The following is a 69,507-nucleotide window of genomic DNA, read 5'->3' on the forward strand; positions in this document are numbered from 1 at the left end:
ATGAGATTTTTTTATTTCTTCCTAATCTCCAAAAGATATTTTTGCTGGGTATGGAATTCTGGGTTGACATTTTCTTCTTTCAGAAATGTAAGAATTCTACTCCATTGTCTTCTGGCTTGTATAGTTTGTGATGAGAAGTCTGCCATAACTTTTATCTAAGTGCAACGTGTCTTTTTTTTCTCAGGGGCCTTCAAGAATATCTCTTGGCTTGAGGTGCCTGGGTAGGTCAGTCAGTAAATCATTCAACTCGGTTTCAGTTCAGGTCATGATCTCACAGTTCATGGGTTTGAGCCCTATATCGGGCTCTGTGCTAAAGCATGGAGCCTCCTTGGGATTCTGTCTCCCTCTCTCTGCCCCTCCCCTGCTTGCTCTTTCTCTCTTTCTCTCTTTCTCTCTATCTCTCTCTCTCTCTCAAAAATAAATAAACATCTAAAAAAATAATATCTCTTGGCTTTTAACATTTTGAATGATATGTATAGATGTGTTTGTGTTTTGGTATTTATGCTGTTTGGTGTTCTCTGTTGGTGTTCTCTCAGGTTCTTAGATCTGTGGTTTGGTGTTTTAATTTTGGACCTACCTTTGGTTGTTGGGAGGGTGTAATTTTTAAGCTGAGAACTGACAAATGAGTAGGTCTCAGCCAGAAAAAGAATGGTTGAGAAGGGGGTTTCAGAAAAGAAGATTCTGAACAGATGGAAGAAATAGCATGATTAATGGCCTATAGATGAGAGATCCTCACATTAAAAAAAATAAAAGGGTGAATGGGAAGGTATAGCAGATAAGGCTGGAGAGACAGAGGATACATTTTGGAAGACTGTGTAACACACATTAACCATCTATCCTTAGGGTAAACATTGAAGGGTTTTAAGCAAAGGAGTGACATAATCAGATTTAAATTCTTAAATTCCTAATTGTCATCCCACCTACTGACAGGAGAGTATATTTGTGCAAAATGTCTTAGATCCAATGGTCTACACATGTCCTTGGATAGAGTCTCAAGCTATGGGCTTTTCTGTCCCATCTTCCTTTGTTACGTCTTCCATCACCTACCACATACCTCCTAGTCTCCTTGCAAAACTTACCTATACTATGGTCCACTCATTTGAGTCTTGCTAAGTATTTATCAATATCCTCTTTTCTCCATACAGTTATATTATATTTACCAGCCTTCTTTATTATTAGATGTGGCCATGTGCCAGAGTTCTGGCCAATATGAGCAAGAAATAAACTTTTTCCTACATCACCAAGATTTAGGGGTACTTAGTCACAGCATTTAGCCTACTCTGACAAATACATGAAGTAACTATCTAGTTACAAAGAAACTAATGTTTAGATGACTAGTAAATTCCTTGGGTCCATATATTATTTTGTTAAAGTATCATATTTTACATAGAAGGATTAGAACAGATAAGTAAAAGTTTGTGTATTCTGCAACTCACGCAACATTGAGGGCCTCACACTTTACCAGTCTACCTCTAGGAAGCCCCTGACAACACTCCTGGGATTCATGCTTTTAATTAAGCATGGTGTAGAACAACAGAAAGTGCCTTGATTTTATAGCAGGAAAGCCAATATTCCAGTTCCTATGATCCATGTGGCCTCATATAAGTTGCTGACCTCTTTGGTGTCCATGTTTTAATCTGTAAAAGCAGGAATAATACCAGGGTAAAGGATGACACCGACAGGATTAAGCAAGGCCACATCTGTGTGGTAGATTGCTACTTCACTTATATCTACAGCCTTTCCTAGGTGATTCTGCAGCTGCTCTAACAAAAAGAATGGAGCACAGTCCCCCACACCTTGACACTGAGTTCAGCCCTGTGACTTCCTCTGGCCAGTATAGGAGTAAATGAGGCCTCGCAAGTTTCCGCTTGCTCTCTTTTGCCTCTTCTATCACCCTCTCTGCCACGGGAGGACATGTCTGGGGTAGCTTGTTGAAAGCTAGGAGACACCCAAGTCACCTCAGCTTGAGGCCATCCTAGATCAACCGACAGCCAGCCAATGTCCAGCTATGTGAGCAAGCCTAGACAAGACCGCAAAGCTACAGACATGTGAGCAATAAACACTCGTCGTATGGCACTGACATTGCAGGGCTCTTTGTTATGTGGCATCATTGTGGCAACAGATAACCAATAGAGTCTGTGAGATTAAGTCCCCACAAACTGTAAAGTACTACACAAATGTAAAGTATTAAAGCTCATGAAAATTATATATATTATATAATTATGCTTATATAATTATATACTATTTAATTATATATTTATATACTTTATATGTATATTTGTATGTTATATAGTGATATATATATTTATATATTATATATAAATATATATCTTTCTGAGCTTTAATAATTATATAATATATATACATTTTATATATGAATCAAACATAATAATAATTTATATTTTTAATATATTTTAGTATATTATATAGTTACATTGTATATAATTTGTGTGTGTGTGTGTGTGTGTGTGTGTGTGTGTGTAGCCAAGGACTCCATTGGTCTATGAGATATTAGAGCTTATTGAAAAAATTCATTAAGTCCTTATTTAGAGAGTCATGGAATCAAAGTTTGAGTTGGACAGAACCTTGGAGATTGTCTCATCTACCCTTCTACCTGTGTATGGAGACTCTTCTCCATATTGATTCCCTTTCCGGGTACCAACAGATTTGTGTCCTCTAGCCCCTCTATGCTGGGACATCCTTACATCCTTCTCTGTCTCTAGCAATACCTGTGTGGACAACCCAGGAGGCTCTAGGTCCATCCTTCTCACTTGGCCATTCCCCTGTCTTGATGTCTGTGGCTGATGCTCTGGTCATGCTGTGATTTACAATTTTTCCAGATGCCTTCAACATGCAGCCACTTGCCAAAGTAAAAGTTGCTAATGCCGTATCATTGATCACATGTTCCTGCATATTGCATTAATCTTAAAGACCCAGCTTAATGCACACAAGGACACCCTCTCTGAGTATTGAAGGGCTGGTCCACAAAAGCTCATAAAATAGGCATCCTCCGGATTTCCAAAGGAATGGAAAGCCACAAGAATAAATTGGAAGAGAAATCGGGCAAGCTGTTTTTTATTTTCTAAAGGAAGGAAGAAATTATTTAGCCTGATTCAGGGCTCTTTCAGGCACCTCACACATTATTATCGCTGAACAAATGCTTATTATTCTTCTTAGCAATGAGGTAAGCCGAGATGGACCTTTTCTTCCCTAAAAGGAATCAGGAGTACTTCCAAGTCCCATTTCTGCATCCTAAATGCTATCTTCACCTTAGCAGCCGAAGGATCTTTTCTTCCTCTAACCTAGAAGGCAGGAGGCAGAGTGCCTGTCTAGAAAAATGACAAATCAGACATGACATACATACAGACCTATTACTTCTGTCATATTTCTCCTCTTAACTTTTCTCAGCAATTAAGGTTTCCATGAGCTTCCCACTCCTTTTCAAATCCTGCTCGTGAGGCAGTTGTAATTAAATTCCCTTGATTTCCCAGTGCTGCTTCTTTGTAAAATAACTTGATCTTAGAAAAGTTCCCTTTCTAAATTTCCCCGCACACCCTTTCCTGACCTGGACTGTGATGGTGTTCGAAATCTTTTCCTTTCTTCTGTATCTAAACTTAGGTCAAGCACTGCATCCTCCAGGAAGTCTTCCCTGATGGCCTAACCCAGCTTCATTTGGATGCCCTCTCTCTGGACTCCCATAACCATCTCTATATCCCTCTATCCAATTTACCATGCTGTCTTTTAGTCATCGGTAGGTATCCTTATTGTCTCCCATGCTTGGCCTGTGCACAGAGGACAGGGTCATGCCTCAGTTGCTTTTCATCCAGGGAGCCAGACTTTCCAGTAGAATTCAGAAAGAGAAACACTGACCAGTAGCTGATGTGCCCTCATGGCAACTATTTCGTTCCCCTTGACACTATGCTCCACGTGCTGAGCCTAAATCAAACATTGCCTTTGTTCCTGCCTTGTTAGCGTCACAAAGATAATTTACCTGGGGGTGAGCATCATGGAATCTTCTGAAATCATCAAACTATCAAATAACTTTTTGCTACCTGGTCTGGGGGCAGATTTATACTAAGCACTATGGGGGGGAGGGGGTAGATAATAAGGAAATAGAAAACTAGGTCTCAGACAATAAGAAATGTATTATCTAATTGAAGATTCAAATGTATGCATATAAAACACTAACGTTGCATCAGAGAATATGAGTGCAAATAAATTACATACACATTAGCAGTGAGAGGAGAAATTCAGAGAGGGAGAGAGTGCAGGAAAAGGAGGAAAGTTGGAAGGGCTTTTGAGGCAGCTTTGCAAACGATGCTAGGGGCGCCTGGGTGGCTCAGTCAGTGAAACAACCCGGTCTTAATTTCAGCTCAGGTCATGATCTCACGGTTTGTGAGTTCGAGCACCGCGCGGGGTTCTGTGCTGACAGTGAGGAACCTGCTTGGGATTCTCTCTCTCTCAGCCCCTCCCCACGCACCCCCCCCCCTCAAAATGAACAAACAAATATTAAAAAAAAAAAAAAAAAGAAGCTAGACTCAGGTCTTGAAGAAGAGTAGGATCTCAGGAGAGGGGAGAGGACAGGGTGCGGCCTTTGGAAGGAACAACATAAACAAAGGTTCAAAGGCAGGATCTGTGCAGTCTGTTTAGATTTGGAGAATCACGAGTAGACGTGCGTGGCTTGGATGAAGGCCCTTGATGAGGAATAATGGGAAATTAGGTTCCAAAGCCAGACCATATTATCTTGATTTTCCCCCCAATAAAAAGAACCGCCTAAGTCACCTACTTTTAAAAGGCCCCATCAAATCCACGTCCTGAACAGGAAATGTGCACTTAGCAGGGAATGTGCAGTGTTACTATAGCTCAGCCACCACCAATTACTCTCTTCAAGAGAACCGTGTTAACTCTTGACTAACCAAAGTGTGTTTCTCTGGTCTGTGCTCTCCCTAATTCAACCAACCAGTACATCTTGTACACCCACTGCTTCCTGCTCTCTGTACGAAACTCCCTAAGTCACTCAAAAATGAAGGAGACAGAACTCCTAACTCCAAAGAACGTATTTTCGTCTTATTTTCCTTCTTCCACACTTCTCTCTCTGCTACCATTTTTTAGGGGCAGTATCCTTTTAGGGGCTCCATCAGACTCCAGACCTCCTGTAATTAAACACATTTGAAACATGCTGGTAGGTTTGAAAAGAGAGGAAAGAAGAAAGCAAGTCAATAAATAATTTGGGGGTGAAATGCTTACATCTGGAGAGCCTTCCTTAGGATGTTAGGTCTTCAGCTAGCCTCTCCTCTCAGTGGTTAAGAATTGGCTCTATCTGCCAGCAACCTTCTTTTGTATCTCCCTCCGATGAGAAATAAGAGATCTCTCTTCTTGTCTAAATGAGGAGAGGAAATCGTGGCCACGCCAGGATAACACAGTCCAACTCACCCTTCTGAGTCTGACTTTGACCAGCCCCCAGGCCAGCTCCAAAACAGCACAGCATGGCTGGAAAACCCTCCCTCTCAACATGCCAGGCCATGTGTCTCCTATCATTCAAATAATTCCTGAAATCCCAACCGCTCTGTGGTCCTTCAGGACTCCAGAGACAAATAACTGTTTCCCCTCATCACACACTACTCATGAAAGGCTTTGGCCACTTTCCCTGATGGATCAGCACCCCCACCCCCATATAGAATGAATTCTCCTTTGCTCCGTACCCATAAACATATGGGCCCTTGAATCATACTTATTATAAACAGCCTACGTTTGAACTCCTCTGTGGCACCCTACAACCTCTCTGTGGGTCCAGTAGTCTTGGGTTTGTTGGGATCTTCGGAGCCAGCCCTGTCAGTGTTGTTTTCATAAGTGGACTGGAACAAGACCAGACCAAACAAGCATTCACACATGATTTTCTCACTTAAAAACAACTGCAAAAACCAACACTCCTATGGCATTTATAAAATGCTTTCGTATCCATGACCTGTTTTCTTCTTCAACCTAACCCTGCAAAGTAGGATTTCCTTTACCCTCTATGAATAAAGAAATGGATGTTAAAACAGGTTAAGTAACTTGCCTTTGGTCAATAAGTGGGGCCCAGAAAACTATTTGAAATGAGCTCCTTCTAGATTCTTCACCTGACACCATAAAACAAAATAAATATTGGACAGATTAAAGACTTAACAAATAAAACTATGAACAAAAGGGGAAAAAATGAAGATTTTGCCTGATCTCTGGATGAAGAAAGATTTTTTTAGGCATAAAAACACTGGAAGAAATCAAAAAAGGAAACATTAGATTAGTCTACACAAAAATGTAAACCTTTGGGGGCACCTGGGTGGTTCAGTCGGTTGAGCATCCTACTCTCGATTTCGGCTCAAGTCGTGATCCTGGGGTCCTGGGATCGAGCCCTGCATCAGGCTTTGCACCGGGTGTGGATCCTGCTTGAGATTCTCTCTTCCTCTCCCTTTGCCCCTCCCTCACTCACTCTCGCTCTCTAAAAAAAAGAATAGTAATAATAATAATCATAAATCTTTTTTAAAAATGTAAAACTTTTATATGTCCCAAAGCCAAATAAAAAGCCAACAGCCATCTGAGGGGAAACTGTCTGAACACTAGATAGGCTCCTATGAAGCAGCCTTGCTCAGTCACCGTCTGGGGCCAGCTCTAGAAAACTAGGACTTTGGTTCAAAAGCTGAGGCCAGTTCCGGAGCAGCTCACCAGCTCTCTAGCGAAGGGACATTCGAGTGGCACATATCACAATCCGCACAGAAAAAAAGCCGGGAAACTCATCAAAAGGTTAGTAGTGCCTATGGAATTATGCATTACTTTACTTTCTTCTTCATACTTTTCTGTACTTTCCATGTTTTTGCAAAACATATCATAATTGGGGGGGGAAAAGGTTTTATACTCAGAAAAAACAGAGTTTTATTTTAAAATGAGGATTATCAAAGGATTTCTGTTTTCCCTAATTGTTCTCAGTCTTATCACCACTCATCTTCTGAGAGTGATGTCTCTAATATATTCGTAGTTTGCTTAGAAACATCTGAGTGAGGACATTATTTTCAGAACAAAATAAAGCTTGAAATTACATGTATCCACACAGAACACTGTTTTTGGTTTGCTCTCTGAAGGCTTTGCTTCCTTGAAGGTTTATGAAAAACTTTCTGGGGTGGGGGATGCTCCCGGGTGGCTCAGTTAGTTAAGCCCCCGACTCTTGATTTTGGCTCAGGTCGTGATCTCACAGTTCATGAGTTCATCCCCTCATCGGGCTCCGCACTGACCGCATGGAGCCTGCTTGGGACTCTTTCTCTCCCTCTGTCTCTCCCCAACTTGCACTCTCTCTCACACACACAAAATAAATAAGTGAGCTTTAAAAAAATTGTTTTGCTGATTTGCTTCTCCTAACAACTGCATTGGAAGGAAGAAGGAGAAGCAGGTGGGAGGAAGGGAGTTCCCACGTAGCATCTGCACCAGGCAGGGTGGGACAGGGGGTTTACACCACCACGCCACCTGTGACAAGTGTTTTTTGTCATGTGGGGATGTCAAGGTTCAGAGTCAAGTACTGTAAGAGCTGGAGACAGGATTCACTCCAGGTCAGCTTGGCCCCAAATCTTTGCTCATTCATTTACACCTCGTGGCCTCCAATCAAGAGCTATGTTCACATCGTGCAGCTCAGCCAATTTGGGGGAGTTGACCACTGGAGCTCAGCCAATTTGGGGGAGTTGACCACTGGAGCTCAGCCAATTTGGGGGAGTTGACCACTGGAAGTGCCTGGGCACACAACAGGCAGTTCTGCCAAGCATGGACTGAGAGTCAAGAGATTGTGTCCTAACCTCAGCTGTGTCCAAAGGGCCACGTGACCTTGGACAAGTTTGCTTTCTCGCCCACAGAAGCAGTGGCTGGGACTGGCGGTTTCAAAAGGGCTTTCCTTCTCTTAAACTCTGACTCCCTAATAGTCATTTATACGTGTGAAAATGGTGCTCTCCACAAGCCAGTGCTGTTCGTTCTGCTTCAAGGGCACAATTCTCTAAACAGGTCCCTATGATGGCCTTATCCAGGACCACTGCCAAGCTCGTTCACTATGGCACTGTTTACCCACAGAAAACTGGTAACAATCTAAACATCAATGGAGAGAGAACTAAAATAAGCTATGGCACGGGGGCACCTGCGTGGCTCAGTCGGTTAAGCGTCCAACTTCAACTCAGGTCCTGATCTCATGGGTCTTGAGTTTGAGCGTGCATCAGGCTCTGTGTTGTCAGCAAGGGGCCCAACTGTTCCCTTCTCTCTGCCCCTCCCCTACTCTCTCTCTCTCTCTCTCTCTCTCTCAAAAATAAACATTAAAACATGAACGCGCACACGCATGCACACACACACACACACTCTCTGGAGCTTTTATATGGGGCACCACAGAAAAGGCTGGGTCACATAATTCATTCCTTGAAGAAATCTCTATAACATCCTAACACATACTATTAACTGACCATGTAATGCCATCAACTTAACTTCCTCCAACAAGAGTAATGCAGGACCTACTATAAGCTAGATAGTATATGAATCTCCACATTCATATAAGGCATTCTACATATTCATATAATGAATTGGTCCCTGGGCCCCAAGGTGTTCTCAGTCTGGGGCGGGGGGGGGGGGGAATGCATAATTATGGTACATTTTAAGGAGAATTGTCATACAGTTACAAAGTCCAAGAAAGCCTAGGGTAATTCTGTCTGGAGGAATCTAAAGAGGCCCAGCATTTAACCTGGATGTGGAATTTGAAGTGGGTACCTACAGAGTGAGCGGGACCTCGTAAAGTCACGAGAGGACAAAACAGAGGACCCAAAGGGTATATAATATAGAGAGAACTGGCACACTGCAGGGGCCAGAGGGGGCCAGTAGGCACCTATGAGGCTAGGGAGTAGCAAATGAGCTGGGGAAAGGAGGCTGGGTCAGGCCCTGAGGGTCGGGAACACCATCTGTACACAGGACAATGGTGAGCCATTAGAAGTTTCCGCGCAGAGGAGCAGAGCAATTAGAAGGCTTTCCTGACAAAGACAGATCACTCTGGAGGCTGTGTGGCCAGCAGATTAATAGGTATCTGGGTCTGGGTAGATTTAATGGCCCTGAATATTTAACTAAGTGAGTTTCCTAAACACGAAAAGTATGATACATTTTAATGCGTTTCTGTCTCTCTCTCTATGGCAACTAATCTTAATTATCTTAGAAATCTGAGTTCAAGAAGGTATCTCACCTGTTTATCTTCAAAGGGAACAAGTCAAGGGTTTACTCTGAGTATTAAATGTGCATCTTTATAGGTTTAAGTCTTAATTAAATAGCAGTGGGATCCATACGCAGGTTACTGAAAGTGTAAATACCTGGAAAGAAGGGGGGAAAAATATTTGAAATTTGTCATGTTGAAGTATTGTTATTAAAAGAACAGAAAACTGTTAAAAACCAACTCATTGTACCCTGCTGTCTGTTCAGGCTGCTGCAACAAAATGCCACAGCCTGGGCGTCTTGTAAACGACAGAAATTTATTTCTCACAGTTCTGGGAGCTGGAAGTCCAAGGTCAAGGTGCTGGCATGACTGAGCGAGGGCCCTTTCCTGGGTCTCCAACTTCTTGTGTCCTCACAGGGCAGAAGGGGTTGGGAGCTCTCTGGGGTCCTCCGTTATGAGGCATTAATCACATTCATGAGGCTTTATCTTCACAACCTAACCTCCCCCCAGAGGCCTCACCTCCTAATACCATCACACTGGCCTTTAAGATTCAACCATAGCACCTGGGTTCCATTTACTGCATGTAAATTCATACGTTCAATTACGAAAAAAGTCTGTGGAGGAAATAGGATCCAGTCTACACCCTTGTCCCTCCACACCTGCTACCTCCCACCCCCTCCCCATCCCCGTCACATATACGGGCAACACCCAACACCAGCACTGTAACCCAGTTCTGCCATTGTGGTTTAGCTGACTCCAAAACTTTAAAGAAAGTCAGCCCTAAAGCACTAAAATTGGGGTAACCACTCAGGACAGCAGGACAAGTAGAAAAGGAAGCAATCTCAGTAGAGTCAAAACCAGGGGTGGACCCTGCACCATACATATCAGCATAAGCAGTAAGTTGGGCATGTATTCGTTCAGAAACCAGAGAGCACCCAGTATATGCCCAGCGCTGGCCCAGGCGCTGGGACTGGTGAGAAATCGGAAACAGCCCTTTTCCTCAAGAAAACTCTGTCTCTTTTGATGCTTCCTGCAACTCTCTAACTGCTTAAGTTGTTCGGAGGAGGAAACTGAGGTTCAGAGATGCTAATGCACTTCTCAAGACCAGGATGCCATGTGGGGGGATTGAGAATGAGGCAGGAAGACTGGGTGAGAGTTGAGCACTGAGTCACTGACAGAGCACAAGCGCAGGAGAGCACCTGTTGTAAAAGAAGTCCCCAAGTCTAGGGGCCAAATTTACACACAGGGACCCCAGATGAGGGGGCAGACCGCTGCCTAGGCAGGAAGCATTGCAAACTATTATGCGCCCCCTAAGACCATGTTAGCTTTAAAAGCGTGTGCACATGGGTGCATACACACACATGGACCAACTTCCTAACTCCAGTCAAGATATCCAGGGGCACCTGGGTGGCTCAGTCGGTTAAGCATCCGACTTCAGTTCAGGTCACGATCTCGCGGTCTGTGAGTTCGAGCCCCGCGTCAAGCTCTGGGCTGATGGCTCAGAGCCTGGAGCCTGCTTCTGATTCTGTGTCTCCCTTTCTCTCTCTGCCCCTCCCCGTTCATGCTCTGTCTCTCTCTGTCCCAAAAATAAAAAAATAAACGTTAAAAAAAAATTATTTTAAAAGATATCCAGTCAAGGCAGCTTATAGAGTGCACTGCTGGAGGCACACAGACCTGGGTTCAAATCCCAGCTCTTCTGCTCAACAACGCGTCAAGCTACTTAACCTTGCCCTGTGTTACTAAGCCTTATCTCAGGGGGCTGCAGTGGGGAGGGGGAATTCTGGAAGAAATGATGCATGGAATGTGCTTAGCAGAGTGCCTGGCATTCAGTGCCAATCAGGAAAAGTGAACCGTGACACTTCCCACTCAAGAAGACCCAAAGCAAAAATGTGATCTGTTCTCACAAACGGGTTCCTTCTGCACCTGGTCTCTCTACCTGCATGACTCCTACCCACTGGCCAAAACCGGACACCGCTCTCTCTTCCACTTGTCACACGGCCACCCTTCCCCCTTTCTCCGCCATCTTGACCATCACAGCTAGCACTTCCGGTGTGATTCTACGTTCAAAGATACTAAGCCAAGCACTTTACAAGATCTTTAATTGGGCAGCGAAACCCTCACGAGGAAGGTACTATCATTATCTCTGCTTTGCATCTGGGGAAACTGAGGCTTGAGTTAAGAAACTTGCCCAAGATCAGAGTGCCTGGGTGGCTCAATCAGTTAAGTGACCGACTTCGGCTCATGATCTGACGGTTTATAAGTTCGAGCCCTGGGTCGGGCTCTGCAGAGCCTGGAACCCACCTTGGATTCTGTGTCTCCCTCTCTCTCTGCTCCTCCCCTGCTCACACTCTGTCTCTCTCTCTCCTTCAAAAATAAACAAACATTCAAAAAAAGTTTAAAAAAAAGAAAGAAAGAAACTTGCCCAAGGTCACACAGCTATTTTGTGAGAGAGATCACATTTTATAGACCGTTTATTCCAAAGCCCAAACGCTGAACTATTACACTGTGTTGCCTCCCAACGAACCAGTCACTACCTTAGCCTGGTGTATTCTCCCTGCGGCTTCCTGTCACTGTACTGCAACCACATCCCGCTCTACTCAAGCCCAGAGGGCTCTGTGGGTTTTCGGAAAGTGGTATGGACCACTGAATTCCCCATCAGCCTCAGAATGCCAGGCTGATGGGGAATACGACCAACACAGTGTCTCTGAGTCTGAGAAAGGGTGTTGCTCAGCTGGGAGCCACCCTGGCGGGGAGGGTGGGCAGGCGGCATGGAGGCCGAGGAGGAAGGCAGTCCATGAGTCTAGGTGTGAGGTACAAAGGGCCTGAGGCGAGGGGTGGGGGTGGGAATGAAAAGGCTGCATGCGACAGACATTACCTCACCAGGCACAAATACTCCCAAGGCTGGAGCTTTAATAATTCTGTTACTAGGGCAACAGCAAAAGAATCTATCTCGGAGAGAACCCAGCGCGGCCCGTTTTTACACAGAAGCATGGCGGCTGTAAGCTGGGTTCTCTCTGAGATAGGGGTGAAGGCGAGTGGCCAAATGACACAGCAAGCCGCATGCACCAGGATTTTCCCTGAGGTTTTTCTAACCTTTCCATCCTTCCTAGTTTGGGAAGTGGAGAGACATTTATCCAAAGCAAGCTCTCCAGGAAGGTAGACGGCGTGATCCATGAAACAGGGGCTATTTGAGCCCCATGACAGGTTAGTGAGCCTGCCTCTGATACTTGGACACTTGGGGTTTGGTGGAGAAGGGCTCAGGTTGAGAGTCAGCCTGGAGACAGAAGCGAAAGCATTTATCACAACGTTAACCAGTCGCTCAGCTACCTGCCTTCCCCTTGCTTGGCACCACCGGGGCTCTGGCCAGGCCTTAAGGGTGTCTTCTTCAGTCTGTCCAGGAAGTAAAGAGCTGGGAAGACCCTCCTGGGGGAGTGAGTTCATGGGCTCTGATCAGAAATACAGATGCTCCTTGTAAGACCCACGGTAGAGTAAGCTTTCTTCCCAGGAGCTCCGTGGTCCTCCCCCCATTGTCCTTCTGGGAGTATGGCAATGACCCACCCACATGACTCCATTGACCTCTGACAGCAGCCCTTCCAAAAACCCAAGAGCCCCAGCACCTGGGTGGCTCAGTCAGTTGAGCGTCGGACTTCAGCTCAGGTCACGACCTCACAGTTCATAAGTTCAAGCCCCGCATTGGGTTCACCGCTGTCAGCACAGAGCCCACTTCGGATCCTCTGTCCCCCTCTCTCTCTGCCCTTCCCCGGCGTGTGCTCTCTCAAAAATAAATAAAACATTAACAAAAAACAAAAAACAAAAAACAGCCTTTCAAAGATGCTGGGAAAACTCTGAGACCTTCTTACCTGCCTCCCTCAGGATTCATGCTCTCCTTTTCAATTTCTATGCCAAATGCCAACTTGGCCCCTCTATGTAACACCCTGTGGGGACACCCTTCACCTTGCCCATGGCATTTGTCTCTACCTCCCACATGACATATTTTCTTGAAAATCTGTGTGCGAGGAATGCTGAAGGAGAGACAGGACCCAATTTCCCTCAGTCCTCCTCCTAACCGCCCAGAGCCTCTGTGAAGTACAGATTCCCCCCGAGAGACCACCAAAGGCTTCCACTGCTTTAGAATTTCAGTATCAAAGGTTGTTCTGAAGGCCAGGAAGGAGGTGGGTAGCCATGCCCACCTGGATTATGGAGAGATTTCCACGATAGTGGTTCTGTCCCTTCTGGGGCTCTGATAAAGTATGAAATGCCCAGTGGTCTGCCCAATGGATACAGCATGTTGCAGATGGCCTTGGAAGGAATTCCTCATTACAGAAATATGGGTCACCTCAGGCATCGACGAGTCAACGGTTGCTGGCCTTGCCATTCATTCTTTGAGCTTAGGAAAGTTGTTTTTCTATTCAGCTTCCTTGCCTGCAAAAGGAAGAAAATTATACAAAACAATCTCAAAGGTTAAAGCTGAAAAGGTTGTAAGCCTTCTGAAAGACAAGGAACCCCAAAGTGTAAATAGATCACATAACCACAGTGGTTTGAGCTGGTCTGGAGTTAATGTACCATTTAGTGCCTCGGAGGGGCACTTTTATAGTACATTTATTCCATGGAGCCTGTAAAAACAATAATGAGCATTTTGAGGCATTTGCATAAGTGGTGGTGGTCTGGCTTAGTAACTAAGAGCGTGCACTCAGGAATAAAACTTTTTGGACCCAATCCTGCCTTCATCACTCATCAGCTCTGTAGCCTTGGACAAATGGCCCCTCTTAGAGCTTCTTTTTCTTCATGGGTCATGCCACATGACTCGCTGCATTGCTGTGAGAATCACATACCTGACAGGGTGAATAGTAAAGGGTAGTTGGTATGTTATATTAAATGATACTCAATCTTTATAGCAATCCTGGAGAAGCATTATTTGGCATCCCTATTGTATCAAAAAGAAACATGTCCATAGAAGCTGAAGTGTTTGCCTGGAGTCACTTGGCAAGGAGTTTCTCCTTCCGAAGCTCATACCACAACACAGGTGTCTCTCCCATGGTCTCCTCCCAAATCAATGGGCTCAGACAAAGTCGCAGTGCGGGTTTCAGGCATAATGACTACTACACCTATAAGCCTAGCCTTGGGCGTTAGTTAGTATATAAATCTGTTATAAGCTGAGAAGGTGATCCAATCCCCCCAAAACGGTATGCAATTTCAAGGCTTCCCTTAGATTCCTCTAGATAATAAATACTACAGAAATGTATAATGTAGGGGGAGCCTGAAAACAAAGACATCCCTGGGGAACACAGCAATTGGAGTGATTTCCTCTGGCCTACACTCTTGTAAAGGTCCAATCTCCTGAGCAGGGACTCAGGCAACCTGAAGGAGAAAGACAAAAATAGTTCATACCAGGTGGTACTAAAAACAGACCCAAGGCTCACAGCTAGCTAGCTAGATAGCTAATAGATAAATCATAGATAGATAGATAGATAGATAGATAGATAGACAACAGATAGATAAATAGATACAATAGATAGGTAGATAGGTAGGTAGGTAGATAGACAGCTATGATAGATATAGATAATAGATAAATGATAGATGATAGGTATAGATAGATAACAAATCAATTATAGATAGATAGATAGATAGATAGATAGATAGATATAGATAACAGATAAATTATAGACAGATGACAGAGGAGAGATAGATAGATATGATAGGTAGATAGGTAGGTAGATACATAGATATGATAGATATAGATAGATAATAGATAAGATAGATGATAGATATAGATAACAGATAAATTATAGATAGATAGATATAAATGATAGATGATATAGATAGATAATAGATAGATAGATAGATAGATAGATAGATAGATAGATAGATAGATAGAGATGATAGGTGGATGGATGGATAGATAGATATAGAGATGATACATGAATAGATGACAAAGATATAGATGATAGATGATAGATAGATAGATAGATAGATAGATAGATAGATAGATAGATATGACAGGTAGATGGATAGATGGATGGGTGCATGGATGGATGGATGGATATAGAGATGACATATGAATAGATGACAGATAAAGATATAGATGATAGATATGATAGATGATAGATGGATGGATAGATAGGTAGAGATAAATCTATCTATAGGTAGACAGAAAGACAGACATATTTGGCCCTTAGGCCCCACCCTCCTGGCATATATTAGGACTTCTTTTCTCTTCCAGGCTGTCTTTCCTGTTCATCATCAATCTGTTTTCCGTGGGACTTGCCCCCAGCCCCATACCTGCCTCGACGGCCCTGCTGAATAGGACACAAGCGTTATCAGAAGTCTGGAGTGACCTGGATGCCATAAGCAGCTTTGACATCAAAGTCCTTAGCATTCTGCATTCGTTAGACCTGCACCCACTGAATTCCTGGCCCAGGAAGCAGAACAGAGAACTGACTTCTACGCCGCTAGGTTGCTAACCCTGTGGAGAGTCCTGAGTTGAACACATGAGCAGTCTTAACTGAAATAAAATGGCACCGGCATTTCTTTCTATTTTTCTCCTGAGCAAATACAAGTATGCGGAAATTATATTGCCCTCGGCCCTTGCTCCCGGGCGTCGGATGGAACAGGCACTGACTAACATTTACAAACTGTTTACCCTGTGCCGGGCACCGTGCAGTCGCTAGAATCTGTCCTGGTGCTCGGGTCTTAAGGCTTCAAGCATCTGTCCTTCCCCTGCACAGACTGGCTCTTGATGGAACCTTACACTTGGGCGGGTGCTCAGAGAGCATCCCGCCTTGTTCTATAGAAAGGAAACCAAGGCCCTGGGAGGGGATGGAAATCAAGGGTCCTGGCTGTATCCACTTTGCTCTATCCTCCCCCACCCTTGCCTTTTTATAACATCAAAGACTGTGCCCACCTGTCTTTTGGATCATGAGAGTCTGTTGGGAGGCACACTGGCACTCGAGAGGGATCGGTAAGCGGGAGGCTGTCTCTGTCAGATACAGCTAAAAATAGGAGCCGGCCCGAGAGCAGCCTCAGCTAGTGAGTGTGCACTGAGACCAGGTGCTCCTCACCGAGTTCACCTGATACCCACCAGTGCTACTGGAAGGACAGCCACCCCGGCCACCTCAGGGGCAGAGGTGGGCTCAGCAAACAGCTGTATACACTAAGGGCAACCCAGCTGCTTCTGAAGCTGGGGCGAGCAGATTCTATTTCTGCAGCCATCTGACCACGTGGGGCCACAGGGGGTCATCAGAAGGAACAGGAAGGCTCTTCTCTTGGCCCTCCCCTAATGGCTCCCTGTGGGGCCTGAAATCTTCCCATGATGTAGGAATTCAGCAGTCCTAAGGAGAGTTGGAAATTCTCTCGTTCACCTCCCTCAATATACAGATGAGAAAAATAAAGCACGGAGACATTAAGCAACTCTGCCAAGGGCAAACAGCCTAGTCCAGAACTTCCCAGAGCAGGATCCCTGAAATAAGAGTCTCGTAGATGTTCCTTGAAGAGAAATTGTCTCAAAGGCTCTGAGATCAGGTAGTTGGGAAAGGCCGCATTCTCTATCTAACAAATATTTACTCAGTCTCAAAACGAGGACCACGTTTGAGGGATCTGGTCTAACCTGGCAGAGCTGGAACCAGCCTACGGGCGTGCAGACTTCAGGACCACAAAGCACACAGCTACCCCAGGCCAAGGACTATTACTCGATTTAACCATTCATGAGGCTTTGCTAAAATGGCAATGCTCCGGAGAGAGAGAAAGACATAACTGACTGGCGTCCCTGATAACTTTTAATGCACTTTGTTTGTCCGAGGCTTTTCCAAGTGAGAGCACTTGCAATCATATGGCCAAACAACAAAGCCTGAGCCAGAGGCTGCTGCCTTGAGAAAGTGCATCCACATGCGGCGGCTAGAAATCAAATGCGTAAACCTGGACACGCTAGCTCCCCTGAAAGGAAGAGTCAGAAAGAAGGAGAGAGGCCGAAAAGTCACTCCACAAGCTTTGGCAAACCAGGCAGCCATCATCTCTCCCCAAAAGGAAATGGATGGGGGCACCTGGGTGGCTCAGTCAGTTAAGCAGCCAACTCTGGATTTCAGCTCAGGTCATGATCTCATGGTTCATGAGTTCGAGCCCTGCTTTGGGCTCTGTGCTGACCCTGTGGAGCCTGCTTGGGATTCTCTGTCTCCCTCTCTCTCTGCCCCTCCCCCACTCATGCCCTCTCTCTCCCTCTCTCTCTCTCTAAAAATAAATGAATATGCTTAAAAAAAAAAAAAGGCAAACCCAGCCCACTGGGAAGGAATGTGGCATTCCTACCACACCCCCTCCAAACCACACCCTCAACTTGTCTTGGCCCCCAGGGGAAGCCATCGCCCCAGAAATTAATTCTTCCCCATATATAGCCTTCACAGGCGAAATTCCTCTCCCGGGCAATCATGTAAGGTCTAGCAAGGAACTTTTTTTTTTTTTTTTTAATTATAAGGAAAGGGTGGCTCCCCCATCAATAAAATCCTGCTTCAATTAGTTCAACCATCCTTTGGGTCATTATTTTAAGTGTTTGAAATTTCTACTTAAATAAGGTCACTTTCAATTTGGTAAACACTCCTAAGTCATCATCTTAATTCACGGCCAGTCACCCTAGGAATGCTGAGTAAGTAAACATAATCAAGCATTAGCTAACCAGCCACAAATCCACTTGAGTTTATTAATTTCTCTCTTGGCAGAGAAACACGAAAAGGGACCAAACCATCAGAGACATTCACGCATCATTCATTCAATAAATATTTATTACACACCGGGTGCCAGGCACTATGCTAAGCTAAATATAAGTGGCATTATTTTATGAATATTCACAGCTAGGTTACCTATGAAATCCTATTTTCCCCCAAAACATAAATTTTCATTCCTGAGGTGCTTTTTCTTCATTTCTGCCCAATATGCCTTCCTCCGTGGAGTAGATGATGCGTCGCAACTCTTCAGCTTCCAGATCCTCTATCCCTCCCTCCAAAAGACCCTCTTTCCCATCATCCCTCAAACAGTTAATGACTATAAACTCTCACGAGAAACTCTAGAGAGGCACTCGCTACTTTAAAAGTCCCAGGAGAATAGTAAGGGTAAGAAATAGTTCATATCCTCGCACTCAGATATTTTCTCATACATTTGAGTTTTGTGTTAAGGAGAGTAGCTTATACTTGCTCTAAAGGTTTTTGAAAATACTAACGCACATATATTCCAAATGCAGAAAGGGTTGTACGCACACTAGGAATGCAATCTTAAGAGCACCACCTCATCAGAGGAATTCCCTTCCCTCGTTCGAAGGAGGCTCCCCTTTCCTCTCCCACCAAGAACTGGCGCCTGTCCGAATCCGTTCCCCAAGGAAAAGACCCACTCTGAGAACTGACCTTAAACAAGTCACTTTGCTCCTCAGTATAGAAGGGAGCTGTGCTGAACACCGCCAAGGTCCCTCTTAGGTTGGATCCCTAACCTAATCCTCTACTACACCTCCCTGGGAACTGGTACACACACACACACACACACACACACACACACACACACTGTGAACCGGCCCCCCACCCCCATGCTGCAGGGCCCTGATTTCCCCGGGGAAAGCCAGCTTACCGAGATACACAAAACACCCCCACACCACCCAGAAGGAGAGGCGGGACTCTCCCTCCCTCAGCCAGGCAGTCTCCTGAGGCTGCTGACATCACAAAGGTGTCAACTGGCAACCTCATTGTCATGTGGCTCTCCCCTGGCTCCCCTTCACTTGCAACGCAGGGAAAGGGTGAGACCTTTCAAAGCCGCCAAGCGGGCAAGCTTCCAGCAGCAGCCTGGGAGTGAGCAAGCGGCAGAGCCACCCAGCCGGGCGGCGGGGCATTGGGCCTCTCGTTTCAACTTCTGTTCTGTTCTCCTGTAATGGAAAATTGCTTTGCACAAAGCTAGAGTGTTACAGTTCTTTCCAGCGCCCCTCCCCCCACCACCCCGCCCCTCGGCAGCCTTCTGATCAGAGGGACAGCGCCCGCAGGAAGGTGGAAGGAGGGTAGTTGCGGTTTCTTACTATGTCCCTTGCTTCAGGCCCTGGGCCTGGGTGGTTACTCTTTTCCTTTGGAATGGGACTGGTATCGGGGTCAAAGTGTCCAAATAACTGTCAGTGTCAAGCCCAAGAAGTGATCTGCACAGGGATCCGGTTAACCGAATACCCCCCAGACATACCCCTGAACACCAGGAGGCTGTACCTGAATGATAACGGCATCACTTTTTTGCCAGCAATGACTCTGGGACTCCTCAGTGACCTTGTTTACTTGGACTGTCGGAATAACCTGATTCGCGAGGTGATGGATTATACCTTCATCGGGGTCTTCAGACTCATCTACCTTGATCTCAGCTCCAACAACCTAACCTTGATCTCCCCATACAGTTTCTCCGTGCTCAGCAACCTGGTGCAGCTGAACATTTCCAACAACCCTCACCTGTTATCTCTCAACAAGTACACCTTTGCCAACACCAGCTCTCTGAGGTACCTGGACCTCAGAAATACCGGCTTGCAGACCTTGGACCATGCTGCCTTCCATAGCCTCATAACACTACAGACCCTGTATCTGAGCGGAAACCCATGGAGGTGCAACTGTTCTTTCCTGGACTTCACCATCTACTTAATAGTGTCCCATCTGAACCATCCAGGTGAGGGTTTGATTGGGTGTGGGGACGCGGATGTGACGGAGTAGGAAGAATTAGTTACAGAAAAGGTAGTCGAAAGATGGTCAGGATGGGAGAAAAAGTCTGGGTTAATCTGATTGAAAACATTCTTATGGCTCTGCAAGATCCATCCTGGGGTTGACTGGAGAGGCAGTAGGGTCAGTAGAAAAAGTTCTGGAGGAGGAATCCAAAGAGCTGAGTTCTGGTCCCAAGCTGAGCACTTACTAGTTGGCTGCCCTTGGGAAAGCCAATTTCTCTGAGCCTCAGTTTCCTGATCCATCAAGTGGGGACAATAATATTTCCAAACAGAGGTGTCATGTCAACCTAAGATGGTATGTGTGGAAATGACTGACTTCTGTAACTGCACAGTAGCCAAGTAATACAGGGACACTTTATTCCATTGGTGGACTATTTTAATCTGTTTGATTCAGTGACTGAATTTTTCCAGGATCCGAAAGTAAATTCAGACATGCATAGGCAGTAGAAAATCCAACGGTATAATGTACGGAAGAGAAAGTTCAATAGAGAGAGGAGGAGGGGCACGGGAGCTCCCCAGACAATGAGAGAGGGAGCAGAGAGAAGGGAGAGGAGAAGGCATTTGATGGTTCATCTTCAAGATGCTAACCCAATAAGGAAGGAGAGAATGGCATGAATCCATGAAGAATGGGTCACCAGTACCCACTGTGTCCAGCAGGGAGATTCCAACCTCCCAGGCAGACTCTCAAGTCTTACCTGGTAGATTTCCAATCCAGATGCTGCCACTCTCTCCACTGTCCCCACCCCTCTGCCATGGTCCCTGGGGCCCTCCAACGTCTCACCCCCTCTACTGTTCAGTAACTTTATTGTCCAGTCCTCATCCTCCAATTATCCCACTCCACCAATACTACCTTCACTCAGGAAGTCAAAACTTCAGTTGAATGTGAGATAATTCCTCACAGAAAGCCAGGAGCCACTGATGTAATCTGGCAAGATTGGACTTTGGATTCAAACCCTATCAAAACCATGTCGTTTCTCCCTTCTCTGAGTGTTTGTTCTTGAAAATATTTCCATGCACCTGCACCTGCTGAAGCTTCCACCATGAAGTCTTGCCCAGGTGGCAATATCCCAGAAAGATCCCTAGCCAAAATGACAGGTTTCAAGGGGATCTGGGGGAGAGGGAGCTGAGTGGTGGCAGCACTCCTGGCCTCCCTTCCAGTGGGAGGGTCTTAACGTGCCTTCCGGGCAATGCCTGGACTCTGGCGAGGCAAGCGAGCCTTGGAATGCAAAATTGAGGGAGGCACTAAGAGTGGGTGGCTCCTCACATTTTGTGCCCTAGACACCTGGTCCTGCTGACAGGCACTTCCATCTGAGTTAGAATAAATCGAAAGGAAAGAATTTCATCAGACTATCTTCTTAAGACCACCAATCATAAAAGAATAGAGGAGCAGTTATCTTGGGTGGGTTGCCTGATCTCTCCAAGAGAATGTCTTCTACTTTTCTCAATGACTGGTGCTGTGGTGCTTTCTAGAAAGCTCCCTGAAAGAGGGTCGTGATTGGTCATTCTCTTGCATTAAATGTGGCTTTTAAATGGGATTCTCCTGTCAGTGTTCACATAACCAGCCTGTGAAGAAGCTTCATCTTCTCTTGCCCCCTCCCCATCACACATATATATTTTCCTTGAGCAGAGCCCACCACATAGCCGGGAGAACCTCCTACCCTAGCGGAAAAGGGAGATGTAGCTTGGCCTCGTCCCCAGTCCCTAAACCTACCACTTCACCTGACCTCGAATCTCCCTTCATCAAAATTCTGCTTATAGAGTTATCTCTTGTCAGAATTTTCAGGCTGACTACCTTGGACTCTTTGACTCACTTCATTCTGAGATTAAATAGGATTGTAGACTAGATCTGTTTCACTGCCTGTTCTCAAAAACATCAGAAGTGGGTATCTATCCTGTCAAACTCATAAACTCTTTACGAACAACAGTCTGTCTTTTGTGAGCCCCGCCCTCCCAAGACACTCCCCCCAACAACTACTAATCTGCTCATCTCCCTCTGCTGTTTGGTGGCCTAGAGGAGCCCACCCAGGCCACTTCATGCAGAACTGTGGTCTCGTTGCCCTGGCTAACAATTATTATCTCTTAAAAACACTAATGAGCCCAAGGCCAGACAGAGAACAATTTATCTTTGTAGAGAGATTTGCAGCTGTTAGAGCTTTTCACACATGCTTCTTTACTTTGAGTGTCAAACCAACCCTTAAATTTTGTGCCCTAGGCCTATGGAAGAAGCTAGGATTGGTAATTTAAAAAAAAAAAAAAAAAAAAAACTTTTTTAATGTTTATTTATTTTTGACAGAGACAGAGACAGAATGTGAGTGGGTTGGGGCAGAGAGAGAGGGAGGAACCTCCGAGATGTCAGCACAGAGCCTGACACGGGGCTTGAACTCACAAGCTGTGAGATCACGACCTGAGCCTAAGTCGGCCACTCAACCTACTGAGCCACCTGGGCGCCCCTAGGATTGGTAATTTTAACCCTATCATATGGATAAGAAAATAGACTGGCCCAAAATCACACAGCTACTAAATGGCCCCCCAAAAATGATTTGAACCTCCTGAGTCAGGGCTTTTTTCATGAGACTACTATATCTTAAATCCCCATATTACATAACTATGATCCATATGTTATACGCATCTGGCCACAGCATCTAAATTACAGCTTTATTTCCGATATGACCACACATGAATGCATCCAAGATCATTTCCACTGGATAGTGAGTTCTAGACATGGTAAACTCATCATATGCCTGTGTTCTTGCAAACCCAAGTTCACCACAACCTACCCAAACTCCCAAAGAAGGAGCCTAACCTTGCTTACCTTTGCATCTCAGTCTGGTTCTCCCTTCCCACGCCTACACGTACATACACCCCGTGACAAACACATAAACCCATGTGCAAACACACACACATATACCCACATACATACAAGCACAAAGATGTGCCCACACACACATACCATACATGCAAACATAAATATACACCTACTCACTTACACAATCACCCACATATTACATATATACAACACACATACATATACCAATGTGCAGATACACAGCCACACTTGAGAAGGCACCCACATACACATGAAACCGAGCACACACACACAGTAGAATTCAGAAGATGCTTCTCTTGCCCTTTAGCCAGACCTCGACATAATGGAAGATAACTTATTTCAAGTGACTCTCGTACGATTCATGTCTCAAGTAGAAATATCTTCACTATTGACAAATACTTGTGGCGAATGCTCAAGCTTCCTATTATACCACATTTGCCATCAACAGGTGACCTTGGGCATGTTCTACAATGGAGTGTAGTCATCTCTCCCCACGTACCCACACTGCAGGATATAAGAAGATTCTCTATGAAGTGAGCTGAGTAACTTGGTTATTTGTAGAAAAGAATCCAAACTAAAGATGGGTTTCATTTTAGACCCAGGAAGATACTGAACGTTAGTATTGGGCGATTTTACCTATGGTACAGAATTAAGGTCAGCATGACAGAAGAATGGCAAAATGTAGAACCCTTGAAAAGCAAGAAGTGAAGAAAGGAACTTCCATGCTACCACCACTCAGTCATCCATTCATCCATTTAAATATTTATTGAGTCCTACTAGGTGCCATAAAGTGTTCATGGAGGGAACCAGCCAAGAAGCCTGGAGCTGTGTGTGTAGACTCGTGTGACTGTGGTCATCTGCACCATATATGTCCCATGGTCCAGTCACGTGCAGCAGAACTAACCCCACTGTCCAGACAGGGCAGGACAAAAGAGACTACCATGTGCCTACTGGGCAGAGCAGGCACTTGGGAAAGCCTCAGTTGCAGATGGGGAAGGCCAGACACCATGCAGGCAGGGGAGGTCCTGTTAAAAACAGACATGGATTATAATTCTAGCCTTGCCACTTGCTATTTATAGGATATCAGAGAAGTTACTTAACCTCTCTGAACTTCAACTTCATCTTTCAGACAGGTATAAGAATAGAACCAACTTATGTGGGCTGTGGAGATGAGAACACTTACAAATTGCCATTAGCATTAAGTCTTGCACACAAAAAACATTCAATAAGTGAATGGTTGGCAGGCGTGGGAAAGGTATAGGGTACTTAAGAGAGTACAGACATCAGTTAGGTGACCCCAGGATAAGCAGTGGACTTCAGGAAGGCTCAGCACACATGGAACAAGAGGACAGTGTCCAGGAGACAGGACTATAGGGATGCGTGTGGGGATATAGATAGGATGTGGGGAGGTGGGCAGCGGGTCCCAGGACTCTAATCCCTTGGAAAATGGGATAGCAGGGATCTTAGGGGGAGCTAGGTATTAGACGAGTTATGAACACAGGAGTTCAGACCCTGGGGAACAAAACCAGAAGCCCAAATCAAGGCTTGGTCTCAGCCTGGACCATAAGACTCAGTGCTGGGCCAGTAGTAGCCAAGTGGTTCTTTCTGAGACACCTGAGTCTGGAACTGAACTTCTATCTAAGACAAGCCCCACTTCCAGAAACAGGTGTGGACATGCAGAGATCTTTCAAGAGCTGAGGGCAAGGAGGTCCAACTGTGGGGTAGACATGGCCTTGAAAGCAAGAAGTCACCCACATGGTATGATTTTGTTATCGGAAGAGGACTAAGTGATACCTTGGCTCCCATCCAGTGCCTACCATTGAGTTAAAATTAACCATTAGAGATTTACCCTTTTAGATCCCCAAAAGTACCCCAATCTTGAAGAGGACCCTGCAAAAATATATGAACTTTAGGGCTGAGTAATACTGGTGTCCCCAAGCCTTTATCAGCTCTTAGAGGCAGAAGTGAATTCTTGAGAAATACAATTAGCCAAGATTAGTTCTGCAGCAGTGGGGAACCATGAAGGAAGCCAAGGTCCAGCAAAGAAATGAGGAGATCTTAAAACAAAAAATATGAAGGCAGTAAATATGTCCTTCCCCTATGGCCCATCTTGGCTAAACCCACCCCCACAAAGGAGCTGTAGAGAAGGTTAAATGTTTCATTCATCTATTTCATCATCAATCAAAAGTTTCCCATATTGGCAAGAGGTTCTATTCTATTATCAAAAGGTCTTCATCAAAAGAAGCCCTCTAATGATATACTCACCAGATGCACTAAAGACTATTAAGTCCTCAAAGAGTTCACATACTCACTTTACAAACATGAAAGTCACAGCAGAAATGGAGGTGGGTTGTAATGTGCTGGTTTCCAGGATGCTCTGATCAATGCAGAGGTAAATAGACCCACAGATTCCATTTTCTTTTTGGCCCAGGTCAGTAGAGAGGAGGACTAATTCCTGGCTGGAACTGTAATTTTCCAGTCATTAATACCATTTGAAGGTGAGACTGACAATTGAGCTCTTCCCAGGATAGAGCTGCCTACTAGGACAGGGTCGAATGCCTCTGAAGATGCTCTCAAAAACTCATGCAACTCTAAGCTCCCGGACATAAGGAACCTGACCTCCATCCCCTCTTCTCCCAAAGCTTGGTCTGGCACTGTCCAATAAAAGTCCCTGCAGCAGTAGAAATGGTCATATCTGTGTTGTCCAATACAGTAGCCACTAGCCACATGTGGCTATTGAGTTCTTGAAGTTAGGCTATTGCAATGGAGGAACTGAATTTTTAATTTCACGTCATTTTACATCTTGTAAGTAGCCACATGAATGGCCATTGGCCACCATATTGGTCAGAGCAGCCTTTTAATAAAAGATGCCAAAGCTGGAACTTTAGAATCTAGCTTCCTCACGGGTAAGTGACTGTACAGCCAAGCCTGGCATGGAGATCTCCTGACAACCAGATTCAGTGTTTTCCCCCATGCCATGATACCTCCTTACTCTGAGACACATCACAGTCCACTCCACTCTGAAACATTTGCTGTATGTTCAGTATATGTCCAACATTGTATTGTAATGATGGCTTTCATCACAGAGAATGACGCCATAATTCCTGTCTGTAATAAGACAATCTTGGGATATAAGAGAGAGAAGATGCAATTGAAAGCCAGAAAGCCCTGACCTGGTCCCTGTGATGCCACCGTGTGACTTGGGGCAAGTCACTTTCCCTCTGAGACTCACTTGTCTTTGAAATAAAAAGAGAGTAGGATTAGATACTCTCTAAAGCCCCTTCGAATGGGTAGTCAATGGAGCTAACTAGAAAGATAGGGTGCACTTGGATGCAGGAAAGCGGTGATGAGCAGACAGGGTGCCAGATGGGCAATGTGATGGATCAGTGCTGAGGTGGAGCCATTCCTGGAGATGTAGGCTACAGTCACGTAATTAGGACGTGCATGTAAGTAGTAAGCAGGCAGCCTTGAACTCCTGCGCTGTCCCACCTCCTGTCTTAAGCACCGTCTACTTGACTAAAACAATGCCTTAACTTCGACTGTCCTCCCAGGCTTGGTCTGCTCAACCAGTGGTTCTCAAACTCCAGTGAACATAAAAACCTCAGGCCCCACATACAGAGATTCTAGTTTTGCACAGTGCAAATCCTTAGGCCATATTTTGAGAAACCCTATGACAATGGCTTGTGTTCTAGGTCTACAGTGGTTACCGCCACTGGTGAATAAATTGATTTGCACTGAGATGTTAATGGCTAATAATGTTTTGACATGTTTCCCTCAAGGGGCATTTGCAGTGTGACAGAAAACAACCAGAAACAGTGAGAATTCAGAAAGCAACAGACCACCAGGGGTAGAAGTGGGGGTAGTTTGGGGACAGAGTGTCCCTCTGTGTCAGCTCTTAAGTTATAGTCCTTAAGCAGTCTTGGGTGACCCGGTGGTGGGGCCTACAAATCAAAGAGGAGTCTGGGCAAGAGTGCTGTAGAGGAAGGGGCACCAAGCCGCTCAGAGACATCTGCAGGGAACAGATGGGCTGGGTCATGTGCTATTTCAAGTCCACATCATCTCGAGGGCGTTTTGAGCAGAGAACATCTTAGTTTCATTCCAAGGCTACTTCATCTTGTATTCAAGGCTGCTGTAATAGGATAATGGCCCCATTTCAAGCCACCAAGTACAAAGTCATCTACAGCTGTGCCAAGACTTAGATTTCCAGAATGAATTCAGGTCCTCATACTCTTCCACCATTAATGCTAACCCATCTCCTCCATCAGAGAAATTGCTGCAAAGACCAGACGCCCAAAAAGGGAACAGCTGGGCAGCAGACATTTCCAAGGCCATCAACTTCTCCTCCAGCCCATCTCTCCTCCCTTCTCACCCTGCTGAGAGCCAGAGGTGCAGCCTCATGAGGGCAATGAGGGGGCTGGGAGGGGGGCATCTGGGTCAGTGATCCCTAAACCGCCCAAAAAGGCCAAGAAGAGATGGGGTGGCAAGCACGTGTGGTCTAGGAAGGAGGCTGAATGATTCTCACACACTCTTGAATTCGGCTCACTCGAGACCCCTGAAAGGAGATGACCCAAAGTCCCTTCATGCTCAGCAATGCCAGACCTCTGGTCACCCAACACCAGCCAGGCCTCTGGAAGGCAGTAGTGCAAGGCTAGCCAAAGCAGCCAACCTCAGTTTCCTTATCTCTAGAAGAGAAGAGCTCTCCAGCCCGGAGGTAATCTGCAGAATGTGGATGTGGCTAGAAAGAGAAACAGGGATCCAATCATGAAGGGCCTTTAAAGGAACAGGCAGTGCATCCTGAGAAGCCCTAGGAGGCAGGCGAGCCTGGGTGCAGGGCTGGGAGGCTCCTGTAGGCACCCAGGTAAGAGGAAGGTGGTCTATGGCGGCAATGGGGATGAAGAAGTCTAAATAGGTCAGAAGGAACCATTTAGAAGATAGAAGCAATAGGACACAGGACTGAACTTGACCCTCCCAAGGTTCCTTGTATGCCCTTCATGACTTCTGGCACAGTTCTACGTAATTAATAGATTTGTATATTTAACATGTGTCTTCTCTGGCAGTAAGGTCTATGAGAGCAAGGAACATGTCTGAATCTTCAGAAACTAGCTCAAGGCCTGACACAGAAAAGGGCTCAATAAATATTCATCGAGAAAAATCAATGAATAAGCGAGATGTGGAAAATAACAGACAAGAATTGGCTCAGCCCGCTTTGGGGGCTTCCCTGAGACGGACACTCTTAGAGGAGGGGCAGTGAGGAGCCTAGGGCACAACCATATCCCACCGTGAGCATGTTGAGTGGGAGGGCCCCTGTCAACCAGTAGGTCTTTGGATGTTCTGACCTGAAATCCAGAATAGAGAATAGAGTATATATTTGAGAATCATCAGCTCCCTGGTGACCAATGAAACTAAATGAAGGATGAGATGAGCCAGCAAAAAAGTAAGGGGTAATAGAGCAAGGACAGAAACTTTGGGGAATCCCAACAGAGAGAAGGGTGAAGAAGAGGCACCCATGAAGTACCCCGGGTGGGAGAAGCCAGGGAAGAGAAAGGAAATCAGAGAAGGGTATACTCATGGACGCCAAGAGAAGAAGAGTTTCAGAGAGTGGAAGCAGGTCAAGTAAGGGTTGAGAAAGGTCCGTCAGATTTAGCTACCAAGAGGTCCCTGACGTCTTGGACCTTCCAGTGGCATCGTGGGTGTGGACACCAGAGCACAGTGGGATACGGAATGAACAGCAAGGAATAAAAAGAGTGCAGAAAAAATGTAAGCTTGGGGCGCCTGGCTGGCTCAGCTGGCGGAGCATGCAACTCTTAATCTCGGGGTCACATGTTCAAGTCCCACGTTGGGCGTAGAGCTTTCTTGAACAAAAAAAAAAATTGTAAGCCCTTCTAGGAAGCTTGGCTATGGACTAAAGGAGACAGACGGCCGAGAATGATATGAAGGGGGTATTTCTTTCTTAGGAGCAAAGAGGTCCATGCATGTGTTTTATCTGCTGCTGAGGAGGCAACGCAGGGCAAAGACATGGGGTGGGGGAATAAGCAATGGCGTAAAGCCCCAAGGAGGCAGGAGTGGACCGACTCCAGAGCCAAATGGAGGGTAAGCCTTGAACAGGGAAACTCCCCTCCCCTGGGACCGCAGAGAAGGAAGCGAGGGTAAGCACACATGGGTAAGTGTGAGGATGTGCGGCAAATGGAATCGAGGGGCCCACCCAAGTGTCCCTACTTTTCTTGCAGTGAAATAAAAGACAAAGGACAACTCTGTATCTAGAAAAGTGCACAGGTTCCCGTGATGTGCTCTGTGATGCTTCTGTACCATCAACCCAATTAGGGGATCCCAAAATGGCCCTTTGTTCTTGAGATGATCGTGCTCCCGTTGAACAAGCAAAACCAAGGTGGGCTCTGGATTCAAACGACCTGGTTTTTAATCCTGCCTCTGGCACTTACCGGCTGGGCCACAGTCTCCGGGAGAAGCAGGCTCCTCATCTGAAAACTGGAGATCAATTAGTTCCTAGTTCTGGGGTCGTTGTGCTAATTCAATGAAATCGCCCACGGGAAGATTTTAGAAGTGTACACAGCAAGTGCTCAACTGACGTTGGCTATTGTCGCTGCTGTTACAATCCCTGGTGGCGACTGCCAATACCACAGGGGACATGGAGAGGGGGGAAAGCAGTGTGGGTTTACCGAGACAGGTAAGTACTGCTGTGACTTGCCACTCTTCCTGCTGGGGTGCACTGTCCACGGGGAGTCCCACTCAGGGGGGGCCCCAGGGCTTTTGGGGTGGAGGAGGGTGTTTTAAAGCTTTCAAAATGGCAGCATTATGTGAAAAAAGAGAGAAAGAAACCTAATGCTTAGCCTATATACAGGGATTTTCTCTTTTATCAGAACAGTGGTAGATTTGGCCTTCCCCTCAACCCAAATAAAGGAATAGCCAATGCATCCGATTAAAATATAGTTCAGACAAGAATTAAAATCATGTTAACAGAGTCTTGCAATTTTCCATATTTTCTTCCAACAGCTACGATGCTCGGCCAGAGCGTGTGGCCGAGGTGAGGTGCAGGCCTTGTTGACTCTATTTGACATTCACACAGGGGTAAGGAGCCCAGCCTGGCACCTGAGTGCACTCATTCCGCTATTAGTTTCTGGGCACCTATTAGGTGCCAGGTCCTGGGCCAGGCACTGGGCACACAGCTCTGAACAGAAACAGACACACTCGCGTGAAGTTTCCACTCTATCAGGAGGGGAGTAAATAAGCAAATAAATATATGACCTAATGCCAAGTGATGGTAAGTGCTACAGAAGCAAATGCAGGCAGGGAAGGGAGAAAGCGTGCCTGGGATTGAGGACAAGGCAGATACTTTACACTGGGTGGTTACTAGCGAGGTGACATTTGAGCCGAGAATTGAAGGAAGTAAGGAGACAAGCTGTGGACATAAGACGTGGTGGAGGGGGGCTTTCTAGACAGAGGGAAGAGAGCAAATGCAGAGGCCTTGGGGTGGAATGAGCTCAATGTATTAGAAGGTGAGTATGGTAGAGGCAGGTGGAGGAAGGAGACAGAAAAATAGAGGCCAGATCAGGTAGGACCGCTGGGCCAATGACAGGCTTCTGATTTTGTTCTAAGTGTGACAGGATATCAGGGGCGCCTGGGTGGTTCAGTCGGTTGAGCGTCCTACTTCGGCTCAGGTCCTGATCTCACAGCTCGTGAGTTCGAGCCCCGCGTCAGGCTCTGTGCTGACAGCTCAGAGCCTACAGCCTGCCTCAGATTCTGTGCCTCCCTCTCTCTCTGCCCCAACCCACTCGCATTCTGTCTCTGTCTCTCTCAAAAATAAATAAACATAAAAAAAAATTAAGTGTGACAGGATATCACGAAAGGGTTTCGAACACTAACAGGAATGGCTCATGGTTTGAGATGTGGCTCGTGATGCGAGGGAGGAAGCAAGGAGGGGTCCCAAGTTTCTGCCTGGGTGACTGGTGATCAGTGATGCCCTTCTGCTTCTGAACTTTTCTAAATTGCCTCTCTCCATGAGGATAGCCGTCCGCTACCTGGATTTTTCTGGGCAGATGGGTAGTTATTAAGCAGGCCCAGCTCTAGAGCAAACTAAGAAGAAACTAGAATTTGCCTTTAGCCTCCAAGAACCAACTGGTACCACCCCCCAGCCCGGCCATGCAGCTGGCTCCCCTGTCCCATCAAAACCTTACTCAGAAAGGTGGCCGGTTTCTCCCAGCGTAGGGCGTTAAGTCGTTACCTTCTTTTTCAGAAGACGATACCCTTCAAGCCTTATTCTGTCGGCAGAATGGAAGGTTACATCTCCTGCTGACGGAATCCCATGTACTCACAAGTACACAAGACGGTATTTTGAGGCAAGGGGGTCTTTCTACCCCTAAAACATGCCCATACACAACCCCTTATGCAAAAGACTAGTCCTGTAGCCTAGAGCACCTCTAAAGCACAGGAATAATCGAGTTGAAATTCCTGGACTTGAAGGTCTTTTCTGTAATGTTCCAAGAGTCTATGAATCACTTTTAACCTTTACCAAAGTAGGGACTCTTTATCCAAGGGGGGGGAAATGTATCAGATAAGAACTGTAGGGCCCAAGCCCAAATCCTCCAAATCTTTAAGGTTTCACAATGCCAGGGATGGTTTAGACCAGGAGTCAGCACTGCTTTCTATAAACAGCCAGACAGGAAATGTCTTAGGCTCTGTGGACCTCTGCTGCAACTACTCGATTTTGCCATCTGTTACCTGAAAGCCGTCACAGAAAATACGTAAATGAATGGGCATGGCTGTGTTCCGATAAAAATGTACTTACAAAACTAGGCAGCAGGTTGAATTTGGCCCACGGGTTGGAGTTTGCCGAGCCCGGGCTAGAGAAGACAGCTAGGTGATGAGAAAAAAAGAGCTCTAGGGAGCAAAGGTGAAGCCAATGCCCAAAGGACCGCACATGCGAGTCTGAGAAGGGGGCCTGGCTGGCTGGCTGGCTCTGGTGTTGTTGGGCTGCTAGGTGATCCAATCTAGGCTCCCCTCTAGGGAGTCATTTCCTCTGGGCACCCATAGTACAGCAGAATGTAACAGCGGTCCTTTCAAATTCCAGTCAGGAACTGGTCCTAAAGAGTGAGGCCAAAGACAGGAGCGATTAAGGACTGTTGTGTGAGATCAGACCAAGAGCCCACCATTCTCTCCTGTACGCATCCAACAGACATTTATTGAGCAGGTACCAGGGACCCAAAGGTGAACAAAGAGGGCCTCTGCCGTCAGTTCTCTAACGCTAATGAGGGACTAGTGAGAAGCCCCTTTTGATGGCACGCCCACGACACCTGCACCCTCACTTGTCTCCATCTGCACTTGCCCTCACTTCCTTCTCTGCAGTCGCTGAGGACAGAAGCGTGTCGCTTCCCAGTTCAAGGCTTACCCCTCCATTTGGTCCCGGAGACCACCTGTTCCTGACTCCCCCAGGACTTCACGCCCCATGGCTCACTGAATCCTCCCCAAATTCTCGAAAGGGAAGCAGGGATTTGTATTCGTCTAGTGTCGAGTAATCCAAGGTGGCAAGGATTAGCTGACCCACGTATGGTGTTCTTTCTCCCCAGGCTCCCTTTTTTTCTGGCTGAGCATTATGTCAATGACCCTGGCCCCGAGGGGTATTAATAACAAATAGCATTTTGTTCATTCAACAATCCTGCTTTGAGCTCTAGCATGGGTTAAGCGCGGTTCTAGGTGTTGAGGGAACAACAGTGAACCACACAGACAAAACTCCCATGTCTTCATGGAGCTCATAATCTGGCGGGTGGAGGCAGACGAAGGAGTAGGAGGTAAATCCACTTCCTTGACAAATGCATAATTAGCCGGAGAAAAAAATAAGGCCAACTATACATCTAGTGATGATCGGGCAAGCTAGGGCCTAATAAGGAGAAATGGGGGGAAGCAGGTCTTTTCTCGGGGTTAAGGTGGAAGTCTTAGGACAAAAATGCTAAAGCTGTTAGAAACCGGTGCTGCACCCTGAGGGTGAGAGCAGATACAGTTTAGTAGAGGAGGGAGTCTCCAAATTCCATCCTTCATCGTACGTTGCCACCGCGTGGAGGCTCCACTCAGCCCAGATGGTTCCGGAACACGCACACCAGCACGGGGTCGGGGGTGGGGGCAGGGGGCGCTCTGAGCCTGCACTTGGCTCCTCTGGAGACTCAGGCCTGGGAACCTGCAGCAGAACACAGTGCAGAACTGTGGTCAGAACTGTGGTCCCTGCAGGCCAAGAAAGGAACAGTCTGCCTTACAACCACTGGGTTCAAACCAGTTTTCTGAGACAGAGGCTTCCTGGGCTCCTGCGCCAACAGGTGTGGTTCTGAGCCACAGAAGCTCTTGCTCCTCCAGACACGTGATTCTGGCAGACGGGTTTTCTGCCTGCGAGTAACACGCTATGTGTGGCAATAAACAAGGGGGGAGTTTACGTTTCCTTAGGAACTATTTGCAGGAAGAGTTTAAACATCAATGACGCCTGTAATCGTACCTGGGTGCTCTAACTGGAACAAATGCCCTGCGCCCATGGAGTGGGGCTGACAGAAGGATGACGTGGGGTCTAGTAACCTGTTTCCAATATGAATGAAGGCCCCAGAATTGTGCAGTGCACAGCATATACAACAGTACTTGGTAGCTCTTTGTCAGAGGAAAGGAAATCAAGAAAGCCAGAGAGGGAATAATTGACAAACAATTTATTCATTCTGTAGCACGGGAATGATTAAAACTACCTGGTGGAGTGGTCAGAGTAGAATTTAACTTTGAAAAGCACATTCTATGGTGCCCAGCATATATCAGGCTCTCCAAGATCAGTAGATGGGCCTATAATCTCTAATGTCATTAGGCCAGAATAGAAAAACAACGTATGACTATCAAGCTAGCAAAAAGGACACGAAGTAATAAAATAAAAAGCAACAAGGTAGAGAGAAAGAGATAAAGTATGTGGGACAAATTGAAAACAAATATATCAGTCCAACATTAAATGTTAACGGAATAATTACAATACAAAGTTTGCTAGATTGCATAGAAAACAAAACTCAGTTATATGCTGCTTACAAAGATGTATCTTAAACATAGGAATGTAGATAAAAGTAAATGGATGGAAAAAGATAAACAATGCAAACACTAACCAAAAGAAATTCAATAGAACCATACTAATGTCAAAGACAGTAGACTTTAAGGCAAGAAGCCCTGCTAGAGATAAGGAGAGATAATGTTCAGTGAGGCAAGGGTAAGTTTACCAGAAAGAGGTAACAGAAGTTTCTACACATCCAATAACATATCTTCAATATATGTAAAGCAAATCATGACAGAACGATACGAAGAAGTAGGTAAATACCCAGCCAAAACCGATGACTTTAACATCCTTCTTGCGGTAACTAATAGACAGTGAATAAACTCATAGTAACCAAGAGACAATCGTTTTTATCGATAAAAAGCCAGTAAAGATATAAATGACAAGCCAATACAGATACAGAAGACCTGTACAAAACACGTCCTAGCTGGTATTCACAGAACGACGTACTCAGCAAAGACAGAATACACATCTTTTGGGGGGCACGTGCAAAATTTACTAAAATTGGCTTTATCGAGCAAATTCTCAATAAATTTCAAAGGACTGAAATCATACAGAGTATGTCTCTGCCCACAGAATTCAAGTAGAATTCAACAATAAAAATACAAACTAGAAAATCCCCCCAAAATAAGTGTTTCTTTCAATAAATGATAATGTCTTCTTAACAAGAACAAGAATGAGAAGATATGGATTATGCCTTCACGAATTTTGTCTGCCTGGTGGGGGAGAAAAGATACACTCCCCCTCTGGCAAGTACCCCACCACGACCCCCCGGCAAGAGGCAACGCGATAGGCACAGTGAGAACGCTATGGATGGTTCAGGAAGGGGGACAATCACATGTAGTCTGAGCTATGAGGACGAGGGGGCTGTGGGAGCACCCTGAGAGCAGATGCATTCACACCAGACTTTGAAGGATAGGAAGGACTTGATCATGCAAAAATTGCAGGAGGAGGCATTTGATACAGAAAGAGTGGTGGAACAAAGCTCACTACAACAGGGGTAAGATGTAATCAAGGAATTAATAGTTTAATTTGACTGGAGCAAAGGGAGGGGCACTGGAGTGCTAAAGGAGGGCGAGGTAGAAGGGGGCAGATGCTGAGGGCTCTGAACGCCAGGCCAGGTGGTCTGGATGTTATTCCCAGGCCCACGGGGGAGTTAGAGGAGGGTTCGAGCCAGTGTGCCACGACAGAGCTGTGCTTGAGGAAGGGAAGTCTGGCAGTTGTGTGTGACACGGTCCAGAGCTGGGAAATGGGGAAAATGGGGGAAAGTGGATTTAGGGGGACCTGCTGGGAGGTAGGAAGGCTCCCACCTTGGCAGTGACTGGGGAGCGGGGAGGGGGAGAGAATACAGCAGCAGAAAAACCCAGACCTCCCTCCCCGCAGAGCCACCCACATCCCGCACTTAAGAGCAACCTAACAAAGCCTTAAAATCACTGCTAATTGCCCCTTTCAAGGTAACGCTCCAAAATGGGGAAACGGTGTTTCGTGTTTAGTCTCCTCTCTGCCACCCAAGCCCCAATTTGAAAGCTGAATCTTCTTAAAATAGAATGAGATAACCCCCCCTCCCCAGACACACCCGGACCCACAGAATCTCACATTTTCCTTCCTCCAATACATCTTTCTCTGTATAGTCCCATGTCGGGTCTCTGGCAGTTTGGAGAGATGCCCCAAGCCCTCTCTTGATAGAATTCCCGAAGCCTGGCCAGAAGCCCCCGGCTGCCCACCGCCCCCACTCTGGGGCCTCTTGGGCAAATCGCTAAGCCAGGCTGACTGGACAGAGGCCTCCGGGCATGATTGTGGTCCTGCCCCTTGACAGCAGTTGTCATGGATCCCAGGGCCCCAGCCCATTTTCCTCTCCTGAGAGCTCTCCCCCCGGGCAGGGCAGGGTTGCCCAAACGGCCTCTTCCTCTCCTTCCCTCTGTAATCTTTGCACATAGCGGAGGTGACAGCCCATGGCTTCCCTTCCTGTGTCCTGACAGGTTCCACCAAGAGCCAGTCCTCGACCACATCACAGCTTTCAGGCCATCTTCCTGAAAGTCACAAACAACCCTCACTGCAGGCGTACTGGGGCAGAAGCAAGGCGCAGGGGATGGGTGTTCAGCCCGCGGCGGACTTTGAGGGCGCCCAGGCTGGTCAGCTCTTTCCGGCCACCCAGGCCCAACAGCCTCCTTGCCACTTGGCTCACCTCTGTAACCCCTTTCTCTAATTCCTCTGCTGCTATAGCTCCAGTCCAAACCCGATTTCCCTAACTTCCTTGGTCACCCAAGGATCGGAATGCCTTCACCCATCCGGGAGCTTCTGCCCTAAAGTTTAGGAGAAGCATCTCTCCACACGAGCAGGCTTGTGTCTCCCACGTCTACAAATGAGCTTAGAGAGCTCGGTCTGTGTTTTCTGTGTCTTGTCTCCTGCCTGGATCCTTCAGGTTATCTAGAAACGTCTCTGAGTCTCGGTTTCCTTATGTGCGAAACAAGAATGATAGCACTGTGTGCGTCAAAGCTGCTGTAAGAATTAAACAAGACCTTTGTATACCACTTAGCATGTAGTCTGAGCTTGGCACATAGTAGCTGCTGTTATAATTGGGGGCATGATTATCTCAAGCCCTGGTCTCACCCTGCGTTGGAGGGCATTTATGTGATGCCTGCTGGATATAGTCCCCTGGCACATGCGCACACACACACACACACACACCCCCCTCTGCCTCGGCACGGAGGAGCATGTGGAAATGGGAAAATGCAGGGCTGAGGGCAGAGCTCTGAGTTTTCTGTGCAACTACTGAGCACCAGGCCTGCCTTCCCTCCTGCGGCAATGAAATCCTCTCGACTACCCTGAGAGCAGGTAGCATTCGTGGCCCAGCCCGTGTAAGGTGAGGAAATGGGACTCAGAGAGGGAAATGGACATCCTGCCAAAGTTCACAAACTTAGTAAGTGACAGTCTGGGTCTGAACCCTGGTCTGGTCTGTCTGGATCCAGGGCCCAGTTTGCTTTCTGTCATATACTCAAGTCCACGACGCTTGACACGGGGAGGGGCTCAGAGAAGTAGCCAGGTAGCTGAGTCGGCTGCTAAAAAGGACCGAAGACTCATGTGGATCACGTGATGAGCCAGTGATGTCGACCTCACCATGGAGAAGCAGAGCCGCTCCTCCTCCTGGCTATCCTCTCCCCTGAGCTCCCCGCACCCCGACGTCTTGCGCAGAGGACACACAGGAGGCATTTCTGGGGAATCTTGTCCCTCCGGAGAGTTGAGCCGGGTGTGATGCCTCAGTGGTCCCCGGCGGGACTCAGTCAGGCCCGGGGAAAAGGGACAAGGTGGCTGGAAAGGTGGGAGGCGGGAGGGAGGTGACGGATGTCGGTGGGGGTCAACACTCCAGGGGGATCCTTCAGCCCCGGTTGTGGTTTCTCGTCCCTTGAGCATCCTGAAGGAGCCAAGCGCATTCCCAGGAGGCCACTGAATACAGTGGACCCGGAAGCGGGGGGTGGGGACAAGAAGCAGGGCTGGTGCAGTACTTGTCAAACCTTGCTGTGCCCACATACCACCTGGGGGTCTCGTTCACACCCGCATCCTGCCTCGGGAGGTTTGTTGTGGTGCCTGAGGTCCTGCGTTTCTAACGAGGTCCAGCCCGTGCTGCTGGCCCGCAGACCACGCTTTGAGTAGCCCGGGTCCGCGAGGCCTCTCCGGGTCCCCTTTGGACTCAGGACCCTGGAGGTTCTGCGGTTTCAGCTCTGTGCCTGCTGTGTTTTTCCTCGTAGATGATCAAAATGCCACGTGCACGGAGCCCACGGAGCTGGCGGGGTGGCCCATCACGCAGGTGGGGAACCCGCTCCGCTACATGTGCATCACGCACCTGGACCGCCAGGACTACCTCTTCCTGCTGCTCATCGGCTTCTGCATCTTCTCGGCGGGCACGGTGGCCGCCTGGCTCACAGGCATGTGTGCCGTGCTCTACCAGAACGCCCGGCGCAAGTCGAGCGAAGACGAGACCGAGGACGAACACGGCCAGCGGGGGAACGTCAGCGGGCGGATCTTCAGAAGCAGGGTCGACTCGGCCCAGGACGGGTTCCCTCAGCTGATTTAGCGGCCCGAGACGGCTATCGGACGTGCCTTTCCCAAGGCTCCCCGCCTTCTCTCCGCCCTCCCCTCCCACTCCCTCACAGCTGTCTGAGACACTGACGCCTATTAGTAAAGCAAATAAAATGTTTGGTGGCCATTTCACAAGTTGGTCCCTTCCTGCTCCACCAGCCCAGGGGCACCTCCGTGAGCTCCGCAGGATGGTATAGAACAAGGCTGCTGCACCCTCTTCAATGCAGGCCGACTTGTTTAATGAGCAACTACTATGCCTTGGCTGGCAGGAGGGATATGAAAAACACAAGACTGAAGACCAGTTCCCAAAGAGCAAACAGTTTGGGGCAAGTCAAGACTAATATGAATGAAATGGAGAAAAACGCAAGACCCAGTGATCAGAGCTGACATCAGTGGAACACGCCCACGGGCCAACTTCACACCCCGTCTCAAGACCGCCACCACCATCCCATGGTACGGATACTAGTTGACAGTGAAAAGTTGAGGCCTAGAAAGGTTAAACAAGCGACTGAGGTCACCCAACAGGTCAGGAGCGCAGCCCCCCAAACTCCATGCACTTTCCTTTCCATGAGGTTGCCTCCCCAAGAAATGTTTGGCAATGCAGCCAAGGACTCACCACGTAAGCCTTGTATGAAACAAAGGAGTGAAACCCAGAGGCGACCACCACTTACCGAGCCCCTCCCCGGCACCCAGTCTCACCCCCAGCATTGCATGCATTTTCTCTCCAGGTCAGCCCTCACGACCTCAGGTCAGGTGGTCGCTGTTACCCTCGTTTTCCTGAAGCTCGGAGAGGCTAAGGAACCAGCTCAGGATCAAACGGTTGACGAGAAGCCAAAGGAATTCTGATTCCCAGGCCACTTGACCCCGAAGCCTGTGCCCTGCGTACTGTGAGCTCCCGTCTTTCATGAAGCGCTAAACAGAAGAGCCAAGTGTATACAAGTACGATCCGCCTCTCAGGACTGGCCGGAGGAAGGGAAAGGGAGCAGCTGACAGGCGTGGCTCAACCCCAAGACCCATTCAAGACTCTGATCAAAGGCCCTACCCATGAGGCCAGCTGTCCCTAAACCCCCAACCAGATCTTCCTTACCTCTGCACTTCCTCTGTGAATCCCACATGATTTCCCCCAGATTTGTCCAGTGTAATGGTTAAGAGTAGGAGCTCTGAATTGGGGGCTAGGTTCCTGTCCCCTGATTCTGCCCTTACCCCCGTGTCACCGTAGGCTTCCTGCTTATAATGAGCTTTAGGACCGAGACCTCCTGGTATTCTCTGTTGACACAGTGCGTAGGGAGGTGCCTTACACAAAAGGAGGGGTTCCATAAGAGTTCATTATCACATCCTGTTGAAATCACAACCCACCGATCATTCCTACTCTGTTATGCGGATTGTGACAGGTGACCATGGGCAAACTATTTTACTTCTCTCTGCCTCAGTTTCTTCATCTGTAAATGGCCATCGTTATAGTGCCCACATCATAAAGGGATATTATAAGAATAATGTGAATATATAAATAATAATGCAACATCCTGGGAGAATTTGAGGCTTATAGAAAAGTTACATACAGAGAAGGACAGATTCCATGTTTTCACTCCTATGTGGATCCTGAGAAACTTAACAGAAGACCATGGGGGAGGGGAAGAAAAAAAAAAATGGTTAGAGAGGGAGGGAGCCAAAACATAAGAGACTCCTAAAAACTGAGAACAAACTGAGGGTTTATGGGGGGTGGGAGGGAGGGGAAAGTGGGTGATGGGCATTGAGGAGGGCACCTGTTGGGATGAGCACTGGGGGTTGTATGGAAACCAATTTGACAATAAATTTTATAATAAAAAATAAATAAATATAAAAATAAATAAATAAATAAAAATAAAAACAGTATTAAAGGATAAAAAAAAAAAAAAGAAAAGTTACAAAGGTAGAACACAGAGTTTCCACATACCCCCTCACCGGGTTTCCCCTAAAGTTATTCCCCATAAAGTTACCCCCACGACCGTGGCTTATCTGTCAAAATAAGAAATCCCAAAGCTGGAATTTAACTTCAGACTTCATTCGGATGCCCCTGGTTGTTCCCGTGTTTCTGTTCCAGGGTCTAATCCCACATTTGTACTTGGGACATTCTTCACAAAATATCTAACATGTATGGGGCAAGGGTTCTTCTAAGTGCTTCTATAGACCAGCTCATTTCGTTGTGACACTAACCCTATCACAATGACCCTGTGAGATGGTTACTATTATTATCCCCCGTAGATAACGACATTGGGGCTTCAGAGGTTAAGTAACTTGCTCGACATCACCCAGCTAGAAAGACCAAAATGAGACCAGCTGTGTCTGACTGCAAACTCTTTCTCCCAATGAGCAACAAGTACTGTCTCTCAGGATTTTTTTTTTTTTTTAATGTTTATCTATTTTTGAGAGAGAGAGACAGAGCGCAAGCAGGGGAGGTGCAGAGAGAGGGAGACACAGAACCCAAAGCAGGCTCCAGGCTCCGAGCTGTCAGCGCAGAGCCCAAAGCGGGGCTCAAACTCACAAACCATGAGACGATGACCTGAGCCGAAGTCGGACACTCAGCCGACTGAGCCACCCAGGCGCCCCAGGAATATAAATTACCAAGAAGACCTTGGCAAAAGAAATCTGAATTGCAGTTTTTCACGATAACCTCTAAGATCCCCTGAATGGTCCCACAACAAAATGGACTGAGCACCTACCCTGACCGGCCCTAAGAAACCACAAAGAACAGGCAGGGTTAAGACGCTCAGGGAGCGTCCAGTCTGGTTTGGCAGAGACACAAGTAATCAGGCCACCTCAGGACGGAGTGGAAAGTGAAGGGTGGACGGGGGGTGCTAAGGGACACAGAGGAAGGGCACCTCACCCAGCGGGTGGTGCGGAATCCTGCAAGGTCCCCGTAAGAGGAGACGCACGAGCCGAGGCTCGAAGGCTGAGTTGGGATTGGCCAGGCCACGCGGCGAAGAGGGGGTGAGTAACGAGAAGACATTCTTAGCGACAAGAACTGCACATGTGAAGCCTGGAAGCAGGAGAGAGCCTGGCCTGTCAAAGCTGGAAAACAGAGCCCACGGCAAGGAGAAGAGAAATAATATCGGGGAGAAGCAAGGCCAGGCCCCAGAGGGCCTTCTTCATTCCTGGTGTCGCTCCAGGTTACGACAGGCTATGCTGCAGCCACACACAACCCCAAAGCTCCGTGGGCTTCAGTGTAACCAAGACTTATTTCTCACTCGTGTAAAGTCCGATGGGGGGAGAGCAGCCCCCCCCCCCAAATTTGTAACTACAGCTTCTGGAACATGGGCCTGGGAGGCCCCTTGCAGAAGAGAGAAGAGGCATCCTAAGCGTGTTGCTCTTAACTCCCTGGGCCTGGAAAGGACGCGTCGCTTCCCCTCACATTTCACGCGACCCCCACCTTCACGGCAAGCAAAGGTGGTCTGTGTGCCAGCAAGACGCGATGCCACGGGAAACAAAGTACTGTGTCCACCCCACCATGATAAGGAATTCGAAACTTCCCCCGTGCGCTCAAAGTCTTAAGCACGAGAATCACATGGTCCAGTTGGCATTTTGGGGAAGCTCGCTCTGGCTGTAAGGTCAAGAAGACAGAAGAGGGAGGGATGACAGGAAACAAGGGGACTAGGACACCTGCCGTATCCTGAGCAAGCTGGGAGGGTGACAGAGCAGGGACTGTGGCAATATACACAGAACTGGATGGGTTTAAGAGCTTTGTCAGAGGTAGAGTTGACAGAATTCCAGGAGTGGGAGGTGGCGGAAAAATGGGTAGAGGATTAAGAGAAAAGGGAGTTAAGGAGGGTCCCAAATTTCTGACCTGGACAGCTGGTGGCCGTGGCCGGAAGAGCCCCGGGCACTGAGGCAGGGAGAACGAGTCTGTAAAAAACGGGCAAAGATAGAACCTGGGGGGTGGGGAGGGGCACGTGTGGAGCCACAGGGGCAGGATGGGAGGGTAAAGCCTGATTCTCGGCAAAGGGAAGTCAATAGGCAGTGCCTAAAACTGAAAAAATCAAATACAGGATCAATATAACCATATTCTTTGGTGATATCAAAAACACAAACGAAAAAAATCAGCCAAAAGCGTTTCATGCGTCTGCCTCTAGCGAGTAAAAAAAAAAACAACACAAGGAAATGATGGAAGACTGCCATTTTCCATAACAAATTTTGTAGAACTACAACTCTTTAAATAAACTATGTACATATATATTTGATTACAAAAAATGAGTGTTTCTTTAAAAAAAAGAAAAGACTGGGGCGCCTGGGTGGCTCAGTCGGTTAAGCGGCCGACTTCGGCTCAGGTCATGATCTCATGGTCTGTGGGTTTGAGCCCCACGTCCGGCTCTGTGCTAACAGCTCAGAGCCTGGAGCCTGCTTCGGATTCTGTGTCTCCCTCTCTCTGCCCCTCCCCCACTCATTCTCTCCCCCCCCCCTCTCTCTCCCTCCCTCCCTCTCTCTCTCTGTCTCTCTCTCAAAAATAAACATTAAAAATTAAAAAAAAAAAAAAAAAAAGACTGGCTGCTGCCGGGTGTTGCTACCTTCAAGAGGTGTCCTTCACCACTTTGCACAGAGGGGTGTCCACCAGGATTTCAAAATTTTTAAAAATTTTTTTAACATTTATTTATTTTTGAGAGACAGAAAGAGAGCACAAACAGGGAAGGCGCAGAAAGACAGGGAGACAGAAGCCGAAGCAGGGTCCAGGTTCTGAGCTGTCAGCACAGAGCCCAACGAACCATGAGACCATGACCTGAGCCAAAGTCAGACACTTAATCGACTGAGCCACCCAGGTGCCCCTGTCCACCAGGATTTCAAAGGGCAACATGCCGGGGAGGGGGCTCTTCCTACTTCCTGCCATATGTCATCATTCATACTGTGACCCTGAACTTGATTCTCAGAAAAATCAGAAAGGGCTTTCTAAGGAAGACCATGTTTGACCTGGCTCCTGAGAATCACAGAATTTCCGAAAGGAAGGAGCACTTCAGGTGGGTGTTAAAGGTGAAAGCCTGGCAGACAGAGAGAGAGATGTTCTGGAATGACAGTAGCTCTGTTTGGCGGCCCAGAAGGCAGATGCAGTGCTCTGGGATGGAGACAGAAGAACAATTAGGTGGCTAATGGCACTGTTTGGGGCAGGGTACTCGCAAAATGAGGTCTGTGGGCCACCTGCATCAGGGTCCTAAATACCACGCAGTGCTTCCATCTTCAGGAGGGGGAGTCTGCATTATAGTATGTTTTCTGGGTGAATCCTGCACACCACTAAAATTTGAGAAACACTGGTCGAGCGGGAGGAGATAACATCCTGAAATAAAATAGTAACAGTTTGAATGGAAAGGAGGAAACAGTCATCAGACCGAGGGCCTCTTGGATCCAGAACTGGCCTCTGCCAGCAGTCAGGGCACATGGCCCCACTGCCTAAAGAAGTGTCGATGATAGGGAGCCAGCAACACCCCACACTTCCTGCCCACCACCTCCCGCCATCGCTGCCTCGTAAAAGGACCTCCACTCCATACGATACGGTGTGAAAAGTACTGACTTCCAGTCTCAGCTTTTCCACTATGTGTGTGTTTTAACAAGTCGTTTCATTGCTTGGGTCTCAGTTTCCTCAAGAGTAAAATGGGGTGGTTAGACTAGATTACCTCAAAGGCCACCTCAAATCTAACCTCCTGAAAACAACAATGGATGATATTCAGAATCTAAGAGAACTCCTGCAAAAAAAACAAAAAACAAAAAATAAGAACCCCAATAGAAAAATTGGCCAAGAATATGAACAGGCAACTTATAAAAGAAGAAACTCAAAAAACTAACAAGCATATAAAGAGGTAGGTGTTCATGCTCGTTAATAATCAGAAAAATGCAAATTAGAACAACGGACTTCATACTTATTAGATTGGCAAAAAATGGAAAGCTGAATCACGTCTCGTTTGGCAGGGATGTGGGGCTACGGGGACCCTGGAGCGCCGCTGAAGGAGCACAGTCGGGTAGAGACAGCCTGGAGAGCAATCTGGAGCTACTTAAGCCAAATTAGGCGTATGCCTCCCTGTGACCTAGCAAGTCTCCCCAGGCCCCTGTGCGTCGCCCACAGAAACGATCACACAGGCCCGTGATGGAACCCACATGAGGACGTCAAGTGCAGGAGGCTGGATGAGTGAGCAGGTAAAATTTATGTAGTGCTACAGAATGGCACAAGCAACTGGCTAGCTGTCCGTTTGGCAACACGGCTGGATCTTGAAAACAATGCTGAGTGGAAAATAAGTGGGGGGGGGGGGGGGACCCTAACAATACTCTATAACCCTGAGAGCACACAAGTCCTTACAATGTCCCACAAGGCCCTAGATGATCTTCCTCCCCCTCCCCCCACACTCCCTCTACCTCCCTGACAGCACCCTTGTCCCCAGTGCTCACTCTGGCCCAGCCTCACCAGCCACCCTGCTGTAGTCAACACATGCAGGGTAGTGATGCTGCTACAGGACCTTTGCACTGGCTACTCCCTCCATCTAGAATCATAAGCATTCAAAATCCTCTACACGCACGCACACTCACACACACACACACACACACACACACACACACACACACACACCTTGGTCCCCCTTACTCAGCTCTATTTCTACCTCAGACAACAATCAAATGTAATAAGTGAAAGGTAGTAAGTACTATCTCCCCACTCCCACCTTTTACTATGTGAGTGAGAGTTTTGCCTGTTTTGTTCACTGATGTCCCCCAAGGCCTAGAACAGAGCCTACCATAAAAGAGGCACTTAATACATTTTGTTGACTAATTGAATGATTACAACACCATACCACTCACACACATGTCAAATGCAATTTTAAACACATTCATTGGGGCTCCTGGGTGGCTCAGTCGGTTAAGCATCCAATTCTTGATTTTGGCTCATGTCGTGATCTCATGGGGCATTATTTGAGCCCCGCATCCCTGCTTGAGATTCTCTCTCTCCCTCTCTCTCTCTGCCTCTGCCCAACTTGCACTCTCTCTCAGAATAAATAACATTTAAAAACAAAATAAATAAATAAACACATTCAATGAATATCATTCAATGAATGGTGAGTGCGAATGAGGGTTAAAGGATATTAAATTTATTTTTTTTAATGTTTGTTTTTGAGAGAGAGACAGAGAGAGAGAAAGACAGAGCATGAGCAGGGGAGGGGCAGAGAGAGAGGGAGACACAGAATCTGAAGCAGGTTCCAGGCTCCGAGCTGTTAGCACAGAACCCGACACGGGGCTCAAACTCACAAACTATGAGATCGTGACCTGAACCCAAATTGGACACTTAACCGACTGAGCCACCCAGGCGCCCCAAGGGTATTAAGTTTAAAAAGGGAAGGGCTTAGCATGGAAAGACGATGAGAAGGTGCCATTTAGTGAGGAGTATGGGTAATTTAGGCTTGTGTAATTGAGATTAACACAGGGAGGTGGCATCACTGTCCACTCACCCTCCCCTCTGCCCATCAGCACATCTGTTGAGAGTTCCCCTTCCTGCCAGATCTTTGCCTGAATAAACCAAGCCCTGGCTGTGGGGAACGGCCCTCTGCTCCATCTACACAGCTGCCGTCTCTGAGACTTTAAGGTCACGACAGAGCTGAGGATACCTCGTGGGCAACAGTGCACACAACCCCACCCCACCCCCACCCCCGGCTCCTCAGTTTCCCCAAACAAAAGCTCTGCCCGAGGAGGAGGGGACTGGGCTCCACCCAGAATGGTACCTCAGACTGTAGAGCGAGTTCCAACTCACAAAGCCTTTCTGCAGCCTTGAAAGATCTTACTGTCCCATTGTATGAATACGAAAACGAAGGTTTAAAAAGGTTAGCAGTCGTCCTATGTCACCTTGTTAGTGCCCGGCAGGACCGACATGTGCAGCGACCGGTTCTTCTTGACTCTGTGTTTTGTGTTTTCACTGCCAATATCATCTGCCGCTCGGTACAAAGAGGACGGCCCTGTTAGGGAAATCGACAAAATTAATTCTTCCAGATTTGATTTTGCACGATTCTGCCATCAGCTCTTTCCTGTTGCTAACCGCTCTTTGTCTCTAGGATTCACATTCAAAACCTGTGGATTTGATACAGGCAGTCTGAAAGCTAATGTTAGAAAATAAGGCCAAACAGATCATCTATTACTATTAAGAATGAAGGATTTAAACGGATTATCTGCTCTTTGCAAGCCGCCAGACGGGTGAAGACAGCACACTGGCAATCCACTCCGGCAAGAAGTTCGGATATTGCTGGGGGGGAGGGGGGAGGGGATTGAGGGAGGACCCAGTGGGAATCTGGGGCGATCTGAAGGCAGTGCTGGGTGATTGACAAGGATCAGATTAGGAAAGGGTGCAGCTAACTGGTTTCTTAAGCAGACCAATTATTTAGGCCAAGAGATTAATACTTAAGAACAATACAGTCTGGGGGCACCTGCATGGCTCAGTCGGTTGAGCGCCTGACTTCAGCTCAGGTCTTGATCTCATGGTTCTTGGGTTCGAGCCCTGCGTCAGTCTCTGTACTGACAGCTCAGAACCTGGAACCTACTTTGGATTCTTTGTCTCCCTCTCTCTCTGCCCCTCCCCCCTTCATCCTCACTAACACGTGCTCTGTCTCTCTCAAAAATAAATGAACATTAAAAACATTTTGCGGGGGGGTGGGCACCTGCGTGGCTCAGTCGGTTAAGCGTCTGACTCCAGCTCAGGTCATGATCTCACGGTCTGTGAGTTCGAGCCCCGCGTCGGGCTCTGTGCTGACAGCTCAGAGCCTGGAACCCACTTCAAATTCTGTGCCTCCCTGTCTCTCTGCCCCTCCCCCACTCATGCTCTGTCTCTCTCTCCCTCTCTCTCTCTCTCTGTCAAAAATAAACATTAAAAAAAAATTTTAGTTAAAAAAAAAAACACAGTCTGGGGGCATCTGGGTGGTTCGGTTGGTTGAGCGTCCAACTTCAGCTCAGGTCATGATCTCATGGCTCATGAGTTCAAGCCCCAAATCAGGGCTCACTGCTATCAGCGCAAAGCCTGCTTTGGATCCTGTGTCCCTCTCTCTCTCTCTGCCCCTTCTCCTGCTCACCTGCTTTCTCTCTCAAAAATAAATAAAACATTTTTTTAAAAAAAAGAACAATACAGTCTGGTGTATGACTTGAGGTCTACTTGGATGCCCACTCACTGAAGTGACCATAGGCGCGTTCCCAGTCAGCAAGGCGGATAAGAACAGGCCTGATCCTTTGATCTGGTCTCCCTCAGAAGCAGTTCATGGCTTACAGTTCTTCACCTCACTGAACTTGGCCCGTACACGTGGGTACACTTGGTGGGAGCTCTATAAACCTCTCCCTGAAGGCCATGTGATTACGGCTTTACACTGAAGCCCTGAAACCTTGCAAGTCTCCTACTAGGAAGCCTCTTTGGGATTACCAGTTGTCAGTGAAAATCCGTTTAGGCTGATCTCGTCTCAAGCCCTCATCCCCACCCAACAAACAACACGTAAAAAGAAATCAGCGTTAAGGATCACTGTTATCGAGGCATTGAGATATTTCCTCATGAGCTGCGTGGACCTTGAACACATTGTAATCTCTGTCACTCTCATTTTCCCTCAAGTTAAAATGGGGATTAAACTCGTGTGTGGTCCTAAAATTTAGAGATTATTTCTATGAGGAGCTAATACAACCCCTGGCCCAAAATAAGCCTTTGAAAAATGGTACCTTTGGGGAAAGATAAGCCATCTTAGCCACCGCCCCTCCCCTCCACCTTCATCCCAACCCCCCCATCCCCCCCACCCGACCCCTTATGGAAACCTTCCCTTTCAGATGGTACTCAGACAATCTAATGTTACCTGACACCTACCAGCTGCATGACCTTAAACAAGTCATTTGCTCTCTCCAGGCTTCAGTTTTGTCATTAATAAAAATAAAGGCCATGGACCAGAGGTATCCCTGCCACCTCCCAATTTTGATGTTTGTGATTATGAGTTTTAGTACAAAAGAGCTCTACGAGCAGCGAATTTTGATTTCTCTAAACCTTACAGATGGCTTGTGCGTAGTTTTATTTAAGCTCAAAAGAGAAACAAACAAACAAAACAGTGTCTGGAGAATGAGACAGAACTCGGCCCTCAGACCTTGAAACCCAGGCAGAGATTCGCGTAAGCAAACAAGAACACAAGATGCATTCAATTCGCATAAACTGTGGTCATAGAAGAGAAAACAAACCTCTCAGCCTGGAGATGCTAGGGAGTGCTTCAGCAAGGAAGAGACTCCTGAGCTGGGATTTCAAGGATGGAGGTCAGGGTAAAAACATTTCAAACAGAGGGAAGCATGTGCAAAGTCCCCAAGAGAGGTGAGGGCGTGACACATGGAAGGATTCAAAAGGGAAGAACACCATAGCTACAGTATAGACAAGAGTGCTGCAAAACAAAGTGCGAGAGACAGAAAAAAAGCCAGATCATGCAGGACCTTGAGGGCTATGGAAAGACAGGAAGTCACTGAAGGGCTGTAAGCCCAAGGCAGATATGACCAAATGTGAATCTTTGAATTTTTTTTAAATGTTTATTTATTTCTGAGACAGAGAGAGACAAAGCATGAGCAGGGGAGGGGCAGGGAGAGAGGGAGACACAGACTCCGAAGCAGGCTCCAGGTTCCTAGCCGTCAGCACGGATCCCGACGTGGGGCTCGAACCCACGAACTGCGAGATCATGAGCTGAGCCGAAGTCCGGCGCTTAATTGACTGAGCCACCCAGGCACCCCAAATGTAAATCCTTTAAAAAATGACTCTGGCTATGGCTGTCGTGAAGAAATCAAATTAGAAGCGGAAAGCAAGGATACAGGGAGACAACTGGGGGATACTGCAAGAGTCCGGATGAAGGAGGATCGTGGATTCCTGGTGGCAGTGGGGATGGAGAGAAGTAGATGATCAGAGAGGCCCTTAGGAGGTAAAGACAGGGGATTGGCAAAGGACTGGATAAGAGAGCGAGGGAGAGGGAGGTAGCAAGATGAATTCCAGGGCTCGATGTCCACAACTGGCTGGACGGTCCGGTCCTAGAAGGTACGCTTAGAGTCACCGCAGCTGGGTTTTATTACATTGAGATTCATACAGCATCACAGGAGAGACGCCAGGCTGGCGATATGAGTGGACAGTTCCGTGGCATCTGAGTTGCAAATATTGACACAGGATGCCTCGGTGAGAAGTCTGCTGAAGCCAGAGTTCCGTATGAGATTACCTGGAGAAAAGAGTATCCAAGGAGAAGAGAGGCCGAAGCAAGCCCACGTTTAGATGAGTAAAAAGCGATGAACGGCAAGTGACTGAGAAGAATGAGACGCAGGAAGAAAAACACAAAAGTCTTTTCTCAGACTCTGACAAATTGTTTTTCGTTGGCTCTGCTTTTACAAAGAAAACCTGAAAAAGCAAGCAAACAAACTGCCACAGCCAAAGGGAAAGATTAAAAATAAAGAAGCCGGGCTATTCCATGTATGTAATGATTATTCCTCAGATTACCAAGAATTACCCCAAGAATTGTCAAAATTCTCACTTCTTAAGGAAGATTGTTTATTTATTTAGAAAGCCCACGCCATGCTTCCCTTTAGGCAGATTATACTTACCCATCAATTGACTTTGGCCTTGGCCGTATGACAATGGATGTGGGCAGATGTGATACACACGATGTCCAAGCAGAAACTTTAAATATGCTTTACAGATTGGCTCCGGCTCTCTGGAGTTTCTGTCCTTCACCATGAGAACAGCATGTTTCTTCAACTGGGATCCCGAGGTGAGAGGACACAAAGAGCAGAACATAACCCAGGGAAGCCCAGGAAAGGCAGCATTAATTCAGCCCTCAGATAACATGAGCCAGAAATTAAGTGTACGTGATTTTCAGCCACTGAGCTTTGGGGGCTATTTGTTACTGCAGCAAAAGAAGACTAATGCACTTGTCCACAGTGAGATTTCTTTACAATTAAATCTAATCATGTGTAACTCCAGTAGAAAGAGCAAAAGGACTCTCTTTGTCTAGAACATATATCTGCCACTAATAAGCAAAGCACAGACTTTGTCTCATTGTAATCATCATGGCAATTATTTGCACCGTGTTACATGAACAAACTGAGGCTCAGATCATTTAAGCCCATTTCCCACGATCGCAAAACTAGCGCATGGTGGAAATGGAACAAAACTTCGTCTGATTCCAAAAGCCTGTGCACTCTCCATGCTGCCATATTACAGGATTTGCTAGAAAGCAGACCCAGATCTCCTGCGTGGGAAGCGAGAAAAAACTGGTGACCCATCCGTGTAGGCTCAGGTCTACTCGCATCTGTGAGTACGTATGCTGCTGTTGAGCAAGCCCAGAGGAGCCAGCTACAGGACATCTGTAACCTTGAATCTGAAATTTCACATTGCCACAAACTCCACCTTCCTCTCACCAGTGCTATCACCGCTGAGAAAATGGAAGCTACAAGGTGCAACTCAGAGCTCAAGTCAGATCACAATAAACGTTGGGAGCAAAGGTTGCCTTTCATCTCGATCTATATAGCCACGTAACCCAAGTGACTTTTTTTAAAAGCTCACTATGATCTGGGGCGTCTGGGTGGCTCAGTCGGTTAAGCATCCAACTCTTGGTTTCAGTTCGGGTCAGGATCTCACGGTTTCATGGGTTTGAACCCCATGTTGGGCTCTGCACTGACAGTGTGGGGCCTGCTTGGGATTCTCTCTCTCTCTCTCTCTCAATCTCTCTCTCTCCACACCTCCCCCACTGGTGCTGTCTCTATCTCTCTCAAAATAAATAAGCTTTTAAAAAATATAAATAAAAGCTCGCTATGATCAACCCTTACGAATTCAGCTTGGTTTTCCCACCTAATCCTTGATGATGGAAATCACATCTGCCTTCCTGAATCTTGAGACAAAACTAAACCTTTAACATGTGAAGAACGAAAGATGAGCAAGATACATTAACCACTTATCAGTGTTCATTTATCCTCTGAGGAGTTTTGTGCTGTGCCTGAGATTTAACGTTGCCTTGTAGATTCCCTGATGGGAGCTGGTGGTGATAGCGAGGGTGGTGATGTGCCGTGGAAAGGCAGAAGCATTGAGGTTACACAAGGCTGCGTTTAAATCCTGCACTGCCTCTTACTAGCTCTGTGACCTTGGAAACTTGACTTTACCTCTCCGAACATCAGTTTCCGTTTTGCAAAATGTGGATGAAAATGGCTAATTCAATGAGTTGTCTGGCGATCAAATGAGATGGTATGTTCACTTCGCTGCGGATCACTGGCCTCTGCCTCGAGCTGCAAAGAGACTCAGTGGCCAAGATGAGGTCTCTCAGAGCATCTTCTTCTGTTAGTTCTTCGTGTCCCCTTTAATGGCCGTATCAGCCTCATCATAGGACAGACAACATTTTTCCAAGCTCCTTCCCCACATTACCTCTAACCTTACAACCTTGAAGCAAAACAAACTACATTACACTCATTTTAGGGATCAGCAAACTGAGAGGTGACATGGCTTGCCCCAGATTAGAGCCGGTCCTCCCGCCGCCCAAGCTGGTGCCTTTTCCACTCTCCACCCCACCTCCCGCTCCTGGCTGCTCAGCTGTGACCCCCTCCATTGTTTTCAATGAGATCTCTGAAGGGAAGAAAAAGAAATTTCCTATCAGGAGCCCTCCAAAAATATTGATTGAAGTCTTGTTCACCAAAAACTACAAATTATTGTTGAGGGAAATTAAAGATCTAAATAAATGGAGATCTGTATTCATGGATCAGACAGCTCAATATCACTGAGGTAGCGATTGATCAGTAAATTCAACAATCAAAAAAAAAAAATTAATTTATATCCCTGCTCACACCATACTTAGAAATTAACTCAAAATTAATCGAAGCCTCATGTAAAAGCTAAAACTATAAAAGATTAAGAAGAAAATCTAAAATATCCTAAAATCTAGGGGAAAATCTGTATGACCTTGAATAGGCAAAGATTTCTTAGATAAGACAACAAAAGCACGATTCAAAAAAGAAAAAAAAAAAATGATTGAGTGGACTTAAACCCACATTACACCTCCTGGAATGAAAAAGACAGGTAATAACGAAGGTTAGTGAGGATGGAGAGAAACTGGAACCTTCGTGAATTTCTGATGGAACTGCAAAATTTGCAGTTTCTCGAAAAGCTTAACATAAATTTTCCATGCAAGCCAGGAAGTTCACTCCAAGAGCAATGGGAACATACATCCATACAACAGCTTGAACTTGAGTGCTCACAGCAGCATTATTTATAAAAGTCCCAAAGTGGAAACAATCCCAACCTCAGTCAACTGAGTATGGATAAATAAAACGTAGCATATCCATACAATGTAACACTATTTAGCAATAAAAAGGAACAAACTACCAGGGTGCCTGGGTGGTTCCGACCTTGAGTGTCCAACTCTTGATTTCTGCCCAGGTCATTATTCATGGGCTCTGGCTCCACGCTGAGTGTGGAGCCCGCTTAAGATTCTCTCCCTCTGCCCCTCTCCCCTGCTCGCATTCTCTCTCCCTCTCTCTAAAATAAAAGTTTTTAATGTTTATTTATTTTTGAGAGAGAGAGCACGAGCAGGAGAGGGGCAGAGAGAGAGGGAGACACAGAATCCGAAGTGGGTTCCAGGCTCTGAGCCGTCAGCACAGAGCCCGACGCGGGGCTCGAACCCATGAACTGTGAGATCATGACCTGAGCCGAAGTCGGACACAACCGACTGAGCCACCCAGGCGCCCCTATTTAAAAAAAAGGAAAAAAATACTGACACAGGCCACAACTTGGATGAACCTCAGAATTGTTATGCTAAAGTAAAAAAAGCCAGACACAAAAGACTACGTATTGTATGACTCCATTCATATGAAATGTCCAGAAAAGGCAAAACTATAGAGGGAGAACACAACTTCGCGGTTGCCTGGATGTGAACTGGGCACAGGAACTGACTGCAAACAGGCACCGAGGATCTTTCTGGGGTGATGGAAATATTCTAAAACTGGATTGTGGGAATGGCTGCACAGCCCTGTGAATTTACTAAAACTCACTGAACTGTACATTTAAAACAGATAAAGTTCATGGTAAGTAAATTATACTTCAAAACCTCTAGTTTTTAAGAGGTCTTAATCAATTCCTGTGCAAAATATCTCACACAAGGTGGAGGAGGAATCCCGGATGGGTCTGCTCCACGGCTTCCCGCGCGTTCTGTTCTCGACCAAGGACACCTGAGCCCCTCTCTCCGCACTAAGAGCTATTTCCTGCAGCAGCTGGGTTCAACTCCTGCACCTTAGTGACTCTGAGCGGCCCCGACTCAGGCCTCCGCGGCAAAGCTCACCTTGCGGAAATACTGTAAGAGCTATAAATACTTTAGGTCCTACGGGAGCCCTGTCACTTGTCTGCCACGGCACCAGTGACCTAGGGCAAGGAAAATTCTATTCCTAGGCACACTGAGTGCCCATGAGCAGCCTGGTTGCAAGGCATTCTCAGGTAATAAACGCTCTTTTGCGGCATGGTTTGGGCCCTTAAGACATCCAGGCTCTCTTAAAAGCTAATTCCTGCAAGCTAATTGTAGCCAGTATCCCTGAAAACCAGCATGAAGGCATGTAACTAAAACCGAAGCCCGTTCACCAGGCGGAGGGGCTGGAGAACCTGGTTTTAGAGCAATTCCACCCTTCTCAACCTGGACAGCATCATAAAGCCACCTGGTAAGCTTTTTTTTTTTTTTTTTTTTAAATGTTTATTTATTTTTGAGAGAGAGAGATCAAGCAAGCAAGGGAGGGGCAGAGAGAGGGAGACAATCCCAGGCAGGCTCCACACTGTCAGGTGCAGAGCCCGGCACAGGGCTTGAACTCACCAACCATGAGATCATGACCTGAGCCAAAATCAAGAGTTTGATGTTCAACCGACTGAGCCACCCAGGCGCCCCTGCTGGTACGCTTTTTCAAAATACTATATACCTGGGCACCTCCGCCATCTCGCTCCTGCCCCGCCCCTGTTCTCCCCCTCCCCCACCCCCCCTCACCCCCCCAGATTCTGGATCTGACTGGCCCAGAATGTGGCCGGGGCATCAGTATTTTTTTTAAGCTCTGCAGTGATTCTCCGGTGCATCCAGGGCTCAGAGTTACCAACTTCAGAAGGAAATGGTGTCAAAACAAGGTCTTCCTTCCATCTGTAACACTCGAGCCTTAAAATACTTCTCCCTGATGCCCAGGTGGCTCGGTTGGCTGAGCGTGTCCGACTTCGGCTCAGGTCATGATCTCACAGCTCAGGAGTTCCAGCCCCACGTCAGGCTCTGTGCTGACAGCTCTCAGCCTGGAGCCTGCTTCGGATTCTGTGTCTCCCTCTCTCTCTACTGCTCCCGCTCTCATGCTCTGTCTCAGAAATAAATACACATTTAAAAAAATTTTTAAAAACACTTCTCCCTGAACCAGGGCCTTCTCCTTATCTAGTAAGAGCAGCGGCACAAAGCCAGCTGACGCGGGACCCCAGGATGCTGTCATTTGCAGTGTAGATGCTGCCAGTGTATATGAGTTTATCCCAAATGGGTTCATGTTAAGGGAATTGACCCGTACATCCTTAATCATAACACCTGAAAGAAGAAGTAATGTGATTACGTAACCAGTAGTGGGGAGGCTAAAAGAAAAAGGCAGTCTTTATTAGCCACATTTAAGAACTTCTCAAGACCAAGCATAAAACCAATTAGGACCCAGTGCAATAGGAACACACTATTAAATATTAAAGGCAATCAAACATTAATCTTAGACCTGAGTGATCATGAGAATGTAGGACAGCGCTGTCTGCGGACCTGAGTGGACAAAAAAGCTTTGCGGATGAGGCACAGCTCTAGCTGGGCTTTGCAAGACTGACAGAATTTCAACTGAGGACATAAAAGGACAATAAAAAATTATCACCAATAACAATAATTGCAATAGTGCTTACCCTAAAGCAGGCACTCCCAAGCATCATTTGGTTCTAAACCTCACAACCAGTGTATGGTCCTTATTTTACAGATGAGGATATGGGGGCTTGAAGGAGTTTTAAAACATGCCCACACTCCCAGTCCACAAGCAAAGCTGGACCCCATGTAACCTGACTTCAGAATCTGGGCACCCAGGCCACAGCAGAGAAACAGACAGGAATCCATCACTTGTGTGATACCACGCAAGGAGTCCACTATGCCAGGAATGCTGGGCCTTTGTCACCAGGGCGCAGAGGAGAAAACTGCCCAAATGGGACAAGGTCAAACCATCCACGTGGCTCTGACATGCCATGGCCCAGAAAGAGGGGGTACCCCAGATATTAAGCCAGCTGCAAACGGGATTTCCCGTTTCAGAAATGCAACACAAGACAGGCGTCCGAAGAAGCGAGCATGAGGAGGGAAGCACAGGTCTGGAGACTTCCAGGGGGTGGGGTTTGGCCGGGGGCTGTGGGAAATAGCGAGGGCTGGACCAGCAAGGAACCGCTGCTAAGCATCAGTCTGTGTCCTTCCCATTAGGGACCCTCCAGAATTGTGTGAGGAGCAGGAAAGGCAGAGACCGTGAGAGGTAAGTACACAGGCAGTTCACAGAGACGACATGAAAAACTGCTGAGCGTGCCTTCCTTGGCTAAACCACGTGTTTCAAAATGCCTCGCTGTAAAGTGACCAACTGTGTCACCGGGTGCCCAGTGTATGTTTTCATCCCTGGGAGCACACCCAGGTGAGTGTCTGCAAAAGGCATACGGACGTGGGATCTCTGCCTGCAAGGAACAGACGATCTTGCTGGAAAGAGAGGGAATAGTACTTATGAGTGATCTCCTTGCGTCTTGGAACCCAATTAAGAGAAGCCTCAGAAGAAAGGGGAAACAAGGAAGGAAGCAAGCAAGGAAAAGAGGGAGGAGCGGGGGAGAAGGAAGGAAAGGCAGAATGAAAGAGAGGAAGGAAGGGTAGGAGAGAAGGGAGAGAGAGAAGGAGGGAGAGAAAGGAAGAAGAGAGGGAGAGAGATACCCACGTTCACAGAAGACATTCATTCAGGGGGATGGCCATCAAAGCGTGAATCACATACCATCTGCATCAGAATCGCCCGAGATGCTTCGCAACAGGATAGACTCTCTGAAGTGGGACTTCAGAACTGAAGCCATCAGAGGAATTCCCCGGAAGGAATCTTGGGCACTCTGAAGTCCGAAAACTACTAGGGTGAGCATTGCCTGTGTCAGTCCACACGATCAGGGCTGGACCTGCCCCTTCGTCTCCAGCTACAGACCATACAAACAATCTCATGTTCAGGTTGGTGGGCCCGAAGCTACGCGAAATCTTATGCCATCAGATAAAGAAGAGACGACACTCATAGTAAAGTAAGGTTCTCGGAGCGAGGCAGACTCCAATTCAAATCCCACTCCCACTTCTTCGCAGCCACAAGACTTTAGGCAAATTACTTAAACCCACGAAGCGTCAGGCGACTCATCTTAAAACCCTCAAGAGACTGTTGACAGTGATCTTCGGGCAGGACCCACTGCTGCCTCGCAGCTCACTGCCTTTCGTTGGCTGACTTTGAAGACCGGACTTCTTAGAAGTATTCTTTGAGTGCTAACCCTAGTTAGACATCAAAAATGCAATGCCCTTAAGCATTTCATCTGTTTGATCTTACTCACTCCTTAGAACATTCTCCTGACATCATGGCCTCCAAGCTATCCCACATGCATTTCTATCAGAAGCATACACACACACACACACACACACGCGCGCACCTGTATACCCTCTTTATTCTTGTACGCCCATATACATCCTTCAACATCCCATTCAAGCATCACCTCTACTTTAAAAACTTCCCAGACCCCAGACCCTTGCCCCACTTCAACCATACCCACCGCCTGTGACTGCTCACAGAAACTGAACGAGCTCCACAGGTCTGATCTCACCACATTCTGATGACTGATCTTCTGCTGTCTCTCCCCACTGGACAATGGTTTCCCCAAGGGCTAATACTTACTGATCTCTGTAACCCCAGCACTGAATATCATGCCTAGAATGCAGAAGCATTCCATAATTTGCTAATATATTCCATATGTAAAATGTGAAATTATGAAAGTGTTACAACTTTCTACTCATACCATTGTTTTCAAAAGCCAGTGTCAGGGGTGCTTGGGTGGTTCCCCTGGTTGAGGGTCCAACTTCAGCTCAGGTCATGATCTCACGGTTCATGAGTTTGAGGCCCACGTCGGGCTCACTGCTGTCAATGCAGAGCCTGCTTCAGACCCCCTGTCCCCTCTCTCTCTGCCCCTCTCCTGCCCATGCTCTCTCTCTTAAAAATAAATCAAAACACTTTTTTAAAAAGCCAGTTTAAGTCAGAGAAAAAAAACAATCACTCTGGTTTAGTTTATTGAGGTTTTTAACAGTCTGAATCAGAGCCACTCAGCTTGATCCCCCCACCTTATTCATTAGATTTGGCTCTGAATTACAGAATCTGCTCTGATAAAAGGAAGATTTTCCACTGTCAAACATGTTAACAAGACAGTCTCTGACTCTGAAGGCAATTCAAGTCAATGCAACAAATACTGATCAAGTATAAAGCACTAAGATAGACTCTAATTTGTAATTCTACAAAAAGAATACTTCCCGGGGTGCCTGGGCAGCTGAGTCGGTTAGGCATCTGACTTCGGCTCAGGTCACAATTCGTGAGTTCAAGCCCTGCATCAGGCTCAGTGCTTACAGCTCAGAGCCTGGAGCCTGCTTCCTATTCTGTGTCTCCCTCTCTCTGTGCCCCTCCCCTGCTTATTTAAAAAAAAAAAAAAAAAAAAAAAGAGAGAGAGAGAGAGAGAGAGAATACTCTGGGGCGCCTGGTTGGCTCAGTCGGTTGAGCGTCTTGGCTCTTGATTTCAGCTCAGGTCATGATCCCAGGGTTGTGTGATCGAGCCCCGCGTCGGGCTGTATGCTGACAGCATGGAGCCTGCTTGAGATTCTCTCTCTCCCTCTCTCTATCTGCCCCTCCCCCGATCCTGTCTCCCTCTCTCTCAAAAGTAAACAAATAAATTTTAAAAAATAAGGTAAAAAATAAAAACTCACGTACCAAAGTTTATTTAGCCAAATGAAAACAATTCCTTTTGAAAGAGTCATTTTAGGGGAAAGGAAGTTGCCACTAAATATTCAACCGAAGGGCAGAAGGTTTACGTCCTTACCAGTTACAAATATTTGTAATTACAGTATTAATCAAGCACTGAGCAGTATCTTGGAAGAAGCAATGTACATCATTGGCAAGCACACTTGCCTCATGCCGCAGAAAGAAGTCACTCAAGGGACAGGAAGGAAAAGTATTTGCTCCCCTGGGGCGCCTGGGTGGCTCAATCGGTTAAGCGTCTGACTTCGGCCCAGGTCATGATCTCACCGTTCGTGAGTTCGAGCCCCGCGTCGGGCTCAGTGCTGGCAGCTCAGAGCCTGGAGCCTGCTTCGGATTCAGGGTCTGTCTCTCTCTGCCCCTCCCTCACTCATGCACTGTCTCCTTCTCCATCAAAAATAAACATTTAAAAAGAGAAAAAAGTATTTGCTCCCACTCGTATTCAAACTACAGGGTGTTGCTCTCTCAGTCAGCACGTGGATGCCCCATTCTGGACATTAGTGAGTAATCGATGTCCTGTCTGTGAACCAACAGCCTTGAAACCAGCAGATAAAATACCAATTCTCAGCAAAATTAGACCCGAAGTGCCCAGACAAGTCATATGCCAGAGTCTACCTTTGGCCTCAGATTTTCCTATTCCCAACCCTGACTGGGCTGAGACGCACTATATCCTCTCCTGGGACAAGGTCAGCAGTTCAGCTAAGGCAGCACTTTTCCAGCACATTTCCATCCCTGGCTCCCGACCCATGGCCGGCACTGCCGCCCAGGCTATTACACCAGTGGAATTGAGTCATAAGACCACGCTTACTCACCACGAGCGATGAAATGGGGGGAAATTGCAAAAAAATAATTCTCCCTTTAGAGCTTTGCTACTTCTCTTCCTGTGAATAAAATGATATTTGTGATCATTATGTAATCAGGGAAGGATCATATTAACACCAAGAAGAATTTCCTGGGTTTAAGAAGAAAATAAGGACTTCCGAAGTAAAGACCCTCAGAATTCAACTCTGAGGTTCTTTGCCTCAAGCCTGTCTGTGACCTCCGCCAACGGAGCTGAGGAAGTGAGGGGGATGTTTCCCCTGGCCCATTTCTCTACAAGTTCTGGTTGGTGCTGTTGAGCTGGGACTAAGCACACTGTTGGCCCCTTTTCCCCTGCACAGGAGAGAGTGAAAACCCGGACTCACGTCTTGGGCTTTTAGCTCATATAACACCCATAAAGCTGTGGAGAGGTGCTGAATCCAAAGAAAGAACAAACTGGCCTTCAAAGAAATCTTAAAAGCAATTAAAATCTTAGCTGGAATTTTCTTTAAAGGACACCCAGTGAGCATTCCATTCGTAATAATAATAATAATAATAATAATAATAATAATAATAAAACTTCTCAGACTGTCTTTCCCTATCCGTTTCCTACTCTCTCTCTCAGAGAGCACAGACGTGACATCCCACACTCCCCCTCTGCCCAAACACGCTCTCTCAGACCTCAGCTGGCATTTGCTGTCATCCCCCTTCTGGCTTTGCTTTTTGGAATGCTCTTCTTTCCCTCCAGGACTGCCGTGCCCTTGCCAGGGAGCCCATCCCTCAGCCCCACTGCCTCCTTAAGATGTGATCCCACACATCGTGAGCAAAAGCGGCCACACATCCAAGAAGCCTACTTCCTCTTGCAAGGCAGGGGGAAAAGGAAAGCTCCTGAATGTGAACACGTTGTAGGTTTTTTTTGTCTTTATCTCACTTGCCCACCAAAATATAGACTTAAATGTATGGAAGGTGGATGATACCCGAAGTCAGATGACCTGGATCGTCTTAGTCACTGTGTATGAGAACTTGGGGCAACGAACCTAAACTTTCTGGCCTCAGTCTATAAAATAAAGTAATAAAGTAAAGTAATAAAGTATTTTATCTATAAAATAAAGTAACAGTGGGGCGCCTGACTGGCTCAGTTGGTTAAGCATCCAACTCTTGATTTTGGCCCAGGTCATGATCCCAGGGTTTTGAGATCGAATCCCATGCTATTCAGGGCAGAACCTGCTTGGGATTCTCTCTCTCCCTCTCTCTCTCTGCCCCTGCCCCACTCCCAGTCGCACTCTCTCACACGTGTTCTCTCTCACCCTCTCAGAATAAATAAATAAACACTAAAAATATATATATATATATGGTGGGGCACCTGGGCGGCTCAGTTGGTTGAGTGCCTGACTCTTGATTTCAGCTCAGGTCATGATCCCAGGGTCACGGGATCAAGTCCTGCATCAGGCTCTGTGCTGACATCATGGAGCCTGCTTGAGATCCTCTCTCTCTCTCTCCCTCTGCCCCTCTCCCCCACCCATGTGCTCTCTCTCTCTCTCTCTTTCTCTCCAAAAGAAAATAAATAAAAATAAAATAAGAAAATGAATTTTAAGAAACTTGGGAAGGGACACCTGGGTGGCTCAGTCGGTTAAGCATCCAACTTCAGCTCAGTTCACCATCTCATGGTTTGTGGGTTTAGGCCCCACACTGGGCTCTGTGCTGACAGCTCGGAGCCTGAAGCCTGTTTTGGATTCTGTGTCTCCCTCTCTCTCTCCCCATCCCCTGCTTGTACTCTCTCTCACAAAAATAAATAAACATTAAAAAATTAAAAAAAATTTTTTTTATAACAATAATGTTTTCATCACAAGGACATGATGATGATGATAAAGTGAGAAAATATGCTTTGTCATAAGAAATAACAAGAAAACTGTGAAGTACATACTCCTCAAACTCATGAACCCTGAGATCATGACCCGAGCCTAAGTCTGATGTTTAACCGACTGAGCCACCCAGGTGCCTCTGCTGGCTTCAATATTTTGCACTGCTTTGGATATTATATATGGATCATTCTCAATCATTATAGAAGGTTTAAGAAGATACTTAGAGATATAAAATGGCCTGTTTTCCAGATTGTCCACTTTTCTGAAATAGACTTTTTTTGGTTATTTGCTTTTTTTAACTGAAGTTGAGTTGACCTACAATGTTATGTTAGTGTCAGGTGTACAATATAGTGATTTGACAATTCTGTACCCTACTCAGTGCTCACCACAATAAATGTAGTCACCACCTGCCAAGTTTGTCACTCTTCACAATCTTGGCTAGGATATTAAAGATTAGCTACCTTCGCTTGTGTCGTGAGTCACCTGATTCTACCAACCTGTTTGGGTGAATTCCATAAAGCAGAAGCCAAAATCTTTAGACCACCAATTCTAAATCTAAATTCCTAATTCTCAGACTCACACTCCACATAAAATTTCCAAACTATAGCTTATCCATAGCACAAAAGGTATTTCTGATCTGATCCCCTTTTAAAAAGAGACTCCTATTCATTTTGAATTCTAGAAATCAAGATTCTCCTGTCCTCAAGTCTCTAATGAATAGCAGGCAAAGGCATCAGACACAGATTATAACAGGGCTAAGTTAGAAGGGACAAAAGTGTGGAACCCAGGACCAAAGGAACAAAGAATTAAGGAAAAGTCACTAGAGTGCTTACACAAAAATACCAAATCTATTCCTTCTAAAATAGATGAAAAAGACTGTGAGCCTCTGTGGATCCAATGCCTTCTGGTGAAAAAGATTCCAAAGTGATCCCTTCAGGTTCTATGTGGAAAGGTGCCGGTGTGGATAAGTCAGAGCTTAGGTGAAAGGGGACCCAGAGAAAGGGAGGACGCAACCACAAAGTGATATGCAAGCTAACGGAGGGTGTAGCACATAGGACCTTCTTTATTTTTGAGCTTCACATTTGGGATATAGGTACCTATGGACCAGGTCAAAGAAGAACCAGGCTGCTCCTGGTCTGGAGCTCCTACTCCAGAAAGGCAGCTGGTGGTGGGTATCTTTTCCCACCCCCAACCCCTGGATTGGAGGAGCCCTGCCTTTTAATGGAGATGTAGCATTCACCTTGATTCACAACTGCCTATTGGCTAGCTCATCGCTGGACTGAGGGAAGAAGATGTATAAGAAAGATGAGGAGAGGCAGCTGGGAAGAGATTTTTAATAAGACTATTACTGAATTGCTCTCTGCCAGATTCCATGCCCAGCAGATAATCAGCAACAAATTTAATTTCCCTGGGTCTTCTATAATGAAGATCTGCTATCTTCCGTAGGACATTCAAGTTTAAATAGGTGGATTGTCTGAAGCACTCCCAAATTCTGGATAACCCCAGGATCTCCTTACGTGAGAGTTTTCCCTTAGATTATCCACACCATCATCAACAACAGTAGCTAAAAAGGATATAAGGAAACCTGGATTCCATTCCCAAAGAGGCATTTAACTCCGTCAAGCTGGTAAGAAACTAAGAGCTGCAACTGACCATGTGCTCAAATTATAAGACTTAAACTTGACAACGAAACCCAAATAAACATAACACCATAAGACATTTTCCATTGATCCCTCCTTTGAGTTCCCTGCATTTTGCTTAACATGATGCTCACCATGTGTGGCTAAGAAAAGACAATACCCTCAAAGGCAGAGAAAGCTCAAGAGACCTGTCCATGGGATAATAGGCTCAGCTGTGGAAACTCCACACTCCAGATTGAATTTCACAAGCAGGACAGGCAGGCACCACCAAACTGGGTCCAGCGTCATGGCTATGGCTTCTGCTTCTCTAATCCGCTTTCGTCTATGAGTCAAGGGAAAACCTGGAAATGTTATACTAAGCATGAAGGCGTTTCCAAGGGACCCAGGACGCCATCCCCAAAGAAGTACCTTTTCCTTTTCCTTTATCTACCCACCTTCAAAGAGCGATCACATAATGGGGCACCTGAGTGGCTTAATCGGTTAAGCATCTGACTCTTGGTTTCAGCTCAGGTCATCATCCCACGGCTCATGAGATCAAGCCCCAAGTTGGGCTCTGTGCTGACAGCACAGAGCCTGCTTAGGATTCTCTCCCTCTCTGCCCCTCCCCAACTTGCGCTCTTGCGCGCGCGCTCTCTCTCTCTCTCTCTCTCTCACACACACACACACACAAAATAAATAAATAAGCTTTAAAAAAAGGTGATCACATTAAATGACTCAAGAATAACCTAATAGGATGCTGAGATGCTCCAAACAAAAGTCCAGTAGATTTTTCCCCAATAGGAAAATTTAGTTCTTTAGAGCATACCTCAAGAATCATATATACTTAATATATGATTAATAATTAAGCCTTCTATTGTAGACATTGACATTAAAAAATAAAATATACAGAGATTGCACAAATCTTGACAGTAATGTCAGTTATCCATCCATCCATTCAATAAATATTCAACTAAACCAAACATCTTTATTATAAAACACTCATGTGACAAGCAAAATGAGGAATAGAAAAATAGGTAAGAAATAGACTTTGCCTTCAAAAACTAAGTCAAGACACATACACAAAAACAAAAATAAAATCAAAACCAAAAAAATAAAGAAAAGAAAAATATAATAGAAAGTAGAAAAAAAAAAAAAAACACACAGAAAGTTATTGCCCTGAGAGGGGTCAAGTGCCATACTCATCTGAGCTCAGAGAAACCTGAAATCATTCCTGGTGGAAGGGGTCAAGAAAAGCTTCACAGAGAAAAGAGTATTTCAGATGACCTTTGAAGGATGGGTAAGATTTCAACCTGAAAGATGAAAGAAAAGTGCATCCAGCTGGAAAGATTGGCCTAACCAATGGATCTGAGGAGGCCAACACAGAAAACAAGACATTTTTCAGTCTGGCTGGAAAATAGGCTGCGAGGCATATAAAGCAGAGGGGGGAAAGTCGGAAAGTAAGCTATAACTATTTCACAGATGGCCTTCAATAAGAATTTGGAATTTGTATTGTAAATAATGAAAAGCCACTGAAGGTTCTGAGCTCAGGAGTGGCACGGTGAGACTTCAGAACACAGATTAGAGGAAAATGCAACCAGAGGCAAACAGACAAGTCAGGATAGAAATATGATGGTGTAGATTAAAAAAAAAAAAAGATCCGGGGTTTCAGAGAGGGTGTGAAGAGGAAGAGGTAGACTAGAGAAAGGTTGAGTCAGGGTCAACGGGATTTGCCATCGGTGGTCATGTGGGACCAGAACATCAAAGACCATCCTGACGTATGCATTCTGGATGTCTGAGAAGATAGTCATATTATCAACAGAAACACAACTTAGGGGGTGACAAAGCCTGTGGAGCCCCTAAATGTTTATGTTTGGCCATCAGATGGCATTGTGGAGCTGGTGCCAGGAAGACACTCAGGGGAGAAAATACAAAGGTCTCATTCATGGGGCCCCAGGTGGCTCAGTCAGTTGAGCATCCAACTTTGGCTCAGGTCATGATCTCATGGTTCATGGGTTTGAGACCCGTGTCGGGCTCTGTGCTGACACCTCAGAGCCTGGAGCCTGCTTCCGATTGTCTCCCTCTCTCTCTGCCCCTCTCCTGCTCGCTCTCGCTCTCTCTCTCTCTCTCTCTCAAAAATAAACATTAAAAAAGCAACGGTTTCATTCAGTCCGGTTACTTCACCCCCCTGTGATATTTGCCACCATGGACCCCTCTCCCCTTGAAATTCTCCTCTTGGCTTTCTGGACGATATGCTTTCCTTGTTTTCCTCCTCCCTCCAGGCAACTCCAGTCTGGGCTCTGTGAGCTCGTCTGCTGCTACCTGTCCCACAAGCATCTTCCGCAGAGCTCCCGCCTTAGTCCTTCTCTCATGTTCCATCCTGTCCCTGAAAGGCCTGTGTGCTGTTGTCTAACTTCACCTCTGTGCAGGCGGCTGCTGTAGAAGGCCGTGGTGGGGCGTTCAGGCTCTGAAATCAGAATGGGCTCAAATCCCAGCTCCACCCCCTGCTGGGCAAGCCAGTGTTGGACAAGTCACTGTATCTTGATCTTCCTCACGTGCCAAATGTGTCTATAGGGTTGTTAAAAGGATTTAAGGTGAGAGTTCGTGCAGAATCTGGCACATCCTAAGTCTTCAGCAAATGGTAATTATTATTAACCAAAATGTGTAACTGGAAATCTAATCTCTCTCCTGATGGGCAGGTCCATACAGTCAGGCGTCCCTGGGCCAGATCCCCCGAAGTCAAAGCGACTACACCATTTTCTCACCTCCCACAACCCTTTGTTACAAACATTCATCCGGTCGTCCGAATCCATAGCCTAATGGGACTCAACCCATATCGCTCCCACCTACCTCCCCCCCAACATCCATTTCTCATCAAATCCTATAAAATTCCAAAGGATTCAACATGGCATAAAACGCCCATTGTTATCTCACCTCCACTTCCCTGTCCAAGCTCATCTCCCACCCCTCCCTCTCCTGCCCCATATATTTACACATTCTGCCCCCGCTTCATACAATGGTACTTACCATTCCTTGCAAACATCAAGTAATCTAATATAAATGTCTTTACACGTTTCTTTCCTCTGCCTAAAATGTCCTTCTTCCCGACTCCCACGCCCAATCTATTTGCCTTTAAAGACTTGGTTTGTGGCATCTCCCTATAAAGCCTTTCCTGGCCACCAGTGGGCAGTTCAATGCCTTTCTCTCTGCTTCTATAACAAAGTGTGTGCCCCTATTGTGGTACTCACCACACTGGGATTTTGACTTGCTTGTCTCTCTTCTCCAGGAAACTGTAAGGAGCTTACAGGCAAAAAACCGTCTTATTCAGTGCTTAACTCCCCTCTCCCTGATCAGCACGCAGAAGGCCTTTAAATGATTTCATATATTAGTGAATAACTGAATAATCCGACAGAACAAGATAATCCTAGATGCTTCATGTTCCCCCCCTCTTTTGTCAGCAGGGTTAATCATAAAATGCATGTAGCTTGACTTCAATTCAGAAATTTTTTCTGGTTTAGTCCATGCCTCTATAACAACCAATAGTTTTCTATCCTATTACCCAACACACGTATCTTTTAAAGCTAATGGTTGGATTTTATTTTCTTCTTCGTGATTTTCTGCATTTCCCAAATGTTGTTCTCTTGGTCCATACCAAATCAGTCACCTGACAAAAATCAGGAAATGTAAAGGAAAGTCTGAAAGAAGTCTAAGTCTGCAAGTATGATCAGACTCCCTTTAATTCAAATAGTCGAGTAACGAGGAGCCTGAAGATTAGTATTCAGAAAGCCAAACCGGCATTGTAGTGGGTGTCGGGGGGGAGGGGCGTGTATGGCAAATTTCAGGTGACGAGATACTAAAAGAAAAAAATAAAGGGCAGAATATTTTTAAAGCACATCCTCCTGATTCAAAGATGATCCCCTAATAAGGGGATGAAAGTGATAAAGTCATTTCCCAGTGCTCACAGTGAACCTACAGGACCAGCATTGGATGCCCATCAGCCTCCCAGACTCCTGCCCTGGACCCACCCCAACAGACACGTTGACTCTGGACCTGAGCAGTCTCCCCCAGTGTCTGAATGAACAGCAGCTCTGTGTCCTGGCCTTCCTCTCACATTCTGGAAGCTGCCATTGTACTCCAGAGTCCTAGACTTTTTGGTGAAAAGCTCCCTCTCTTCCAGGTTGAGGGAATGAACCGCAGATAATTGGCAAAGCACAAAAAAAAGGAAAACTAACCCTGAAGACCCAGCAGCTCAGAGACCAGTGGCTTAGACAATGCTACCACCCATTGGCCAAAAACAGAAGTACTGCTGCTCTTTGCGGAGAGTCTGGAGTGACTTAATGGAACATTTCACGTGGATTTGGAGCGGACAGTAGCCGAATTGTTGTCGCCATCATTACTGGTGCCTCAACAATAAGTTTCCGATATTTATACCATAATCACAACAGCAGCAGGCCTATGAGTCAGCGCTGCATCAGAAATTGAGGTTCTGGGAATGCGGAGCAGGAAATCCGTCCAGACTTTAAAAGAAGGAGCGAAGGGAGATGAGCAAAATGCCCTAATGGGAAAAATAGATGGAGTCGGAGGCAGACAACACCAGGAGACTTCCACATACTGCACACTGACCGCACGAAGTACAGTCCTATAAGGAATCTAACTTAATCCCCACTAAAATTCTGCAAGACTGGCGCTTTTGTGCCTATTATTAAAGTGGGTAAGGGCCAAAGAAGCTACAGACGTGCATAAGCTCACAGCTCAGACACAGCAAGGCTGGTCTGAACTCCATTCTACCTGTTCTGTTCCCAAAGCCCACTCGGATTCCATCAGACCACAACCACCTACTCTCACTTCTCAACTTGTTTAGGACAGACACTGGGTCTACAGGATTGTTTTCTTCTTGTAATCACAATCTCCTGCTGGGGTGTTAAAGAGTCAATGTTTTCGGTTTAAAGGTTAGATGTTGAACGGAGGAATGCACACTCTTGGAAATCTGGTGCCAAGGAATCTCTGTATCCAGAGGGACTCTTTTTTTTTTTTTTTTTCCCTCTCTCTCTTTCCTGCCCATTTCTCTCTCCCCTATAAAACCCTCCGCCTAACTACAATCTCAGTTTAAAGCTGCACTGTCCAGTCCAACAGCCACTAGCTACATGCGGTGACTGAGCATTTGAAATGTGGCCAGTCCAAATTAATATGTACTCTACATGGACAAATATATACTGGATTTCTAAGATTTCATACAAAAATAAAAATACAAAATATCTCGTTAATGATTTTTATAGTGATTACATGGTAACATGATATTTTTGATATAGTAAGTTAAATAGTTATCACTAAAATTAATTTCACCTGTTTCTCTTTACTTTTCAATGGGACTACTAGAAAATGTTAAACCACAGATGCAGAAAGCCCTCCATTTCTACTGGCTTGCACTCACTTAAAGACACGCAGGGGCACCTGGGTGGCTCAGCTGCTTGGGTGTCTGACTTCAGCTCAGGTCATGATCTCACGGTCTGTGAGTTTGAGCCCCATGTCGGGCTCTATGCTGACAGCTCAGAGCCTGGAGCCTGCTTCGGATTCTGTGTCCCCCTCTCTCTCTGCCCCTCCCCTGCTCATGCTCTGTCTCTCTTTGTCTCAAAAATAAATAAAAACATTTAAAAAAAAATTAAAGACATGCAAACATGCTTTTGTAAACAAAGACATTTCATACCTTAATTAGTACAAGATAAGAGCATGAAACCAAAATCTATTTCTTCCTCAGCTGATAGAAAACTACCACCTGATGTTCAATTAAGACAGCTATAATTATTAACCAGGAGTTTCACGTTGTGAAGAAACTAATGAAGCCAGATTTGCTCTGATTGTGTGTCTTACGGGTGACTGACTTGTTCACTAATTATCCCAAAGTTTTTATCCTGCAAACTGCATTAATAATAGTGTAATTTATATTCTAGGAGCATGTGCCCAATAGGGCTCAACAAAGAACTTCACATCTTATGTCAAGGAAAGTAGGGCTGTTACCAGTGTTCCTAAAGCTGTGGAATCGTCTCATCCCTGTTGAGCTCAACACCTTCAAAGTAGAGGGAAATCTCATCGTGAGCAAGACCAGTCATACCTTAAGAGGAAAGCGATTCAGCTTCCAAGGTTCTCTCCAGGCTAACTGACTAAGGTTCTTGGCAGCTTTTCCTTATCTCATCAAAAAAAAAACCAACAACAACAACAACAACAAAAACCCTGGAGGGATGCCTGGGTGGTTCAGTCGATTAAGCATCTGACTTCGGCTTGGGTCATGATCTCACCTTTCATGGGTTCAAGCCCTGCATGGGGCTCTGTGCTGATGGCTCAGAGCCCGGAGCCTGTTTCAGAGTCTGTGTCTGCCCCTCTGCTACTCACACTCTGTCTCTCTCTGTCTCTCAAAAATAAATAAATAAATGTTAAAATTAAAAAAAAAAAAAAAAAAAAAAACCTGGAGAAAAATGGCCTTAGAGAAATCGACAAGCCAATGAACTCCTAAAAACAAGATATATTCAAAGTTCCAACCAAAGATTTATAGGACAGGTCTAGTCAATGGCTCTCCAGGATGACAAACTACTGGTGCAAACCACTAGGAGTTTCCTCCTGTGAAGGGCCCTCAGAAGAATGGGGACTTGGGGGGCACCGAGGTGGCTCAGTCGGTTAAATGACTGACTTCGGCTCAGGTCACGATCTTGCAGTTTGTGGGTTTGAGCCCCACAGCAAGGCTCTGCACTGACAATATGGAGCCTGCTTGGAATTCTCTCTCCCTCTCTCTCTCTCAAGATAAATAAATAAACATAAAAAAAAAAAAAATAGTGACTTGGGACTAGAACATCAGCAAGGGTGAGGGCCAACAAGAATGCCCCCTGCCTGCCCAACAATTTTGAAGAGCCTCCTCTTGCCTTGGACCAGGCTCTGTGTCCATCGTGATGCTGAGTTTCCAGACAGGGGGAGGCTGGGCTAATTGATTTCTCAAGTTCACCTTCAAAACCAGACTCTGATCCTCTGGTCTCCACAGAAAGGAACACACCCAACAAGTTAAATTGAAGTAAAAAGAAATACCCTTGGCCTGAGGTCTCCTAGGAGTCCATTTGAACAGTGCACAAAGCAAACTCAACAGAGATCTTCTGCCAGCTCTTCTCAATTTTCTCTGCTATGTGTGATATTTTCCATGGATCAGACCAGAGATGTTGGTTGTAAATGATAGTCAGATGTTTAAACAATTTTGTTGCTGAAACATGATAATTTCCAGAAGCCCCCTTTCTATACATGGTATCTCTGGGTGAGACCCACC

The 69,507-nt window shown here is 46.5% G+C and overlaps 1 protein-coding gene and 1 long non-coding RNA gene across 2 annotated transcripts; one reads left to right on the forward strand and one right to left on the reverse strand.

Annotated features, from left to right (window-relative positions):
- Positions 1–5,050: 5,050 nt before the first annotated feature.
- Positions 5,051–18,879, reverse strand: LOC109276630 (uncharacterized). Its single transcript, XR_002084764.2, has 7 exons — positions 18,794–18,879; positions 13,533–13,618; positions 12,290–12,470; positions 9,230–9,353; positions 6,316–6,478; positions 5,248–5,380; positions 5,051–5,153 (listed from the first exon to the last, which is right to left on the reverse strand). It is a non-coding gene; the product is annotated as an uncharacterized LOC109276630 (long non-coding RNA).
- A 74-nt stretch (positions 18,880–18,953) lies between these two features.
- On the forward strand, positions 18,954–38,020 carry LRRC52 (leucine rich repeat containing 52). The gene is made up of 2 exons (XM_019465713.2): positions 18,954–19,855; positions 37,555–38,020. Exons 1-2 carry the CDS (start codon positions 19,234–19,236, stop codon positions 37,878–37,880), a joined length of 948 nt encoding a protein of 315 aa, XP_019321258.2. The 5' UTR covers positions 18,954–19,233; the 3' UTR covers positions 37,881–38,020.
- The last annotated feature ends 31,487 nt before the right edge of the window (positions 38,021–69,507 follow it).

Source organism: Panthera pardus, unplaced genomic scaffold (assembly GCF_024362965.1).
Source record: "Panthera pardus isolate Hobbes unplaced genomic scaffold, ASM2436296v1 HiC_scaffold_21, whole genome shotgun sequence".
In the NCBI taxonomy this organism is placed as follows: Eukaryota; Metazoa; Chordata; class Mammalia; order Carnivora; family Felidae; genus Panthera; species Panthera pardus.

What these genes read in the sequence shown, in the direction of transcription:
- LRRC52 (XM_019465713.2), top strand. Translation starts at nt 19,234, where the DNA reads ATGTCCCTTGCTTCAGGCCCTGGGCCTGGGTGGTTACTCTTTTCCTTT. An exon ending in GTCCCATCTGAACCATCCAG is followed by an intron (nt 19,856 to 37,554) that starts GTGAGGGTTTGA and finishes TTTTCCTCGTAG; the next exon opens with ATGATCAAAATGCCACGTGC.